Below are 72,089 nucleotides of genomic sequence, written 5' to 3'. Positions count from 1 at the left end.
ATCACAAGAGTATTACCTCATAAGTTCTAACTCAAATCAAGCATGTTTTTCTTGACTGTAAGAGCAATCACAAATTATGAAATCAAGTACAATATGATGTCATGTATCATAAACAACTTTGCATCCCATCACTCATACATGATGCCATAGCATGAGTCAACTTTGCATGATTACATTCAACGTAGACTGTAACGGACAAAAGCTTATGAGCCAATTACTATAAGAAGTTTGGAATAGTTAGAATGATAATAATATGCCATGTCACACAGACATTGGTATATAAGGAGAGAAGTTGTAATTTTTCACATCTTTTTGACAAATCAATACATTTATAATCTTTCTCTCCCTTCTTGCTCACAGCTCCTATGGCTTCCTTACCTTTCATGTCTTTCTCTCTCCAAATCTAGTCTTTCTCTCTCCTCATCACTCTTATTCTCTCTCTTCTTGCAGTCTTTCTCTCTCCTCTGCAGTCTTTCTCTCTCTTCTTTCTCTCTCCCTAGTTCACTCTCTGACAAGTGGTATCAGAGCTTTAGTCTTTGATCCATTATTTTCTCCCAATTTCAGTCTCATTTTCCTATTTCAAAACCAATTTCAGACAAAAATGGTATAAGACAGTGACTAGTGGAGTGCTGCAGGACAACTACAGTTAGCAAGTGACTACATCTGGAGATATCCAAGGTCAGATATGGCAAGTAAATGCTTAAATGGTTGGACATCACCAAATTTTATGCAAAATTGAAGGTAACTAGGGTAAAGGATGGTTAACCAGGCTTAGTTTGAGAACAAGCTGTGGTTACTTTGAAAAGAGGGGTTTCTCTTTCCCCTTTCTTGGAAATTCCTACAGGTTCCATGGAAGTTCAGCTCCAAGATCTGTTCATATCTCTCTCATCTCTGATCTTCTTGACCAAAAACCACTTGGAATAGATCCTACTCAGCAGGAGCTTCAAGTTGAGCACCAGATTGCTCAAGATTGAGCAAGCATTCAGGCCAGGAGCAGCCCCAAAAATTGCGGTGTAATTTTCGGGTTGATTCTAGCCCTGCCCTGCTTCAGCTTGCTTCCTCTCAGCCTTGGCACTCTTCTTAATCCATTCCAGGCATAAATCTTCAACCATATTGAGATTCTCAGCCACATTTAAAGATTCCTCAGCTCCTCTTGAACCCTAGGTGAATAGTCCATGGGCAGCCATGAAAGCTTTAGCCCAAGCTTTCAATTCTGGACAATTTCTTGAAGATTCTTCATCCTTTTGGCCCGTGGAATCATTTCAGCAAGGATTCTTCAACAAATTGCAAGGATTAAGCACGGGATGGCTAAAGATTGAGGATCAAGAGCTTTTATGGAGCAAAAATTTGGGGGAAACGGGTTTAATGCTTCAATTTCAAGCATTTGAAGCTTCAAGATTGGTCTCAACCATCAGATAAGCAAGCCTTATGGATTATTTTGCTAGCATTGGACAACCGGGAGCCCTAACAAGCATTTGGCAAGTCATTTTCAGCCATGTCAAGGTATTTCTCTTTAATTTTTAATCTCTCTCATTAATCCAATTGCTGAGCTTAAGCCATTTGACTGAGAGATTAAAGAATTGAACATTTTCATCAAATTCTCAGTCAACCTTTGCTTGAATTCATCTATTCATGAATGCAATGCTTGCCTAATGCATATTAGCTTCAATCAATGAATTAAAGGCCTCAATCTGAGATTTCAGTATAACACTTGAATCTTATTGACTGAATACATTGATTGGTGCCTTTGTTTACTCTAATCCAATTGATTGGTTGATTCTCTTTTGCCTAAATTGGAAAATTGTAAAAGGGTAAGTACTAGCAATCAGTGAGTCACTGAATTGCATAGGTAAAACCCTTCTCCCATCTCAAGTTTTCTTATCTCAATCAATTGCATCTCATGAAAGGCTGAATGGATATTTTTGAATTGCATATCATGCTGATTGCTTAGCACACTAGCCTCTGCCATGTTGATATTCCCACCGAGGAAAAAGGTGGATGCCGGGGGAGATAGTGGGACAAAAGAGAGGTGACTCTCCCTCACTATCGAAGATGCCGAAGGGGTGCAACCAACCGACCCGGGGGGGACTTTGCCCACCTCCCGGTGATTCGGAGCCCGTGTAGGGAGCCTGTCATGCCGTTTTATCCCTCACACAGGTACAGTGAGTGGAGGATTGAAGATTGAAGACTTTCCAATGACTCAAGTACCTACTGGACTAAAACAGGGTAAAATAGGGAAATTACAGGTCACCCACAGGGTATTTACAGGTGGATACAGGTACACCCTTCATTGTTGAAGCACAGGTGCAGGCACTACAGGGTACCCATAGGTCCTATATATCCCTTTGCAAGGTTTACTAGCCATTTGAGGTTACTCACTTGCATTACAGGGTCAAAACAGGGCACTTACAGGTCTAAACATGGTGCAGGACTGGACAGTTCAGACTCTGAAATTCAGTTACAGAATTTTCTGTCCTAAACCTTTTATAGCGTGCTATAGCTCATCTCGAAGAGGGCATTGTTAGCTTCGATTCGCACAAAAAATTTCTGCAATCAGAGTTTTCTAGCCAAAGTTATAGCCGTTTTACTGATAGGGGGTACTGCAGGACTGCACTAGTATGGCAGGACATAAAGGCAAAAATAAGGTCCAGGAGGATTATGCACAGCAAATCAGGGATTCCATGATGGAAAGTACACTTCAAGAGAACCTTGAAGAGCTTCAACAACAAGGAGAAATTAGTATACTCAATGATACCTTGTGTGCCCATGAACTAAGGCATAGAGAGCAACATGAGGCCATGTTGTCAAGAATGGATCAGATGGTTCAATCTACTGATCAGACCAAGGCTCTTATTGAAAAGTTAGTAATATCCAATGACCAACTCTTGGCACAGATCTCTAAACTCATACAATTGCAAGTGGCATCAAAAGAAGTTAATGAGAAGGCTTGTTCAAACAGTGACCCTTCAGTCCCACTTGAGCCATCCAACCAAAATGGTCATGGAGATGGGATCATTGGAAGAAGAGGCATTCCAAATAGTTAGTATGAAGTAGGAGAAGCTTCACAAAGGCATGATGACTATTTAGGCAGTTTGAATGGAGCCAATACTCAAGCTTTTGGACTGCATACTCAGAATTCTAGGGATGCCTTACAAACATGAAGATTACATGGTAATTCTCAGCCACCTATTGGAAGATTTCAGTCTCAATTTGGGGGTTCTGTATTTAGAAATCCTGATCAGCCAGTTTTGGGACAACAACCATTTCATGATAGAAAATTCAAGGACAAAATTATTTTATCCAAATTCAATGGCCAGTCATCTTCACCATCAGAATTAGAGGAATGGACCTCTAAGATGGAGTCCTATTTTGACATATTTCCTAAAACTGATGATATGAAGATACACTTTGCCTCCTTGCACTTAGAAGGATTTGCCCACACTTAGTGGAGGTATATCAAGAAAGAGAATGTACTTATTGAGAATTGGGAAGCTTTCAAGGCACTTATGGCTGAAGTCTTTATTTCGCCTCTTGAAAAAGAGAAGTTAGAATGAAGATGGTATGGTTTGGAACAAAGGGGCCTAAGTGTAAGAGAATATACAAACCAATTCCTCAACTTGACCATGTATGTGGAAAACATCAGTGATGAGGCCAAGTTACACAAGTTTATGTATGGTTTAGAACCATCCTTGTCAGCAGCTGATGTTATGGCACAGAATCCTACTTCACTTTTCAAGGCTATTGAGCTTGCAGAGTGCTATGGAAGAAAGTATAGGAAAGAGTCTTTATTTCAGCCAAGTTATGGACAACGAAGGACTGTTTTAAAGCAAGGGCAAGTTGGTAACATTTATGGCAGAAATCATATGCCTAGTGGGAGCTTACGAGTACCAACTTATCCTCCATTTAATGCTTCTAGGCTTCAAAGTAATTTCAGGACAATAAACAGTCCAAAGGTTGAATTTAAGCAGGGTGACAATAAGCCTAAGTCCACTTCAGCCAATACAAATTCCAAAAATATTCCCATGGATCTTTACAAGGAAAGAAAGGACAAAGGCTTATGCTTCAAGTGTGGAGAAAAGTATACTCCTAACCATGCTTCAAAGTGTGTATATAAAAATGCCAAGCCAAAGTTTCAGAGTATGCTAGTTCTTGAGGACTTTGAAAATGACATAAATGAAGCTAATGCAGTGACAGACAATGTTGAAAATGAAGATTTTGAGGATGATGGTGGACAGGAGTACTTTTATGATCCATCTGACTCTTTTCCTTTTGATCCAGGCGGAGATGTTCCATTTGATCCTTGTGGATTTTGTAATGAGTTGCCTGCTGCCACTAATTGTTCTATCTCTATGGATGCTTGGACGGGATCTAAGAGCCTTAATACACTTCGTATGAAGGGAAGCATATGTGGAAAGCCAGTGTTCATCTTGACAGATAGTGGCAGTTCTCACAGTTTTGTCAATAAATCCATTATGTACAAGTTGAATTGTGTTCCCACCGACTTACAGCAGCCCATTAGAGTACAAATGGCTAATGGTGAAGAGGAAATCAGCACACAGATTTGCCCACAGGTTTCTTTACAGATGGCTGAAAATTTTGAAGTCAAAGTAAACCTGATCACTTTGGAAATGGCGCCCATAGATATTGTACTTGGTTGTGATTGGTTGATGACTTTAGGCAGGATTACTATGGATTTCTCATAGTTATATATGGAGTTTTTCTCCAATGGACAGCTCATCCATTTACAAGGAATCCCTAGTAGATCTGATTTTCAGCTTATCACCATTCAACAACTCAAGAAAGAGTACAAGAAGCACTCACAGATATTTGTATTGCATTTGAACAAAGAAACACAGGATCAACCCAATAATTTAGCAAACCATCCAGCCTTGACAGTTCTTCTTGAAGAGTATAAAGACTTATTTGAAGTACCTACTTCATTGCCTCCTAAGAGAGCGGTGGATCACCCCATTGATTTGGAACCCAACTCAAAGACAATCAATAAGCCACCTTACAGACTATCAAAATGTGAACGAGAGGAAGTAGCCAAGCAAATCAAAGAGCTTCTTGAAATGGGATTCATTAAACCAAGTTCTTCACCTTATGCATCCCCAGTCCTGTTAGTCAAAAAGAAAGATGGATCTTTCAGAATGTGCATTGACTACAGGGATCTCAATAAGATAATAGTGAAGAACAGGTATCCTATACCCAGAATTGATGATTTGCTTGATGAGCTTAAGGGGGCTCAATTCTTCACGAAGATTGATTTGAGATTAGGGTATCATCAGATTCGCATGAGAGAGGGTGATGAAGTCAAGACTGCTTTTAGGACTGATCGTGGACTCTACCATTTCTTGGTGATGCCATTCGGCCTTACAAATGCTCCAGCTACCTTTAAAAGCCTAATGAATAAGATTCTGCAACCTTTCCTCTTTCAGTTTGTCCTGGTGTTCTTTGACGACATTTTGATCTATAGCAAGACTTTACAGGATCATTTGTCACATATGAGGAAGGTTTTTGATGTGTTGAGACATCATAGGATTTTTGCTAAGGAGAAGAAATGTTCTTTCATGCAGATTGAAGTGGAATACTTGGGACATATAGTTAGTGAAAAAGGAATACAGGCTGATCCTAAGAAGGTGCAATGCATAAGAGATTGGCCAATGCCTACTACTACTACCTCTCTTAGAGGATTTCTTGGTCTATCCTCATTCTATCGCCGATTTATAAAGCATTATGCGGCAATTGCAGCTCCTTTGACTGACAGGTTGAAGAAAGAGGCTTTCTTTTGGGATGTTCTTGCAAATAGCAGCTTCAACCAGCTAAAGGAATTACTTACTTCTGCTCCTATCCTTGTATGCCCAGATTTCTCCAAAGAGTTCACTATACAGTGTGATGCTAGTGGCCATGGCATTGGGGCTGTTTTGCTTCAGGAGCATGGAGTAATTGCATTTAAAAGCCATAAGCTTATAGATAAGGAGATGGCCATGAATGTTTATGACCAGGAAATGTTGGCTATTCTGCATGCAATCAAGAAATGGAGCCATTACTTATATTGCAGTCGATTTAGAGTACATAGTGATCATCGGGTACTCAAGTATTTCCTTACTCAGTCAAATCTCACTCCAAAGCAACGACAATGGGTAGCAACATTACAAAATTATGACTTTGACATCACTCATACAAGGGGCAAAGATAACATAGTGGCTGATTCTCTTTCTCGTATGTGGGCCTACAAAGTGTCAACCATGGCAGAACTACATAGTGATTGGATTGAAGAGCTACAAGAGGCATATCTTTTAAATGAGGAATTTAACCAAATCTTTCAGAAATTACAGCAAGGTCTTATGGAAGAAAACTCGCATTACCAGCTTAAAAATGGTCTTATTTGGTGGAAGGGCAAGATTGTTATTCCTTCTACTTCTTCTTTCAAGCGGAAAATTATGGAGGAGTTACATTCTTCGCCTTTAGCTGGACATCTGGGAGTTTTCAAGACTTATGACTGGATCAGCAAGAGCTTTTATTGGAAAGGACTGTGGAAAGATGTCAAGGACTTCGTTATGAAGTGTATGCCTTGTCAGCAAAATAAGGATAGCACCCATAAGCCAGGAGGTTTGTTGCAGCCCCATTGCCTATTCCTACAGGTAAATGGACTCATATTACTATGGACTTTATCACTGGCTTACCTACTACCAAGAAGGGATGGAATAGTATTTATGGGGTGGTTGACAGACTCACCAGAGCAGCTCATTTTATCCCAACAAAAATTCAGTTTACTGCTTCTCAAGTGGCCAACCAGTTTATGGAGCATATTTTCAGATTACATGGATTACCACAGGTGATTCTCCATGATAGGGACTCAAAGTTTATGAGTAACTTTTGGCAAGTGGTATTTACATCTATGGGTACTAAGTTGGCTCCATCTACGGCTTATCATCCCCAAACTGATGGACAGACAGAGAGAGTTAAGAAATGGTTGGAGACTTATATTCGCCATTTTTGCTATGATGTCCAAAACTCATGGGATTCTTGGTTACACCTGGCTGAGTTTGCTTATAACAATTCCACTCATATGAGCATAGGAGTTTCACCCTTTGAGGCTTTGTATGGTTACAAGGTGCCCTTACCCACTGTCATTTTTAATGAAAAGATCAACCCTCATGGGAAGGAAGAGTTGAAAAGAATGCAGACCCTTTTTCAGCAATGCAAGGTGAACCTAAGGAAGGCTCAAGATCAAATGAAGATGTATGCTGATGAGAAGAGGAGGCCTTTAGAGTTTCAAGAACAAGAGCTGGTTTTGTTGAAGGTGCCCAAATCCAAGTACTCTACATTGAAAGATGGATCCAGTAATAAGCTTGCCCACAGATTTTATGGCCCTTACAGGATCCTTAAGCGGATTGGAGATTTGGCATACAAACTAGAGCTTCCCTCTTCTACAAAGATTCATAACATCTTCCATGTTAGTGAGCTCAAGCCCTATTATGGTGATCCAGTGGATATAGTTGATGAGCTGCCACCTATTGATGAAGATAGTCTTGTTCAGTACATCCCAGAGGCTGTTATAGGTCAGCGTGAAAAAAAGCTTCGATCACGTTCTATTGTGGAATATTTGATTAAATGGAGAGGTTTACCCTCTGAAGAGGCTTCTTGGAGACCTGATTCAATATTGGATGAGTATCCATACTTGAGGGATACATTGGTGGCTGAAGCCTATTGCTTATGGAGCTAGTATTGATGCAGACTGGTTCAGGACAGCACACTATTTTAGAACAGTTTTTATCGTACCTCATTTTTAGAATTAAGATATCTACATGAGCTTAAAGTACTCTTCAAGAGCTTCGTTTTGATATGTGGTACATCTTATTTGGACACTTCTATCAAAAGTTATGGCAAATTTGGTCCAGCAGGGACTGTTTATTCAGCAAGCTATCTACTTTCTTCTAGAATTATTTGTTGAAGATTCTATGGCTCCATTTGCTTCTCAAGTTCTTCAAGTCATGTATATAGTTGGGTCCTCTTTTCATTCCTCAAATTCAGCCCTTGTAATGATAATTCTTCATTCATTTCCCATTTGTAAAGCTGTAAAACAGAGTAGTACTCTGTTCTATCCATCTCTTCTTTAGCTCTTTCTAGGTTTGTTTTTGGGGACAAAAACTTTTGGGAAGGGATGGATTGTAAGAAGTCGGGAATAGTTAGAATGATAATAATATGCCATGTCACACAGACATTGGTATATAAGGAGAGAAGTTGTAATTTTTCACATCTTTTTGACAAATCAATACATTTACAATCTTTCTCTCCCTTCTTGCTCACAGCTCCTATGGCTTCCTCACCTTTCCTGTCTTTCTCTCTCCAAATCTAGTCTTTCTCTCTCCTCGTCACTCTTATTCTCTCTCTTCTTGTAGTCTTTCTCTCTCCTCTTTCTCTCTCCCTAGTTCACTCTCTGACAATTACAAGGCTTGTAGGGCAAAGAGACTTGCATCAAGAGAGCTTCAAATAGAGATCCTGATAGGGACAAGTCACCACAGCCAAGAAATATAGAGAAAAAGCTCCTCTTAATTCAACTCAAAGCATCTAAGAATGGTCTACAAACATTTCCCTGCCATAGGGGCACATAATACTTGCATATTTCGACAAGATATCTTCTGTAGAGCAAGAAATGAATTAAAAAACACTATTGTAGCTAATTCTCTGAATATGGCTGAAGATATCAACCCCAAATTGGCCCAAAAAGCTTCCAGAATTTGCCTCTGATGATAGCATAAACTTTCCCTAACACGGAGTGCATAGATCAACCAAATACAAGTGTCTATCATACCATATGAAGCAATAGAGAAGAAAAAGGACTTGCTATCCACAAAATCATTGTGTGGGCTACCTATTTCAGCCCATATACATTGCATCTACCTTCCAAGAAGACACTTTGATGAAGTACAAAAGTAGCCCCTATATTCTAGAACATGTAACAAGCAATAAATAGCTTGCAATAAGCATGTAGAAGTAGGAGAGACGAAGGAAATCTTGTTGCCCTTGTTAGCCATGTTATTGGCTACATATTTTAGCCCCAAGCATGTCATAGTGCAATCAAGATGCTCTCTTGATACCCTTTCCACAATGATTATGAATGTCAACTTGCACCAAGTAAATCAATGTCAAGTAAGACCAATGAATGATCATGAATCTTCAAGAAGAGAAAGATAACTGCTAGTGCCCACAATTCTTTGTTTGGGCTACCTATTTCAGCCCACTTTCTTCACATAAGCAAGTCAAGAAGGCTTCTTGAAACACCTCTCTTCAAGCTTCTATAATGGTAGCTTGTTGTAAGATTCCAAAAGCAAAAATGAGCCCCTTAATGAGACAAGATGAACTTCAACCCTTTAGATTACAAGTTTGGATAGCCAATAGCAGTCCTCATTCAACTCTTGAAGGACTCAAGAGAGTAAATTTGATGCCTCTCTTGACATGGGAGTTCAGATTCAGCATATAGAAGAATTCAGAGGTCAAGAATAAACCTTCTTCAAAGAAATCCAATGAGTATGGAGTGCTACCCTTAAATACACAGTTTAGCCCTATTTTACAAAACCAAGAGTGTCCTTCCATTTTTGTCAATGCATGGAAAGAGTAGGACTTACCTATCAAGTGAAGTCTTCTAAAATTACTTGTGGTTGCATGGCTTGAGCTTTCCCCTTTGTGTGGTGTCTTGGACAACTCAATCGCTCCTCCATCCATGGTACCCTGTTCAGCCCGAAAAATGCAGCAAAAAAAAACGGGTTGTTCATGTTGCCCTCTTGTCTCTCACTTGACTAGTTCATAGGTATCATAAGTCACACAAGTGATAATGCAAGACATATACAATGTCCTAAGACATAGTCAACTTCATGAACTTTGGCGGTTCTTCTCTATAATGAACTTGTGAGTCATGTTTTTGATGTAACTACATCAATGACACAAATAGTAAAGCTCACAACCAAGCCATATAATTGTCCAAAATCACTTATATCATGACATATGTAGCATGATGTATAGAAATTTATTTTTCTCTAATAGTGAATGTACTCTTAGAGAGGAAAAGTTTCAAGCTAGAAGTCCTCACATATTGCCAATTAACCAAGTTGAATGTTTCTTATAAAACAATGAATGATTTATAGAGCATACTTCATGACCTATGGAGTAGACTTAGGTAACTTAGTCTTGTTGAAGCATGAAAAACACCTTACAACTTGTCCTTACTAAGAGCTAGCAAGATCAGCATATAGACAATCAAACTATAATTTTCACATCATGAGCATAGAATCCCATGACATTCCCCCCCCCCCCCCCCTTAACCTTCACATCCTCCGACATGTGCCACTTCTTTGGATTTGCAACATTAAGAGAGATCCGCATTTGTCATGTTTTCTTCTTCACCTTCTAATCCTTCTTCTTCTTCTATGTCTTTATACTCTTGGATTATATCCAAGTCTTCTAACTCATATGTTGAACTTTCTCTTCATTTGAAGAGCTTGATTCTTTTTCTAGCTATGGGTATCTTCATGATTGTCCCATCCAATTCAGCCAATGAATATGTGGCATTGTCATAAATGATCTTTACCACATACGGGCCAAACCAACACTTTACGATCTTCCTAGAAGCACTGTATTTATTATCTAGGTTGTTGTTATAAACAAGCACCTAGTCATTTTCCTGGATAGCCCTTGGTCAGAGTCGATGTTGCCTATCAAATATTCTTTTGTTCTTTAGTCTTGTTGTTTTCAACTTCTCAATAGTAGCTGCTTGAACATCTTCAGGGCTTCTTTCTAGTTGTCATATGCACAAAGTTAGTAAATCTTCTCTATTGATGCCTTCCTCCCAAGGTAGAATACTCCATGTGAGAATAGATTCTTCAATTGGCATAATTGGCTATTGTCCATGCATAAGTTCAGCTAGCATATAGCTAGTTACAGTACTATGAGTAGTCTTGTCAACCCATAATGCAAAAGGTAGCATTTTAGGCCATTCTTTGATCTTTCCTCTACAAGAATTTGCTAGAGCTTTGAAATAAGGCCGATGTCCTCTCTCACATTTTCCATTGCCTTTAGGATTGTAGGCTGATGTCAGAGCTAACTTAATACTTGATTGAGCAAAGAAGTTGTGTGCCTCATCGGCATCAAACTCGCCTCTATCTGTAGTTACTTTGCTGACACAGCCATAACTGCAAAATACTTCTTCAAGCAAAAAGTGACAAACAACTTGAGTGGTTTTGGTTGTTAAATCTTTACCTTCCACTTGATTGGTTAGATCTTCTCTTGCAAGCACTAAATATTGCATATTCCATATCCCTATAGGCATGGCTACAAGATCAATAACCCATCTATAATATATAGACAAGGGATAAGTCGGTTGTAACCCATCTCGATGCTTAACCATAGAGTACATCTAACACACATAACAGGTTTCAACAAAATGCTCTATGTCCCAATACATGTTCTACCACCAATATTTTATTTGACTTTAATAAAGGTTCCCCATATATCTCTATGGCCAGCCCACAAGCTTTCATAAAATTTCTTCATTACCTGTTGTAGCAATCTTTTGTTACCTAAAACTCAAATAGATGCTCCTTTCTTCTTCTTTGTGTGCTTCCATAGATGGCCTTTTTAAGGGAAAAATCCATAAGCTTTCCTCTTAATATGCTTGAACTCCTCATCAGTCCAAGTCTCCTTCTTCTTCATTGTGCTCAAATAGTGGCCGATCTATCTTCTTCATAATCTTCTTCAAGGAAATGAACTAGAACTTGAGCAATGCAATGAGCATGTTGGCTTCTAGTTGACCACCCTTCTTCCGTAGACAAATCTTTGATCTTTGTTGCTCTTTGCTAAATTATAGCAATATCTTTTCCTGTTCTTTTTGTACTTAAATATGTACCATTAAAAAGATTGGCTATACTTGCTATTTTCAGCTTTGGTTCTGTATATGTAGCAATTAAAAATGTATTTTCAGCAGCCATGGAATGAAATTCAACAAGTATAGATTTTTCAATTTCATCTTCTTCCATCAGCTCCTCTTCATTGTCATATCTTGTACGTGACAACATGTCAGCAAAATTGGATTCTCTTTTCTTGCAATATGCTTTAATTCGGAGCTGAGAGACTTAATATATGCAATCCATCTTAGCATAGCAATGTCGGGTATAGAGCAATTGGCAATCATGCCCAAGACTGGAAGACAATCAGTTTCTACCACTACAGAAGCACCTATAAAGTATTCATGATAACACTTTAATGATGTTACAACTCCCCACAATTCCCTTTTTACTTGTGCATACCTTCTTTGATGTTCATTGAGAACCTTTGCTCAAAAATGAATTGCATACCTATTATCTTCAAGATCTTCTTGGCCAACAGCCCATCCTATCCCAATGGCACTTGTATCCACAGTAAGAATGATGGGTTGTCCATTTGAATAGTCAGCCCTTTTTAGGTTGGGGGCTGAAATTAACAACTTCTTTAATTTGTGTATAGTGAGAGTATGCTCTTTACCCCAAAAAAAAATTTGGTTTTTCCTTAATAATTGATCAAGATTTTTGGCTACATGAGCAAAATGTGGTATCCATATGAGGTAGAATACACATGCACTAAGAAACCTCCTCACCTCTGAGATATTTGTGCATTTGTCTTGCATTCTACTGATGGCATCTATCTTGATTGGTGTAGGTTTACATCCGTAGGGGGCCACACAAATGCTCAACCACTAGAACTTCTTCAACTCCAAAAATCGACTTAGCTCCAAAAAGGGTAAGATGAACCTCCTCTAGCCTTGTCAAAGTCCTATCACAATCATGAATATGGTTAACTACAAATGTCCTGCAGCCATGTTCGTCAAGCTCCTCATTCCTCTCGTAGACTTCACATTCCTTGATAGGTACATCATCAAGGAAAGGAAGAGTAAGCTGTGGAATAAAGTCCCTTAAGACTTTGTGCATGGCATTCATCATATGGGCCACGGAATTTGTTGCACCTTGCGGTAGAGCACACATGCAGACTAATCCAAGAGGTGTCTTCATTGTGGTAATGTCTTGGCTCTCTAATGAAAGCTAAAATTGATCATATCATGTATATAGGTCACCCATGGAATAAATTTCTCTCCTTGCAAAAGCTTCAGCAAACTCATCAACAATTGGACCCGAACCAACATTTTGGATTGTGACATGATTAATAGACTGTAGATCTTGAATAAATTGTAAAGATCCATTTTTCTTGGGCATGGTAAACCATCGATTTGAGTAAGGTGCTGAAGAAGGTTCTAAAATCTTCATTCTGATCTTTTCATTCAGAAGTTTCAATAATCTGGGCAAATGCGCCCTTGGAATAGGAATAGGCTTGAGTTTCCAAGGCATGTATGGAACTGTTAAAATGATCATATGAGCCACAATATTTGGATCCACACAACCTATTTCACTTGGCTGAAATGCAAAAGCTTTGCCATGTTTCATTAGCATTTGCATAAAAGAGTGTTTTTCAACTGATAAAAGAAAAGAATTGTCATCTATTTTGAGCTCTTTTATACTTTCCAATGTAAACTTGTGACCAACGTTGGTAGGGTCACAAAGACTTGGCTGATTTGCAGCCCTATCAGTCAGCCATTCACATTTAAGAGACAGTGGGATAGCCACAAGCTTGACTTTCTTATCCACCGTCTTGTATTTTGTCTCCACTTGTGCTTCAGCCTTGTTGAGAAAACCAATATCTTCATGTTCAATAAATTCTTAGATTGCTTGATCAAAATCCAATGTACAAACCTCTATGGACATATTTTTAGCCTAATTTTCTGCATGAGCAGCTCCATACATTTCAGCCTATGTGTCAGTAGTAATCAGTCCAAAAAAATGCCTAAAATATCTTCATTTTCAGCCATCATATCATAAGTTTTCAGCTTCCTTTTTACATGACATAAATATTTTCTTTCAGTTTTAGTCATGGCTAGAAGAGACTTATAACATCCCATACTATTGGCTATACATACATATAGATTTGCTAAAGACACAACTTTTGTAGCATGAGGAGGCATAATCTTTTTACATGAAGCACTTCCATGGCCTCCTTTTAGAGCGGTGCTATCCAAAAACCCTTGAATTCTCGGGCATTAGGAGGCACAGGATAATCTCACAATCGATCTCTATTTTGATTATGATTAACACACACAGTAAGAAATTGGGCAGCTCGTTCATTATCCTTGCTTCGAATTCTAGCATAAGAAGAACCATCCTCAAGAGCTTTTGTTTCCAAGCAGGCTTCAGAAATGTAGGGTTGCCCAAGAATGATAAGGTAACTACAAGGGTCTTGAAAAAAGAAATAAAATTTGTCTTTTATGTCTCCAATAGTTACTTCCACATTAGGACATGCACGATATAACTCTCCAGAAGAATTGTTTGCAGCTCTCATTCGCCAACCTAGATCAACATCTATGGGCCATTCCTCGCTTTCATAGAGACTCCTGGCCCCATGACGTTTATCTTAGAACCATGGTCTAAGAGTGCAATACATGGTGTTTCTTTTTCTCCAATTTTGATGACTATCTCTATTGTTGCTCTTGCCCAATGCGTACGGGAGTAGTGACTGCTTTGAATGAATCAAGCCTCTTCCTCATCATGAATGTGTTGTAGACGACCCTTTTTTTTAGAGGCAGGCTACCCAACTCGTTTGGACCAGCCAACCATTACATTTTCAGCCTTTACTTCTTCATTTTTTGCATCCATGCTTTCTTTATCTTCAGCATCAATTGCTGCAATTAATTCTTTAACTGCTTTAAGCTGAATTCCTTGTGCATTCAGCTTCTCTTCAACTTGTACAAATACTCGGAGAGCTTGCAAAAAAGCATGCACTATTTCTTCAGCATCATCGCCAACATATTTTCTTTTTCTTTTGATTACATTAATAATTACATCATGAAATTCACATTTGGAAATTCCAAGAATTTCACCTAAGGTAAACTCAATTTTACTTCCTAGAATTCGTTCTTCTAGGACTTGTTTGAGATTGGTTACAATTTCTATGCCAGACTACAATTTGTAGCCTGGCTACTTGCCTTTCTTCTTCCCTTCAGCCTTCTTAGTTTGTGGGGCATCTTCCATCTCTTGATCTGGGGTTGTATTTTCAGCAGGCTTTGGTTGTTTAGACGTTCTTCTAGTTACTCATTTTGGAGGACATGAAGGGGAAGGGCCATGTTCATCTTCACTTCTTCTCTTTTCCTCAATCAAGACTTCTTTATGATTGACTTCAACCAAATATGCAAAAGCTGAAAAGAAATCTACCGATTCTTTCTAACCAGTTATTCTTCAAATTAGTCAAATCATCTTTGGCTGCTTTACTGCGTTCCATTTGATCCAATGCCTACATCCATATTTTAGATTTCACATCAGCTTTACATGCTTTCAAATTAGATTTAGTTGGCTCAATTTGCAACCCATAGGTAGCTGCATCGATTGCTACATAGGCATTCTTTACATCTAAATCTTCTAATCTTTTCTTCATTCCACGATTGCCAAAATTTGTCTCCAGTGGAAGACCAGTTTGAGCTGCATGAATTTTTCCATTTTTCCAAAAGATTTTGTGCTTTGGCCTCACAAAAGGTAGTACATTCCCTCTTGTTATGTTGTTGGCTCTCACACTACATACAATGCCTCTTATAGCCTTCTCTCATGGGTCTTTGAGATAATGATCGTCCTCACTCTTCAACTTTGGCATCTAGCTTCTCTACTTTGGAACTAATTTGTGTAAGATTCAAATGAAGATCTCGCATGCTTTTAATGAGTTCATCCAAGACATCATTTTTAGAATAAACAGAAGAAGAAAGAGTTGGTTGATTTAAAGTGATAAGGGTTTTTGGAGGTGGAACGGACTTCATCAATGGAGTTGTTGAAGTAGAAGTAGAGGCCAATCATAGTAGCATCCGCTCTCTTCGAGCAATCATGTTAACTGCTTTAGTAACATCTGTCCGTACAATTTTGACTCATGTTTCAAAGGTAGCATCCTCTAGACGATTAGCAAGCTTCTCTTGTAGGATGGAATATGTAGCCTTAAGGAATAATTCAATCTTCTGACCTTCCATAATTTGTTCGCCTTCAACATCAAGTTATCCAAATTTACTTTCAAACTCATGATATAGAGCTGTTGCAGCTAAACCTCTATTGGGTTTCTCAACCCAATCAGTAAAAATTTTCTTTGTCATAAGGCCACAGTCTTCTAAGAAAAATTCTTCGCGTAGGGTTTTTTGGAATGTAGCCCAATCCGCGTCTTGCTGAAAAAGACCATGGATTCTTTATTGAAGACCTTGCTTGGCTAGTCTAGCAAAATAGTGACTCCATGCATATTGCAGTACACCAAATAAGAGCATTTTCCCAACATACAAGCGAATGAAAACAAAGACAATTTGACCATTAAATTGTTTTAATTGTCGTCCAACTTCTTCTAGGGCCTTAATAGCTGTAGAATCAATCTTCTCTTCATCTTGCTTTTGTTGTTCTTGTTGTAACATTTGGATTTATTATTGTTGAGCCTGCTGCAAAGAATCCCCCATCTTGGACTTTTCTTACACCAACCTTCACATCGGGTTCACCAATGTCGTAGCGTGTAGGATTGAAGGTCACCTCAGGGGTTCAGCAAACTGGACAAGATAGATGGAGACGTATCTTCAAGAGATAAGTAGATTACATTGAATGTTTTAAGGTTCAAGAGGTACTTCACGATCAATCATAGGGGTTTGAGAGAGAAGAATATGAGATAAGAGAAGGTTGAAGGTTTCAAGCCAAGTCCTTGAATATCTTAATAGAGCTTCCAAGAGTATTACCTCATAAGTTCTAACTCAAATCAAGCTTGTTTTCCTTGACTGTAAGAGCAATCACAAATTATGAAATCAAGTACAATATGCTGTCATGTATCATAAACAACTCTACATCCCATCACTCATACATGATGCCATAACATGAATCAATTTTGCATGATTACATTCAATTTAGACTGTAAGGGACAAAAGTTTATGAGTCAATTACAAGGCTTGTAAGGCAAAGAGACTTGCATCAAGAAAGCTTCAAATAGAGATCCTGATAGGGATAAGTCACCACATCCAAGAAATAAAGAGAAAAAGCTCCTCTTAATTCAACTCAAAGCATCTAAGAATGGTCTCCAAACATTGCCCTACCATAGGGGCACATAATACTTGCATATTTCAACAAGATATTTTCTGTAGAGCAAGAAATGAATTAAAAGAACACTATTGTAGCTAATTCTTTGAATATGACTGAATATATTAGCCCCAAACCAACCCAAAAAGATTTTGGAATTTACCTCTGATGATAGCATAAACTTTCCCTAACACGAAGTGCATAGATCAACCAAATACAAGTGTGTATCATACCATATGAAGTAATAAAGAAGAAAAAGGACCTACTATCCACAAAATCACTATGTGGGCTGCCTATCTCAGCCCATATACATGCCATATACCTTCCAAGAAGACACTTTGATGAAGTACAAAAGTAGCCCCTATATTCTAGAACATGTAACAAGCAATAGATAGCTTGCAATAAGCATGTAGACATAGGAGAGAAGAAAGAAATCTTGTTGCCCTTGTTAGCCATGTTATTGGCTACCTATTTCAGCCTCAAGCATGTACATAATGAAATGAATATTCTCTCTTAATACCCCTTCCACAATGCTTATGCAATGTCAACTTGCACCAAACAAATCAATGTCAAGTAAGACCAATGAATGATCATGAATCTTCAACAAGAGAAAGATAAGTGTTGTTGTCCACAATTCTTTGTTTGGGCTACCTTTTTCAACCCACTTTCTTCACACAATCAAGTCAAGAAGGCTTCTTGACACACCTCTCTTCAAGCTTCTACAATGGTAGCTTGTTGTAAGCTTCTAAGAGCAAGAATGAGCCCCTTGATGAGACAAGATGAACTTCAGCCCTTCAAATTATAGGTTTGGATAGCTGATAGTAGTCCTGATTCAACTCTTGAAGGACTCAAGAGAGTAAATTTGATGCCTCTCTTGACGTAGAACATCAGACTTAGCATATAGAAGAATTCACATGTTAAGAATAAACCTTCTTCAAGAATCATCAGAGAGCTCCAATGAGTATGGGTTGCTGTCCTGAAATACATAGTTTAGCTCTGTTTTACACAACCAAGAGTGGTCTTCCATTTTTGTTAATGCATGAAAAGAGTAGCACTTACATGTCAAGTGGAGTCTTTTGCAATTACTCGTGGTTGCATGGCTTGAGCTTTTCCCTTTGTGTGGTGGCTTAAACACCTCAATCACCCCTCCATCCATGGTGCCCTATTTAGCCCGAAACATGTGGTGGAAAAAATGAGTTGTTCATGCTATCCTCTTGTCTATCGCTTAACTAGTTCATAGGTATCATAAGTCACACAAGTGATAATGAAAAACATATACAATGTCCTAAGACACAGTTAACTTCATGAACTTTGGTGGTTATTCTCTATAATGAACTTGTGAGTCATGTTTTTAAAGTAACTACATCACTAACTCATGTGGTCAAGTTCACAACCAAGCCGTATAATTGTCCAAAATCACTTATATCATGACATATGTAGCATGGCTTACATAACTTTATTTTTCTCAAATAATGAATGTACTCTTAGAGAGGAAAGGATTCAAGCTATAAGTCATGACATATTGCCAATTAACCAAGTTGAATGTTTCTTCTAAAGCAATGAATGATTTATAGAGCATAATTCATGACCTATGGAGTAGGCTTAGGTGAATTAGTATTGTTGAAGCATGAAAAACAACTTATAACTTGTCCTTACCAAGAGCTAGCAAGATCATCACGTAGACAATCAAATTGTAATTTTCACATCATGAGCCTAGAATCCCATGACAACACATATCCAAAATAAGCCTCAAATTTCTAGGTCCTTCCTTGAAGATTGATTGATGTCCTCAATATACTTCCATGCAAGTGTCTTTACAAGAAATCTCTACTCATCATCAGATGATCAATGAAAGGAATGCTTCCATACTAAGCTTTGTAATGGATTTGCACTTGAACATATGTTGCATGTGAGAAATGATAGGTGAATGCCACAAAACCTTATAAGGCATGCTACAATTTTTACATCTGCTCTATATCTTACCTATCAACAAGTAATACACTTTTGAATATCTTGGTATGACATATGAAAGGGAATACAATCGTTGATGCATAGGTGGATGAAAGTCTAGTCTAAGTCTCAAGGATATTTGATATAGCACCTTCCTTAATCTCTTGAGGTTGGCTTTCTTTTTTGTGTTAGTAATGTCTTTGAGGGAATCTTACAAATGAGATCATTCATGAGGATCCAACATTTGATTAAGAAGACTTCACAAATGATCCGAATTTCCCATTTCCATTTGATTACATTAATCAAAAGAATTTCTTGAGTAAGGTATTTAAACTTGAACTACTCCATCCATAGAGTGTTTATAGGTTTAAAAACTTGAGAAAAGCATGTAAAATTGAGTATGTGCATCATTTAAATAATGGATTTTGCACTTACTAAAAACATAATCATGCTCCTTAGAATCATCTCTCTCATTTCACTTATAGGAAAAGAAGTTGAGAATCTTATCATCTAGTACATTCACCTCTACAATCTCCTTAGGCAATGGTGGAGGCTCATTATCTTTAAATTGATCCACCTTTGTAGATTGGGAAGCCTCCATCTCATCTTGTTAGTGCTTAGCATCTTTAAATGTCGTAGGTGATAGCATGTGTGCATATAGTGTAACATCCTACAATGAACGAATTCATTTTCAATATTTTTTTAAAAATGTGTGATGAATTATTCTCCTTTATGGCATTTGTACACAGTTTTGATTTTTGGGATCCCATTCTTCATAGAGGGTGATATGATTCACTATGATTCTATCCATTGAATGCATGCAGCCACATATTCAAGAATTTGGAAATTTTCATAAAGAAATTTCTAATATGATTAATATTTGGACATATGGTCAAATCTTATCCCTTTGAAAGTGAAATTTTTCCTAGATATTATATAAGTGATCCCCCTAAGTCACTACAAGATATAGGCCTTATACCAACATTAAAAGCGACAAAAATATAAATAAAGAAATTTGCCCCTGTCATCACAAAAAGCATCGTTATTGGCGATGTCATAGAACAATTGGTATTAGCGTCGTTATCAGCATCGCTATTTGTGTCGCTATTTATGACACTGATATCGACGCAAATAACGAATCTGATAACGATGCTTTGCAACGCTAATAGCAACGCGTGTAGGTAAATTTGCGATGCTAATAATGATGGTAATAGGAAAAAAAATTTGTGGCAGGGCAGCAACACTATGTGCTTTATTTGGGCCATACAAAATAGTTTTTGCATTGTGTACAATGCTCGTGTAAATAAAGACAAAGTGTACTTAAATCATAACACTGATACATGAAATAAATACATGATCGCATAATGAAAGCGACTAGTATAATCATGGCAAGATATCACTACTACATATAAAATGTCTACATAGATCAGGTGACCAAAAAAGAAGGGTGTGTGAGCTCCAGGGATCCAAGGGCAAGCTATACATCCTCGCCATTCGAAAGCTCATCCCGCTGCAAAGGAGCATCAAACGGACTCTACAAAAAAAAAAAAAAAAAAAACTACACATCAGTCCACCATACAATAATGCATTCTAATTAAACATGGTAACTATAGACAAGAAATATGAGTGACTTATAGGGCCGCCGCGTCTATACAATTGGTTGATCAATACAGTGAGACCGTGCCTCTCTACAGATCGAGTCTCAAGGCCGGTCAGATTGCAATTTGTAATGGAGTGCTGTAAAGAAAACAAAATACTAACTATTAGAAACATGATTGTCAGTACAAAGGATATTGCAAAAAAATAAGCAAGCAAAACAAAAGAAAAACTTACAAAGTCCTCCTGATGTGTCCTATGGCCGCCACTCCCAAGATGATGGACCACTTCGGCCTCTAGTTGTGCCCTCACCGCCTCATGCTACTGACTCCAACGTCTTGGAGAATCTATAGCCTCCTCTCCCAGTCGTCCGCATCTAGCCACTCAAGCTTTGCAACCCCACTCTTGAGTGCCGTGCATGCATGCGATCGTCTGTGTAACATATATGCACGCATGCACTCCATCATCTAGCCCGTAGAAAATCTATCTACTATGGCTGGAACTGGAAACTCCTTATGCAAGGATGCTACTATGTAGTCCTTGCTCCCCTCCAATATGTTTTTCCAATGTTCTAAGACGTTATGTCGAAAAACTTGTTGGCACATTTCTCTCATGCGAGTCATCACCCTCCTCTCCTCATCATTCATGATGATGGCTCCTAACCTATCATCGACAAGATAGGCATATGCCATTGGGGTATGCCTGAGATGGGTTCTCTCCCACCTGTGACCATGCTCTTGGGTATATCCAAGAGACCCCTATACATCTGGTATACCGACTGGGGTAGTATCTATTGGTGTAGCATCCATAGGGGTGCCACCTGCAGACGGTTGAGCAAAAGTCAGAGTAACTGAAGTAGACGTCCCCACAAGTGTGACAAATCCTGGAGGTGATGCAACTCCATCAGAACGACGAGACGGAGACACCACGTCCATGCCTCCATAGCAACCACCTGAGCCACGCTCTCTTTGAAACCGCCACGAGAGGGAGGAGTAGTAACTGTATCCCGAGCTGACCGCAGGCTCACTACCTTCGTATTACTACAACATCCCCCTGAGCTTGAAGCACTCCCTCCCTCTGGCCCAAGTCTGGAGCCTCAACCTCGTCTGGTCGAAGCTAAAGCATCTAATCACGCCGAAGTAGATCTAATAGAGCGGCCTGACAATGTCTAAGACAGCTCCTGGTCTACCATGTCTCTGAATCTCGCCATCTGATCTGAAGACATGCACGTGAAAGTATCCTGCAATTCCTCATCGCTCATCCCTTGACTCATCCTGATGATCTAAGTATCCATAAAGGTCACCTGCACAGACAAAAAAAGATGTTAGCATAATCAATTTAAATCATACAAAGCACACTAATATAAATCTTTAAAAAATGATCTCACTTAAAATGCATATCTTATGTACCCTTATAAGGGATTAGTCAACGCATTGAGTAAGTGGATGCTCCAAGTATAAAGCATTGTCCCATGTCAATCTCTTGACACAACTCGGCATAAACTGGAAGGTCGATAAACATGTCACCGCAAAAGGATGAGTCCACCTCGTTCTCAGAACTCTTGTATTTCCATCATTGTTACCCGATGATGGCTTCTCTACATACTCCAAGCTTTGGGTGGCCTCCACCCCTTGCAATATCCACCTTTCTATTTACATATTGTCCTCATCTATGCTTAGAAAATCGCTTTGATCATATACTCTCACACTTCAAGGAGCTAAAGGTATAACATACCACCATTGAGGTTATCGGGGGTTTGGATAGAAGATTACATGTTCACAAACACATACAATAGATATTAAATTATTGTGACATGTACCATGTCGTAATACAATTAACAAACAAATGAGTTCATGTATATGTTCACAATGGACTGGCAACACAAAGGTGTCACACAAATCCGTCCTTTTTTTTTTGAATCTATTTCGAGAAATCCAGATGGACCTTGTCGAACTGTTGCTCCAGCTCCTTCAAGTACCACTTTGAACCACTGCACATCGAATAATATCATGGAGAAGCTATGGTAATCCACTATAACAATACTTTGCAAGTTTCCAAAATACTCCATCTCATCTATAACTATGTTTGGATTCGTTGCTCATCGTCAGCTCTCTTGCTGGAACCTTGCCATGATACCACAATCTGTTGTGGAGCGCATTTTGTCAATACGCTCCACGTGAAAATGCCGTCCGCGTGACCAGCTGTACTATATATTTTTTATTGTACATTAAAAAACTCAAATTAGTTGTCACGTATAAAATATAGATATGACAAATCCTAAACACGTCATCACCTTTGGACTACATCCCCTCGAGAATTCCCACTCCTCGATTGAGATCTCCGCCCCTTCACGAGACGTTGCGATCAAAGCTCCATGTAGCCATCAAGTTGACATGAACCGCCGCATCTCCTCCATGCCCTCGGGATATTGAATCGGTCGATGGCATGTATTATGTCAAAATTTAGATCATGCTTTCTCTCGATCTTTCCTAGCTTGCTGGTACCTGGCGAGCTATGTCTCTATAGAGGCATGGTACAACATACAAAAGCGATTAACTTTCTCCTCCATTGCAGCATCCATTCTTTTTTCTACCCCATTTCCAACCACATCTTTGGTCAGTCTATCATTGTCCTTCAGCGACCATAGTATATTGTTGTCTGGATCCATCATTGGTAGCCATTATAAAATATGCACTAGCGCCTGAGACACCAACCAACCTTCAGCCATGCTACCTTCTGGACGAGCTCATTGTCGCATAAAGCCGTTCAGGGTTTTCATGAAGCGCTCCAAGAATAACATCCATCGCGTATGGACCGGTCCAGCAATCTCCACTTCATCTACAAGATGCACAAGAATGTGGATTTGTATCATGAGTATGCTGGTAGGGAGGTATTTCTCAAAGAGACAGACCTTCTCCACTACTCCCCGCCTTGCGGATTCAATAGAGGACGTCTTAATCTCCTTCTGTGATATCCATTGCACTAAAGTCGACAACCTGTAAATGGCCCCGCGTATTTCCAGAGTAAGGCATCCTGTGATCGCTATCGGTATTACAAACTACCACAAATGAGAAAGCATTATGAACAATGACTACACTCCAAATAGCAAAATGTGCACGCCAATTACAATCCATTCGTAGTACAAACATGATATATCTTATGCCAATAATGGGATTTTAGCCCTAATAATTAGTCATCTTTAGAAAACGTATCATACCCGCAGGAGTGCGGATAGACTTGACTATTTTCTTCATAATGCGCTCTTCTTTAGTGGACAAAATCCAAGGATGCGAGGTAGTTGCACACGATCATCAGCACTCGAGTGAAGTCAAAGTGTCTCCATCTTGCCTACCTCCTTCAAATCCATTCGTGCCCCTATAATGTCTCTCTTTCCTGTGATGTGGTCCCATAGCAAGCTGCCCACGTTCTTGAAAATATGCATGGGATCCAACAAGTGGTTAATCTGTAAGTGGGTCCAATATGGCAACTCCTAGAAAACAGAGAACCGTCGCATTCAGTTTGGATATGACTCTGCATGGACCGTCGACCATCACGCTTGCTCATATCTTGCACGGTGATCTCCTCCTCCCACAAAATCTTAAGCTCATCGACTAATGGAAGAAGATATATGTCCATATTTTTTACTTTGTAGCAGTAGGGGATGAGTAAGCTAAGGATGAGATGTCGTTTCTTCATAGAAAGCCATAAAGGGATATTGTAGTTGACAATGACTATAGGCCACACACTGTAAGAAGTTGAGCGCAGAATGAATGGGTTCATGCCATCCATTGCAAGACCGAGCGGAAGATTCCTTGGCTCTCGGGCAAAGTCTGGGAAGGTAGATTTAATGTGGCTCCGTGTGCGTGAATCCGCTGATATTCATTGAACTCCATCTGTGGACCTATTCTGCACATGCCATGTTGTCAAGCTCGCCATGCCAGACGTACAAAACATGTGGTTTATGCTGCGGGGGATAAGAGGAAAGTATCTAAGAACTTTTTGAGGGATGGTTTACCCTTGCAAGTCCTACCGATACCTATGAGTACCACACTTTGAACATGTCTCCATAGTCTGGTATTCTCCTCGAAACAATATGCAATCGTTGATACATGTATGGATGCTATTGTAGTCCATGCCAAGCTTTCGTAAAACATGTCGTGCATCATCACGAGACTCAGGCATGGTATTTGCAGGTGGTACTATATGATATTTTAGTAACCTGAAAAAAATCATAAAACACCTTGAAAAAACACAAATGTTTTTAATGATAGTGCCGAAAATAAATCAACTAAGCGTATGTACAAGGTACCTGAACAACTCGGTCACACTCGCATCGCTCCACCCATATTTTGCTTACACACTTAGGAGTGCAGGCAGTGTCTTCATGCAAGATACTCGGCACCCATCATATAATGGTATGGATGCTTCCTCTCTAAGCAGATCAGAAGTCTCGACATCCATGGGAATGAATGCATCGATCATTGTCTCCATCTCAGGATCCAAGATTGTAGGTAAGTCTGGAAGGATGCCTATCTCCTCTGGTATTGACGGTATAGATTGGGTAGTACCTTTCAAGTGGTGGATTGGCTCAGGCACTCCATCCATCGCATGCCCATGAACTCTTCTAATTGGCTGCAAAGGGTGCACTCCTCCTTGGGATGAGACGTCACCTCCCTGGATAGAAAATTTGCCAACCACACCCAATCTTTTTGTATATGGTATTCAATTAGCTTGCGAGTAGAATGCATGATTGATATTAACTTTTATTACCGTTTGCTGAAAATTCAAGATCGCGTGATCAATGATCTTAGATTGAAACTCGCCAAAGCATCGTACGTGCTCTATAGACAATCAACATTTTCATCTAATTTCCAACTTGCATTGAGAGCAAGGATATGGGACACGCTGATTAAGATACGCCTCGTGATCTTGAACATCAAGATCTTTATCATTTTTCATTTTGTCTACGTTACGACAAACAATTTGTTTTTGTTATCATTCTTTTTTTCTTTCTTAAATTGTTTGAGAATGGATTTCTTCTCTTGTAACTCAGCAAAAATTAACGTATGTAAAGTCTCCACCCATCCACCCACAAATTAATATATATATATGTTAGAGTGTTTTCCGTCTCGTGGTATTGCACTGGACCTCGCCACCACTCTCTCTTTGTTTTTTATCAGTTCATTATCTCCTATCCTTCCACCTCTCTCTCTCTCTTTTTCTTTCTTTATTATGCTGCATGTTTATTACCTCTCTCTCGTTCCTTCTTCTTTTTTCTCTTCCTCCCCCTCTCTCATTTTCTTTAACAAAACATATCTCTCTCTCTACAACAACAACAACTACTACTAGAGGGATATATATATATATATATATATATATATATATATATATATATATATATATATATATAGAGAGAGAGAGAGAGAGAGAGAGAGAGAGAAATGAAGAGAAAGAAATTGAGAAAGAGAGAGAATGTGTGTGGGGGGAGGAATAAAGAGTCGGGAAGAGAGAGAGAAAGAAATTGAGAAAGAGAGAAATAGCGAGAGAGAGAGAGAGAGAGAGAGAGAGGAGGGAGGGAGAGAGAGGAGGAGAGAGAAAGAGAGAGGGAGAGAGAGAGAGGAGAGAGAGAGAAAGAATTTGAGAAAGAGAGAAATAGAGAGAGGGGGAGGGAGGGAGAGAGAAAGAGAGAGAGGAGGAGAGAGAGAGAGAGAGAGAGAGAGAGTTTTGTGTTGATGACCTACCATATTGAAGATCTAAATGGGAAATTTTTATACAATGGGTGGGTAATCAAAGAGTTTTCTTGCCATCTCTTATTGTGGATCTATCTACTTTATGACAGTGGAGGATGCATGTGCACATAATTTCATGATTGTATGCTTTTTCTTTAGATTCATGTTTAGTCCATATAATATTGGTGGATTTTCTCCCCTATGTTGATGCCCAAAATGAGGATGTACTTTGACTTTACTATTCTAACACACTATGATGAGACACTATACTACATAGGCTAAATGTTTACTATGATATATGAGTTGATTTGATACCTTGTGTGTGACCACCGGTTAGCATCAAGCTAACTCCTACTAGGTATGCCAAGTATTAATCATGTGTATGTGCAACTTAGGCAGTGGCATGTTCATATATGGTGATGCCAAAGGGTGCATGTGGGTGTTTGTGTCTTTTGGCAATTTCTAGGAAGGGATTTTGGACTCATTGAAAGGACAAAAAGGGTCATTGGGTTTTTCAAAAAAAGAAAGCAAGGTGGTCTGTGGTTGTGGTCATTTGGGAGAAATTCGAGAAGAGTATTGGATCAAATTTATAAGAAGTTAAGAATTAAAAAAGTTATACCACACTAAATAAACATTGAGAATAGATAATGAACGGGCTTAAAGATGCTTGCTTTTTGGTTGATAGAATTAAGATGAAGTTGGAGATATTTGCTAATAATGGTAAGATGGATGAGAAAACACTTAAGATATGGGATGTAATTTGAGAACTGATCATGCATCATGTTTTGCAATTTAAAATTATTATCCTTTTGCCAAACTCCTAAACTCTCTTAATTTAGTTAAGACTTCCCAAAGTACAAAGATTCTATAATATAGGCTCCAAAGGGTAATAATCAATTATAGCCCCTATGTATAACAATATAGTATATCAAAGTGTTGAAGTAGCTCAAGTAGATATTAAGGAGTGTTGTCCTTGGAAGGTGGTTGTCTACGAACATTCAACAACACAAATATCACTCAACCTTAAGCGTCTACACTTAAAACAACATAATTTATACAATAGTTCATCTTTCACAAGTGCCACAACCTAAGCAACCAAAGAGATCTCTACTTGATCATTGTCTTGTTTATATCCAACTTGAAGCTTCTTATACTTGTTGGCTATCTCACCTTTTTGATTCACTAACTACTAACCCATAATTGTCTCGTATACTTGTTCAATTGCATCGCTACACACAACTCACCCATAGGGGTGTAGGTCCAATCATCATATGGATTTCCATCTAGTTGTCTACTACTAGCATGGCTTTGTCATGCTCAACCTCCCCATATATGGTCCATGTCCTTCATAAGCCAACAACAATATTTTGAATCAATCATCAAGCTATTTTCTATAGCTACAAATAACAACATCATGCTTAGTCTCCATGTACATTGTCCACATCATTGTTTAATAGGCCATGTAGGTAGCCATGCTATCCATACCCAACACCACACATTTATTAAACTAATCTCAACTCTATTTGTATGGGCTACTACTAATGTTCATGATTGTAGGCTTGTTTAACATACAACATATCAATTAGTGAGGCCCTCAAGCTTCATGACAATGCCTACACATGCTCCAATTAAAGATGTCCAACCATGATGGCTTTACGTTGTGAGAACTCATAAACTTGTGATGTTTCAGTCAAGAACGTATGTCCATTATTAACTAGCCCCGGTACCCACCACATACACAGACATAAACACATATGCAGAGATAGACATAAAAAGATTTTAGCCAACTTGTCAATGATCAAGTAACCAAGACTTAAACCTAGGCATTTCTTTCTATGCTTCAAACACCTAGACATACACATCCATGGAATGAGGAAAGATGGTGCTATCAAACTTGCACCATAAAAGTATTTCACATATAAAACATTCATCCACATGGGGTTCATCTACTCTCCCATTATTGACAACACCACATTGAACCTCAAAAAGTGAGTTAATGTCCATCGAGCAACACCTTACAACCACCACAACTATGAGACAACTATTCAAGGTGTATGGAGAGTTGTATCTAAGGACCCAACGTGTGTGAGTGCCACAAAGCTTCAAGAGTCACGACAAAGTATAAGCATGCAACATCGCTTAGCAACCAAAATGGGCATAAGAGCAGATGCACACAAGCTCACATCCCTAAATTTAGTCCTATTGATTTGAATGCTTTAGGACCCAATCACACCTAAAGGGGAGCGCCCCCCCCCCCCCCCCCCCACTAGCCTCAAGTGGGACACACAAATGAGATGAGGGTGAGGAGGGTTTATTTAAACCCCAACTTTCCCCATTGGCACCAATAAAAAACCAAGTTTTAGCTATGTGGTAGTGGGGGGTTTGCCCTATCAAATGATTCTTGTTGGTCAATGAATGCACCTTTAGCATGCACATGTCCACCCAATCATAGGATGTGGTCTACTAGCAACTTGCATTAGAGTGTGGCCCACTCAATTTATACATTTTGTTATGCATTAGAGTGTGGCCCACTCAATTTATACATTTTGTTAGGCCTGTGAGCCCTAATGCAATGGGGCCCTTAGATTCTAGAATGGCTAAGCAATATGCAATTCTAGGAAAGAACAATACATAAGGTGTGGTGTCGAAAGCAAGAGTCGTGTATCGGGTGGTGATCAGCATTGACCAAAATGGGCCGGGAGGGTGAAGACTCAAGAGATTGGGATGGTTAGGGTGTCGAGGTGGTAGATCTAAACGCGGAAGCAACAGAACCTTAAAAGAAAGGGAGGCCCAAAAACGGGATTGAGAGTGTCCAAAAGGAGTGGGAAAGAGCCATGCTTTTTATCAAAATGCGTGCCCTAATAATGGGAGAACTGACAAGACCAAGGACGAGGCTAACAAGGACGCCTCACATGGACTCATCTCTCTCTCTCTCTCTCTCTCTCTCTCTCTCTCTCTCAGAGTCTTACTTTTATTATTGAATGAAGCTGTATAACGTACTTGTCTGTGATGAAGGAGGAAACCCTTATGTAAGCTGACACGTTGCATATTAAGACCTTTTGGGACCATGGTACGTCATTCATTCCTCCCTTCCACCACCACCCCATCAACCAATGGCTAGTACTCTCTCTCTCTCTCTCTCTCTCTCTCTCTCTCCCCCTCTCTCTCCCTTTCTGTCTGTCTCTGTCTCTGTCTGTGTGTATGTGGGGCTGTGACGCTGCGTGCAAGGCGCCAAGAGGAAGCAAGCAAGGGAGGAAGAAATCTACCAGGTAGGAAGATCTACTAGGTTTAAGATCTCCCACTTCGGAAAAATCTCGTAAGATGTCACATTTTGGAATGCAGTTGAGACTCGAGAGATGTTTGAACATCGAGAGAGAGAGAGAGAGGACCATGTGTTGCGAGCATAGATTGCCCTCCACATTGCATCACACCACGTGACACGCACCATATTGCCTTGCCTAATAGCATCCCTTGTTGTCCAAAAAAACATTCTTCATTCCACGTATTAAAGCCTCCATCTCACAAAATTTTGGAGGTCCTTTAAAAATTATGTTGCGTGTGTATGTTATTCTCATAACTAAAATTTTTGTAAAGTTCAAGGTTTTAGACCATCACCTTTGCCAATGGGGCAAAGATGATGGGGTCATAGCCCTGCTCGAGCAAGTGTGGGTTGAGGGTTTTAGGTGCATGAATTCCACCACTGGGATGCATTGCCCTAATAGCACCAATCTCTTTGTGCTTGAACCTTTGTCGATGAACTTTGGAATTATAGGACCTTAGTTTTTCATAACACTCACATTGATGTCCATCTTAAAAGGCCTCTATTGCCTCATGTGCTCTAAAAAGACACCATTAATGACCCTTCCCAACTTGCTTCACACATTAATACTTGATTATCAAATGAGTGTCCATTTGTATTCGATACCACTCCTTTTAAAGTCTTTGGTTACTTTTCTCTCTTCTTATACATTGTAGATTCGAAAAAAAAAAAGTTACTCATTATTGATAGTTGAATATTGTTATAAATAGCCTTATCATTGGATTACATACATTGGGGGTGAATAACTTTATTATTGGATGACATCAATGCACCCAATGTGCTATTCTTACATAGTCAAGAATGTCTAGCTTCCAATTCTCTACTTCATCCGACCACTGTCTTATAATTGTACTCATGTTAACAATTATTTGTGGATCTCATTACAAATTATTTGTGCATAATAGCTTTAAGGGTTGAAGTGGTCTTACTTTTGAGGCCACATGCAAAGGTAAGCATTTGTATGGACATGGAATCTTTCATCTTTCTTGATTGAAGGATTGACTAAGAGAGTTTATTTGGTCCCCATGTTTGTCTCCTTAATGAAAAGGAAACATTAGGACTAGGGATATGAAAAAGATGTTTCTCCCTTGAACTATTTTTAAAGGAATCACATAAGAAGTAATCCTCCCATGTGAACCACATAAGAAGCAATCCTCCAATACAAAGCTTACATTAGGTCAAAGCTTCAATTGTAGATTCCATTACAAAAATGCATCACATGAAAATCTCGATGGTTTGATTTTGCCAAAAAAGGTTGATAAGAGGCCTTTAAACCAAAGGTTCCTTATGCTTGGCATCTAGAATATGCTATGCTTGAGTTTGGGGTCCTCAATTATTTTTGTGATGCAACACTAACATGCATGCACATACACATGCACACACATGCACACATGGTCTTCAAGGAATGATTTATTTCCTCTCAGTGTTCTTGACAAACTTTTTACATATGAACACATATAACCACAACTAGAGGATACTGCCTTTGCTCTAAGCCTCTTGAGCCTTTATGAAGTTTGAGAAAAATATACGTAATTGATGCCTATCTACACCTTGATAAACACAAGGACACACATGTGTATGTATACATTGGTCTATGTAATTATCTAGTCATTTTCACATTTTTTAGTACATTGTTGGTGAATAACTATGATTTTATATAAGTTTTTGTGTAGCATTGGGCTTCATTGATCCTCTAATAGTTAGTTGTACAATGAAGATCCCATGAAGAGGAGTAAAGCCCAAAATTTACATCCATACCGATTCAAAGATTAAATCAATATGTCGCTAATATTGCATTCATTATATAAATCTTATGGAGGATGATATCTTGCATGCGAACCTTGCAATTCCCAATATTTGTAACATAATTTAGGGAGCTAAGATTGAAGCTTCTCTATGTAACCATTGAACATATTCTTCCTTATATGACTTGCGAAATGAGATGGTAGAGGGGTGGATGTGTCTTTATAAGTAGGGTGTCAAGCCTTGCAGCTAGACCAATGCCTTATTTTTGTAGAGCTCCACAAATTAGTGAATGTATGTCTACATACATGCACATGAACACCCACACATGCGCATATATGCACATAAAACAATAGTCAAATATTATTTTTGGAGACTCAAAACACATCGCTTCAACACTTCAACGTGTTTTATTAAGCAACAAATCCTAGAGTTCATATTCTAGAACATTGGTGTAAGAGAAGAGTCATGATGTTCCATGATTTCAGCTTCACAATTCGTTGATACCTCCTTGGTTGTTGTTGTAGAGTGGAAAGTCATGATAGATTTCCATAGGATAGTTAAGCCTAATGACAACTTAAGAGTTTTAGGACATTATATAACTTCAAGGTCTATGTTCAGCAAGGGACACCTTTGAGCAATGGTTTTTGCTCATTATTTCCTTTTAATACCTTCTTATTGAGTGATCAGTCTTCCAAGTTGAGGTTTTGCCACTAGGATAACATGGTAGTTAGCATGACAATGATGACCCCTTCAAAATCATTTGTGAAGCCTATTAGTAGGGATGGTCTTGCAATGGAGAGACATAACAAAAAAACATTTGAGCATAGTAGGAAGGTTGTGATTATTACAGTAAAGATTCTAATGTTTGAGTAATTATCACTATGAATTTTCTAGATGACCACATAGCAAAAATGACATATATGGGGACTTCTAAGAGGCAAGTTTTAAACCCTATCAAGCAATGAATGGACTTAGCTCAGATGCCAACCCAATGTGATCTATTTTTAGCCCTCCTATACAACATTAAAATGCCACATTCATCATGGATTGGATTCTTATCAACCCCCTTGCTTGCATGCCCTTATGTATTTTACATCATTGTTACCAGCTAATGTTCATGAAGATCATTTTTGCATATAGATATCAAAACCTTGATATTATGTGTTGGAGTGTCTTCTTTTCAAATGAATAGGCAAATCTATTCAAGGGGTAAATATTTACGTCATCTTAAAAGGATGCCATCAGCTTTCTTGACAAGATGCCCCTCAAGCTTACAGGACTTAAGCAGCTTAAGGCAAAACAAGACCAAGACCGAGCAATTGACTTCAAGCTTACTTCCTCAAAAAAGCCAAAGGGATTCTTTTCACGAACAAGAATCTATTTTTTGCAAAACGAAATAATAACCAATGTCCCTAAGCATAGGCCATATCTTGTTAGACTTCTCATTCAAATAACAATGATAACCTATAAGTGGTTTTTCTAACATACATTATGATATAATCCAGTATTTAGCCAATTCCTTAATCTTTCCCAAAATGATCTCATCTCTAAGTATCCTTGCACAAGGTGAAAGATTGGTTTACTACGACATATGAGGCATTATCTATGTGTATGCTAACAAAATTACTGTTGGAGTGAAATGCATGTATTTATCGAATCATTAAAAAAGGTGTTGAAATTGTGCTAAAATTAAAAATTTTGATTGTAAAGAATGCCATGACTTTTTATGTGGTGTGATTTACTAACACCAAAAACTCTAATGATAGGCATGGACCATTGAAAATTCTAGCACATTGACAATTTTATAATAATAAAATTGCTAATGGTTTTTTGGAGTTTAAAAACAATAAAATTATGATATGTTCATTCGAATAGTGAGCAACATCCTAAAGTCACCAATAATGTACATAGACATCATTCTCACTGACATGAACATTACATACATTCTTGAAAGAGCCTCACGCAACCCTTTTTTTGTGCAATGCAAGTATTGTATTATGCCACAAATAAAACATCAAATATTTGCATCAATAGGCGTCAATCCTTGGCATCTTAGCATTTGGCTAAGAGCCTCAAGCAACCCTCATGTACTCATGAGTGTAGGAGGGATAGTAAAGTCCACATGTATTTATCCAATATCACAATTGCTTTAGCATTGCCTTTTCACTTCCATAATCTTCTATCTTTGTTTATCATATTCATTGCACCATTTTTGGATCTATCCTGTTCAAGAGACAAAAATGTCATTTTCATAGCAAAATGGCTCTCTTATTGTCAAAATGTTGGTTTCTTAAATACTACAGGTGAGGTTTTAGAAAGGAAACACCAACATTCTTTAAATATCATTGATATACTAATGTTACTATGTGCGTAACATGCTATTGTGATTCCTTGATAATTCTACGCAAGGGGCTTTGGCTCTACAAGTTGTTTTGGAAAAAACTCAATATTTGGGCCTAGGGCCTCACTGCATCTTTTGATGCTAAATCTACTTTTTATCAATATCTTACATGCATTACAAAAAAAGGGGCATTGAGTTTACACCTACTAGCCTTTTACTAACTAATACTTTGTAGGTGATTGACTGGCATGTGAACCAAGATAAAAGGTGAATGCATGAGAGAAGCAAGAAAAATATAATGCTTCTAGAAGTGAGTAATTTTTGGACCTATTTTCTGTAAAATATTACACGGTGCAGCGAATAGAATCTAAGAAAGAGATATAGAGTACACAACAGATAAGAGGAGAATCAGTAAATTCATTAACTTCAAACAAACTGATACAAAGATGGCTCTGTCCACCTGTGCGCTTCCACTGTGTGAAGCTTAGATGGCGATCTAGACAGAAGATAGGTGAAGAGCTTAAGGCTAGCTGGAACAACAACTTTGACTGGGTGAAAGATGAGTGAGAGATGGCTGTGAAGGGGTTTAGCTTTTATAGCCCGCGAAGGTCGTTAGGTCGGCCTGCCGACCGACCTACCATATGAGCCTCCACTAGTCGGCCAGGGAATATTCCAGGGAGTATTTCCTTTACCATCGGGCCGGGGGCGTTGCCCCTGGACCCTCACCAGGGGGGCTGCTGGCCCCCCTAGGACCCCCCAGCTAGGGGCGGAAGCGGCCCCTGGACCCCACAATAGGGGGCCCTTTTAACTCCCTTACACCGCAACTCGATGCAACGCGCCTTGAGTTGCTACTAGCTTAACCACTCCATCTAACCCAAAGATTAGCCCCATAACAGTCACCTTTTTGCCATCCGGTCACATAGACCTCATCTGATATACAAGTCAGGACTCAACCAATGTCGGGGCTCACATTTGGCTTCTCCTCATAATGGGGGCCTTACAACTTTGAGCACCATGGATCATTGGTAGCACCTAATGAGGGTGGGGCATTGATCATATCTAACATTTTCTATTAGGGTTAGTTAAGTCCCTCTTTGTAAGGTCACGACTCCCACTCATCATTGGAGGGACTTTTGAATACAAATAGGCTTGTTTGCTATTTTCATACTTGATATTTTTGTAAGATTTAATGTTTTCTTCATGATTCAAATGCCATTTTACATTAACCCTACAAATTATCTTTCACTGCACCGCACCCCCCCACCCCGAAAACTCCTAGGAAGCCCTTTTCATTGTTTACTTGACAAGTTGGCAGATTGTAGCCCAAAGGCCTAAAAGGCCAAGTTGACCTTTGTAAGTAAACCTCACCCTTAGGTGATAAACCCCCCCTCCCCACAGTGACCCAATTACGGGTTGAATTCACAATCTCATGCAACACGTACAATACCCTTGGGCCCTATCAGAACTAGGCTACTGCTCCAAGGGCAACACTCTAATTGACCTAGTATTACCACTAATGTTTGGTTTTGGGTCTCACATTTTTTATCATTGCGTGATGGTCAAGTCATCCAGCGTTTTTATAACATAGAAAGTGCAGCAAGGTGTAATAAAAACATGTATTTGGAGGCAAAGGCGGGGAACCCAAGCTTGTAAGTTGTAGGTGATGCATATGTATACATAGGTATGCATGTATATTATTATATATTATATGTATATATAGTGCACGAGATGGGCATAAAAGGGGGAAATGAAGGACATGAAGAAGGGAAAGGAAGGACATCGCCTGTAAATCACATCAATCGCCCAGCAAAAGCGGAAAAAGTTTTCTTCCAATTACGAGGGTCCTCTCTCTTTTGAGAACCCCCCTCCAAACAGCAAGCTGCAGCGAGCTTGTTTTGGAAAATGGAATCATGGAAAAACGCAGAGAGACAGCGAGAGAGAGAGAGAGAGAGAGAGAGAGAGAGAGAGAGAGAGAGGTCCTAGCTTTCTCTCGTCTGTGGGTGGAGGGGGGCAACCGGGGCAGGTGGCAGGTGCGCGTTCTATGACGTTGTGGGGGCACTGATTCTGAAAAGAGCGAGGGGGAGAAATGGCAATACTGAGAGAGACGCGAGAGAGACGAACGGCAAAAGAGAGACAGAGAAAGAGACCGAGAGAGAGACTAGAGAGAGAGAGAGAGAGAGAGAGGGAGGAAGAGCAGCAGCAGCGGCCCAATCGTTTTCCACTCACAGAGGATGATATAGACGACATTCCTCAATGCTCTCTGTAATTTCTCTCTCGCAAGTTGACAGCTCACACACACAGTCTCTCTCTCTCTCTCTCTCTCTCTCTCTCTCTCTCTCTCCACCATTATCAACTCAACTTTATCTTTACCAACTAATCTCGTCCCCCCTCTCCCCCTCTCTCTCCATTGCGTTCCTTTACCAACTAACATCGACCGTCTTCTCTCTCACGGATCTCTGTGCACAAGAGAAATCTTTAAATCATGGAACTGCCTTCTTCGTCTCTCCTCTTATAACTCCCTCGCAGCAGCACCAGCTAGTATCACTTGCGCCGAGAGAGAGAGAGAGAGAGAGAGAGAGAGATAGCGTGCTATGGCGGCCATGAAACAAGCTGACTCCACCTCTCGCGCGCACGATGATCGTAATCATCGCCATTATCATCGCACTTCAACCGCCGACGACAGCAACAACAACATGAACGTCGACATGAGCGGCGTGCAGGGCCAGGGCCGGGGCCATTCACACAACAGCAGCAGCAGCAGCGGCAGCCTCGTGACCGGCAATAACAGCCATCACAACGGCAGCAGCAGCAACAACAGCACCGGGCACCCCAGCCCGGCATTTCTGGCCGGCCAGCAGCAGCAGCAATACCCGCCCGGCCTCCTGCAGCAGCCGCCGTCGGCAGGCCACGTCCTGGCGGCTGCCGCTAGCGCCTGCTGCCGTGGCAGCATCCCCATTCGCCGCATCGAGAACCCCACCAGCCGCCAAGTCACCTTCTCCAAGCGCCGCAACGGCCTCCTCAAGAAAGCCTACGAGCTCTCCGTCCTTTGCGACGCGCAGGTGGCGGTCATCATCTTCTCCTCCACCGGCAAGGTCTCCGAATATGCCAGCTCCAACTCCAAGTAAACTCCCAACCCACCCTAGTATTCTCTTCAATTCTTAATCTCACACCCTCTACCACTCACGGATACAAACCATAAACCCAATTTGCCCCACCCACTAAGGGAAGGAGCTTCATGTCTATCCTAAGTCATGGCTAAGGGCTTACGCCTTCTTATGAGAGGGTGCTTCTTGATATCTATCCAGATTCATGCTCAAATGACATGCCATTTGATCACACATCTCACAATCATACTTAATTGCTTCTAATGTACCCATATAGCTCAAATTCTATGGCCGAATGCTTGCCATCAATCATAAACCTCCAATTCTATGACATGTTTTCACACCATTGAAAAGGTTTTTGTAAAGTAATACATGTGTTTATGTCACCATGTGTGCCAACAGCAAAAAGCATACTAAAAACCCTTCCACCTCACCCATGCTAGCATCAGGGTTTGTAGGGGTGGCAAACATATCTACTTCTGTTTAAGTTCCTACGTTCCAACAAAGTTGACCCTCATTCTACTCTTAATCATCCCCTCCACTTCACCCATATCAGCACCCAAACTTGTGAGGGTTGCCAAGATGCTCGTGACTTCTTTCCTTTCCTCTATTTCAATAGACTTGACCCTCTTTATATTCTTAATCAACCCCTTTGTAGAGTTCACCCTCTTAACACTCTTGATCAACCTGTCCTTCACCCATATCAGTACTAGGGGTTACAGGGGTTATGCCCTAACCATATTCATCTCCTTTACACTTTTACCACCTTCAGCAGCACTAGGGCTCACAATTTTTGTGACATGTTTACTCTTCTATGTTGAGACAGAGTTGATACTCTTTACAATGTGAATGATGGTAGTTTGTGAGAAGTAATATTTGCATCCTTAAATTCAACATTTTTTGTTAGTTAGGGCTAAAGTGATCGCATTGAAAATATGGCATGTCATATGGTTATTTAGGAAAAAGAGAGAGCTTAACACTCCATCATATTGAGCAACTTGTTATTGGCACTACAGCCTCACCTAAATTGTTAATTGATTAGTCCATTTAGCTTTTATATCAGCATGGAATGGTTGGGGTTGTTAATATTTTATTGTCCATCAATGTGAGAAATTAATATTGGTGCTAACCCACTTCCTAGTCCTTACATTTTTTTGCAGTGATGCCATACTTTGTCCATGAGTATTGCTCAACTTATGGGAGTTATATAAATAATAATAGTAGCTATTCATAGTTAATTGGTATGTGACCTCATGTAAACTCCCTCCTAAACCTAATGATTCTCTTTTCCCCTTTAGTCATATTCTCAATCTCAAAGAGAACAATATAGTTTGTCATCGGCTCTAACTATGACATTTGACCAAGTAATCAAGTTTTTTCATCAGCTCATTACAGAATTACATGCCAAGTCTTTATTCACATGTCATGACATCAATATGCTAAGTTGAGTATGGTATATCTTCAATACATCTTCCTAAGTGCATATGGTTATTGTTGTCAACCTAGTCTTCTTCCATGTCATAGAGTATGGTTTCCACCTTATAATTTAGTTCTCAAAGGACACATCACATTCTTACTTGTGCAATGTCTCAATTACAAAATATTTTTAGTAAAAGGTCTATGTATCTATCATATAGATGATCTTTTGAGAAATAATTAAGAGCAATTATACATGTCCCTTATATTGCTCTATTTTGATTGGTAGTAGATGTTATTATACTTCAATTCTAGTTTTTGATGATTTGATTGTTGTATGTTGGGTGTTTTTATACCTCCTCTAGCATGTCGAGTATTTTGGAGCGATATCAAGAGTGCACAAATGGAGTTCCACCCAATAGGTTTCTACTAGAAGATAGAGAGGTATGGAGAAACTATCTCACATAACTTGAGTTTCACATGTTGATAGACATTTGATAGATATTATGATTATGGTGATAAAACTTGGATATGTTTTCCTTTATTTCCATAGTTAGTAAGGATTATAATCAGTAGACTATAATATGTTTCAAAGGTAGAGCTAGAGTTGGCTAGCTTTTTACACACATGATATTTGTATCCATGGGACCTAATATTTGAGATAAGTTTCCTAAAGTATGTGGTTGAAAAACATTTGTGCAATATAACAAAATACATGTGCCACTAAGAGGTAAATCATGATCAATGACCAATTGCCAACATAGATATGCATGAGAGGCGATTGTGGTTTGAGTTGGATATGTAATATTGGACAATGACTATGCCTCTTGTATGTTCTACCTATACATGCTCTTAACTATCTCTTAGAGGTACTTATTTTGAAAGAGATAATCATTTGGAATTTATTATAGGTAGTACAATGCAACACATACAATCAATCATCATAGTTGCCTTCTTTGTAGTAGATTAAGTTATTGGGCAATCATATGGGAAAAGATTGCAAGAAGAAACCTTGTAGTCTTACCTTGTGGTCAAGACAAAGTAAATAGATGGGTAGAAGACAATCGTAACTATAGTTGAAGAGGACAGGAATATTTACTATACATGCTACAAGAAACAAGTCCATATTGTTCCACAAAGCACAATAGGATCATAGTTGACAAAAAATAATATGAGTCTAACGTATAAGATCCACCACATAAGTATACTACTTTGGGATACTTGGATACTATGTTGTTTTGAGAAGGTACATAGCTTTTGCAATGATTGCAAGTGAAGAACAAGTTTGCACAAAGAGAGCATAAAATCTCAATTGATGTGTGATATCATACCAAGGTATAAGAATATCAAAACATTACATAAGAACAATATTGTTTTGTTAGTTGATAGGCCAAGTAGTTTAAAATGTAAGAGAATGTGTTGTTTTGAGTAGTTAGTATAAGGGGATCTCCAATCCTTTAATGAGTTTAGTGAATCTCATCGCTCATTCACATTAATGTACTTATAATCACTATACCTTCACACTCTTTCTATTTTCTTTATATTCATAGACTTCTTGATTGCTTGCTCATGTTTTCTACTTTTATGTATTGATGTTTTGTCACTGTAATACTCTAAGAAACACACTTTCTTGACAAGGATGAGGTATCTCACTTTTGTGATGGAATGATATAAACTTGATTTCAAATTTGGGGTTAACACCCTTTTCTTAGGCTATGAGTGAAAATTTTCATGTTCAAAAATATAAAATTTATGAAAGTGTTTATCTAAGCTAAATATCTAGATTTTTTAAAATCATAATTTTATTTTTATTAATAACATTTATCATGGTTTACTTGCTTTTTCTTTGCTGTTATTGCTTTGCTATTTGAGTCTAATTTATTGTTATAATAAGTTTAATATCTATGGTTAATCCTTTTCATTTTGTTTTTAGTTTTGCTCTACTATTTCTTTTCCTTATATTTTACCTTCTCCGTGTGCGTGCGTGTGTGTGTGTGTGTGTGTGTGTGTGTGTGTGTGTGTGTGTGTGTGTGTGTGTGTGTGTGTGTGTGCATGCACGCTTTGTTGACAAGGACTAAGTAACTACTCCTATAAGGTTGTTTGAAGGATATAGACTTCGTAACATACTTGTCTTACAACACTAGAATGATTTGAATGGTAATCACAATTCATAGTAAAGAGAAGGCATTCCACAAACAAGGAACAATTACAAGATTCTAACTTCATGGGATTTTGACATTGTTCTTTCAATATATTATCACCATCTTTTTTTCTTTGATATTTTCATTATCATTTGTTGGTTTTGTTGTCTTCTTCATTAGTTTCTTTCTTATCACATCTTTTTCCCTTATCTCTATCATCCTCCTTTCCTTTCCTTTCTCTCCTCCTCCTCCTCCTCCTATTAGATAGTAAATTAGGGTATGAATATTTTGTTATATATAATAAGAGAGATCCATAAGGACAAACATTAGGAAATATCATAAGAGCCCTAAAAGGAATAGGATTAGATCATTATTGAGACACAGGACAAATATGTTTCCAAAAAAAAAACTTTGGGGTAATCCATAAGATTCTTTAAGGGAAAAAAAGAAATTCTACCTTTATTTTTGGTTAAAATTACTTCTAAAACGGAAAATAGGTGTGAAACCTTAGTTTGGATAAGCCCTATTGAGCTATTAGACTCTACTGGTATTTATAAGCATTTCCTAGCTCAACCAAGTAATGAGTGTATGATAAGGAAAGTGATAAAAGTGATTAGAGTAAGTAATATAATGAATAACCTAAATCCAAAGTTCAAAAGGTTAAAGAATAGCTAGTAATGACCCCAAAAATCATAATCGATTGCAAGGGTGTTTGAGAAATCATACTTTAGACCACTATAGAGATAGACCTATCTTCATATCAATTTAGGAAGACCATTAGATTGGGAATCTCAAGAAGAAACTTCTCAATATCAAATACTAGGAAACTAAAGAACATGTCTTATGAATTGTTTTATCTAGATTATGGATCCTTGAGTTGAATTTCAATTTCCTGTGAGTCATAAAACCTTGGATTTAGAGTAATGGATGTTAATAACTTGTCACTATTTAGTGAATAGATAGCTACTCGGTGTCATCATCATGCAAAATAAAACTTTGAATTCAAATTTTGAAAATCTATTCTTGTTGCTTCAATGACTACATAAGATCATGATTAATAGTTATTATTGCTTACAAAGCGATGTTTCCCTAGATTTGGAAAATGTATTATTTGTTGCAATTACAAGAGTAACGTTTGCACCATTAACCATACATTCTAGCCAAGCAGTCAAAGAAAATCTATAGGTATTGTTGGATCTCCTCCCCAAGATCCCTTGCTATGCCATTGGAGTAGGAACAGTAAGATCAAAATTTCTTAGGACATTGGTCAATGGTTGACATAGTATTTGGGGCCACATGAAAGCAATAATCCTACTATTGAAATTGGCAATCAATAGTTCTTTCATGATAATCTCTAATGGTGGCCTTACAGTGAAGGTGGGAAAACTCATGAGCCAATGTTTTGAGTATTGAAAGACCTAATGGTGGATATGAACATGATCCTATTGTAGGGCCAAATAATGTGATCAAGGGTTATCTACTTCACGTGCATAGTATCAGAGAAGAGCTTGATAAAAATATAACACTTTCAAAGGATTTTCTAAATTGTGCTTGTGTCATGTGACTAAGAAACACATGAAGGAACCTTGTGTGAAAGAATTGTCAAGAAAGACATCTTCTAACATGTCAAGCAATATGATAGGATCTTAACCTTGGAAACTAAAAGATGCATTGTGTGACTTGGGTAGAAAGTGGATGAGTGAATGCTTGACAATTATACCCTATGGATGGGTGGACCTAATCAATTGAGTACGCTTTTAAAGTTTCAATGAAATTAATTAATAGGCTATCCCCTCGTTGACTTGTTTTAAGGGAATGGTATAGTAGAGAACTAGTCACATTGGCCATGGAAGTAGTTGCCACTCTCTATATGAAACCAAGTGTGCATTGATCCTCATGTGCAAATGCCTTCCAGCCCAAATGGGACAATGTTGCTCAAACTAGATAGCATGTGTTGATTTAAAACTTGGTCTAATCTTGAAGAAAGATTAGATCATCACTACATCTATTATGAGGTAGCTCCAAATTTGAGGATCATATCACTTAACTATAGACTGAACTCCCCTTTGACCTATAGTGAGGATTGGTTTTTAGGGATGGTTTAATGACAAATATTACCCCATACTTGGTCCAAGGATAACATCCAATTCTTTTCCTCTCGAATAGGATACAACTAGAATCATAGTCCGCTAAAATAGGATTGATTCGAGTCTCAAAGAGTTTACTATATATAAATTCTCTATATTGCATGTGTTTAAGGCCTATTTAAAAATACCCTTATCTGTGAATTTTCTCAAAATTAAACACACACCTTTTCTATTAAATCTGGTAAATGACTCCGTATATGGAACCGTTATGTATGTAAAAAATGTATTTTAAAAATCTCTTCTATTGAATCCATGTGATATGCTCACATATTTATGAGTGACTCCCTCGAATTTCTAGTTCTAAGTTCTTACTTTACTCTATTTTATTCTTAATTATGAAGAAGCTACCCGATTGATCAAATCCACCCATATGCTAGATACATTCATTGGGCCGCCATCCACTTGCTTGACACCCCATTGACCCATCATCATTTAATTATGCAAATATTATGACACTCTAGTCAACAAACTTGTTTCTTTATTTCTTCCCTAGCAAAGTTCATTTAAAGAGTCCCTCAAGTAAACACGTTGATAGTACACAAATACATTTTCTTTATAACTTTAAGAAAAATCAATATATAAATTGGATCTATCATGTTCACAACCTTTACCAATAACCTAGGATTCAAACTTCTAGTCCAACTAGTTGGGCATGCCTAAAGGAGCATATACCTCATCCTAGGCGATCAAAAAGGAATTGAGCTAGTCAATTGCCCCTTAGATCCAACAATTGACCCTCTAACTTTTGAAAGGTGGATCACACCCTAGGGGGATTCCATATCATATAGCTCATGCTTTTAATAGTAGATGATTCATTCCTATCAATGCCACTCTAAACTAGCATATGACCCATGCTAGGCAATCAAAAAGGCATTAAGCTAGTTGATTGCCTCTCAAATCCAACAATTGACCCTGTCACTTTTCAAAGGTGGATCACACATTAGGGGGCTCCCATATCATCTAGCTCATGATTTTAATAGTAGTGACTTATTCCTAATTATGGCTGGTACATAGTTCACAATGTGATTCAGCCAATTGATAATTATGGATCATCATTATTCTCTAGTGGCATGAAGGATGCCTAAAGTTGACCTTAACAATTACTAATATCACTCCCTAGCTATGCAAGCATATGAAGAGCAAGTGTGGCTAGAGAAGATCTCAATATAAGTTCAAACATTCCTTAACATACTATTAATATCCCACAAGTACGTATTTTTGTTCATTTGAATGGAAGCATTCTTTTTCAATTGTTTGCCATCTAAAGAAAGCATTTTTTAGTACAATGATTGAAAGCTTTTCTTCAAAAATGATCCCACAATTAAATGCATGTTTTTCTAGTCGTCATCGTGAATATAAGATATGCTTGCCAATTTGTTCACATCACTATTTGTCATGATGGGGATCTCATTGTTGGTCATTAGGTTGTCCACTTTAAGTTGCTATTGGATGCATTTCCATTGGCTATACTTTCATTGGGTCCAACCCTTGCATTAATGTTATATTGTCAATGAAAAGGCATAATATTTGGCTTGCAATTGAGGTTGTATCCTTTCCTTCACCTTAACGATGTTGAAGACAAGTTGGAATAGAGAAACTAACCCTTTGAGGTCAAATTATTGAACTATAAAAGAGAGATTTGATGGTAGAGATGGAAAATATGAAGATGGTGGTTTTAATATGTTGGGATGCCAAAAGAGAGGCATTAAATTGAAGAGATGGGGGCTTAAATATTATGAGGGTTAAATTGATGGTACAAGGGAAAAACAAGATTGAGAGTATGGCAAAGAGGGAATGGTGGGTGGAAATCAAGGATACGAGTGGAGTAGCCAAGAGGAGGGGGTCCAAAGTGAAAATCAAGGATAGGAGTGGAGTAGGGAAGAGGAGGGGCTCAAAGTGGATTTGAGGTGTACCCATCTTTGGTTAACTCTACTCTCCCGCATGTTCTCTCTCTCTCTCTCTCTCTCTCTCTTACTTATGTAGAATATGGGGGCTCCCTAGATATAGATATCCACGATTGGCATTGACTCCTATAAAATGGTTACCAAAGAGTGGAAACACACATTTTTGGTATGTAGAGGTGTTGTCATGGTTTAGGACACATGCATTATAGATGGATGCTGCCTCCCATTAGTCCACTCTAGTTTAGATTGCCCATGCTTAGATTGCATGCACTGAGAAAAAAATCAAGTTATTAGGGTAGATATTGTAAAAAAATTATATAGATCGTACATCAATGCATCCCTTTAAGTCTGTTGGTACAAAGATGGCACATTATTAGTATCATTTCCTACATGTGTTAGGAAAAGGGATTTATTTTTAGGCTAGTGTTTATGCCCACCTCTCTTATGGGATAAGTATTATTATTAGATAAACATAGATATCATCACATGAGCTCGGGATTGAGACAACGATGTACACACATTTGAGGATGCATGCCTTTTTGGGTTATGCCAGTAGAAGATTGAGTTTGAGGGGCATTTTATTTGTATATGTACTTTATATTATGAGATTAGAGTGAGATTTCATGGCCTTTTTTAGGAGGGATTTGGGCCTCTCTACAAGGTGGAGTACAAGGACTAGATATGCCTAGGACTATTCTTATTGGAGATCGGGGCATATAGAGAGAATCTTCTAAGGAGCAAGACCAGAATAAAGATAGGATCAACAAGCTAGTGGATTCTTTCATAGTTTTTAGTACTTATTCTAGAGCTAGATCAATAAATGCCATTATTACAATTGCTACAATTATCCTAATGCCACCACGCCATTCTCAGAAGTGTCACAATAGACTAGGCAACCACACTTTGTAGCGCAAGGCACCGACCACCATGCCATTCAGAGGGGTTACAACAAACTAGGTAGCCACACTTCATAGCACATGGCACCCACCATGCCATTCAGAGGAGTCACAACACACTAGGTAGCAACACTTTGTAGCGCATGACACCCACCACCTTATTGCCATACTTAACATCCTCACATTTGGCTAAATCGAGACATCACTTATGATATAGGACCAAGTGGTAGGAATGTAAAGAATAAATATTCGGTAACCTTGTTTAAGAAATGGGTTCCTTGGTTGCTAACAATCTTGATAGAGCACCAAAAGCTTGGGATGACGTGATTCTAGAAGAACTTTGTCCTGGTTTTGTCTAGTAGCTCTAGCTTCTGCCCACTTTGTCATATAGTTTGTTTTCACAATAACTTAGAGTGCTTGAGAATATTAGACAACAAGGCCAATGGGTCCCATAAGGTGTGTTTTCCACTTCTTGAAGGGTTAGTTGACAATCAAAGAAGTACCTCCCATTGGTAGAATTGATGTCTTGGACAACCCATGATAGTTATTCTTATCTCAAGGAGGGTAAATTGTTTTTAGAGTCATAGGATCCTAAAGGTTAGTTGAAAGATCATCGAGAGATACTTTTCTACATGATGCTAGTGTCAAGAAAAGGTTATGCAACCATAGAGACATCAAGGTTTTCAGGAAGGAACATAGAGTGTGTATTGCAAACATTGAGACGGCAAGAGAAACTCAAATGAAAAAGATGGTGAATGAATGAAATAATGAAGTGAATATGATACAAGGTTGCCATAGCATGAAGGATACCCTGTAGTAGGATGACTATCAAAGAAGCCTTTAAATTTGCAAATGTAGGGATGGCGAGGTGTCATTGAGAGAATAGGGAGATTGCCGTCAAAGAGGAGCCTTTGAATCTGCAATGCAAGGATGATGATTGGTGATGTTTGGAGCAGGAAGACTGCCATTGAAGGGTAGGAGCCTTTGAGTTTACAGACACGGGCTTGAAGACTAATGTTAGCCATTGGGGAGTGACATTGGAGATGAAGGAAGAGCTAGAAATTGAAAATGCAAATGTAGTAGCCTCTCTGATCTTAATGCTTGGTGGAGGAGAAAGTTGCCAAAAAAATGAAGAAGATCCAAGATATAGCAAATGAAAATGGGTGGATGTTGAGAAACCCTTCACCCGCACTTTGCGTTTTTGCATTTTTGCATTTTTGTGTTTAGGGTTTGTGTTTAGGGTTTGCAGCCCCAAAAAGGGGCGCCATCCTAGACTGACAGTGCCTATTTGTAGGCCACTCTCTCATTCATTCCTTACGATTGATTCATTCAGTCCGTCACCTCTTCTCTCTAGCCTCTCAACTACCCTCACACCCCTTCAGGAGGACATTGCGGTTTGTGGTTCATGCCTGTCTTCATCATCTTCCTTGTGCTACGGCACCCTTGTTCCCTTGTATCACATTCACTCCATGATTCGGAACTTCATCATTCCATTCATCAGAGTTTCTTCTCTCTTCTCTTCTCTTCTCCATGTTTGCCGAGTTCACTTCGTGTTTCTCCCCGCCAACCCTACTGTCTCACTGGTACGTCATCTTTTGACATGGTATTAGAGCTGGATCTGCTCAAACAATGGCAAAGATCTTCCACTCCGATGAAGGGAAAGACTGGTGGCGGGTTCGGCTTCCACTTCTCTTTTTCTTCCGCTCCATCAAAATCTCGTTTTTGCAAATTTTAGGTGTTTCAGCTTGTTGCCCACACCCTGTTCGCGGAGGACATCTCAACCGAAGTTATCTATTGCTATCTCCATCAGTTGGCGCCTAATTTCTAGCCCTCTTCATGCAGTTTGGAGCTGATTCCAGCCAGGTGACTACTGTTCCTATATAGACCTGCTGCCATATAGCCTGCCACATCATCATAGTCCTGTTGCCTACGTTTTTAGTCTTTCTCTCTCCTACAAGTTGTCCTACCTACGTTTTTAGTCTTTCTCTCTCGTGCTTCCCGTGTTTTTAGTCTCTCTTTCTTGCAAGTTGTCATGCCTGTGTTTTTAGTCTTTCTATCTTGCAGACTGTCCTGCCTACGTTTTTAGTCTTTCTCTCACCTATTGCTTGCGTTTTTAGTTTTCCTCTCTTATCACTTGCGTTTTTCTACTGATTGCAATCTCTTACTACTGGTCGAATCCTCCTCCCATAGGCAACTCACATTCGGCCCTTCCATTGCTCTCCCACTCCTTGAGGCGAACATTATAGTTTGTGCTTCACACTGCCCTCACACCCCTTGAGGCGAACATTGCAATTCGTGGCTCATGGTAGCTGACCTCTTCCTTCTTCAGCAAGGCACATTGGTATCCATGGCTTCTTTACCAACAGATGACTAGACTATTGGGTGCTAATATGGCATCATCGGACATACCACCGATGCTTGCCCACTTCGATCTTTGCTCCCCACTCCTCGGAGTATATGCATCTTTCACTAGGCACTCCTTGTGCCACCTCTCCTACTGATTGCAATCTCTTACTACTGGTCGCATCCTCCTCCCACAGGCAACTCACATCTGGCCCTTCCATTGCTCTCCCACTCCTTGAGGCAGACATTGCAGTTTGTGCTTCACAGTGCCCTCACACCCCTTGAGGCGAACATTGCAATTCGTGGCTCATGGTAGTTGACCTCTTCCTTCTTCAACAAGGCACATTGGTATCCATGGCTTCTTTACCAACAGATGACTATTGTTGCATCATCGGACACACCACCGATGCTTGCCGACTTCGATCTTTGCTCCCCACTCCCTGGAGTATATGCGTCTTCCACTAGGCACTCCTTGTGCCACCTCTCCTTTCTGGGCCACAAAGATTGTTATGCATCGGCTATTAGAGTACTATGCTCTAGGAAATAAGATGCATCTGATGCGCACTAAGTCCTTTCAAGCACATGGAGGATCGATTGACGCTACGACCTCCTAGAGATCATCGCAATGCCAATGGCGGTCTTCTCCCACTTATTTTCAGGTACAGTGGCTTCCATGACCTATGGCTCTACAGTTCGCTCCATTGAGAGACAATGATTATTTGATACTGTCTCCTCGTCGGTTTGCTCCCTCCAGAGCTAGTGGCGACTCGACTCCTTCCTCTTATTCAGCTACCCAGTCTGCTCCATTGAGAGATAGCAAGGGTTGCCCACGTCTTGCTCATTCTAAGCCCCACCCTTTCCCACCCTCGGCTACTCAAGTTCAAGAGGCTACCTTTGGGAGCTCTTCGGCACCTCAGATACCTTCTTTAGCATGACCGGCGGCACTTCCTTTGTCATTCAACATTTTGGAGTTGTCATCCATGAGTTTTTGCATTCTCTATCTACTTTAGAGGGGGATTCTGAGGGAGATGTTATTTCTTTACTCTCAGATGGGGCATCTACTTCTTCTTCGACTTCAGTGGGAGCCCCTTCACCTCCCACCTCAAAGGGGGAACCTACTCCACATGAAGTTCTTCACCCATCCTCTACTTTCTTGGAGTGGCTGTCTTTAACCAGTCATCTCTTCCACAGATATCCATGATCTAGAGGATCTACATAGATCGAGGCCCTTGGATCTTCAATACGACTTGGTGACTAATCCTTCGTGTATCCCTCTAGCATGGAGTTAGGTAGCTAGTGGCTTCTCTCTTGAGGTTGAGTTTTGAGTTCTACAACTTATCTTGTCTCCTGATTATCTTCAAAGGTCTCCTTTTAGGTGTTATTCTCAGATTATAGGGTGGATCTTCTTCATCCCTCGGTCAGCATGGAGCCACCTCTCGAGATCAAGTACAAGCATATCCTTATGGTTCTCGGCACCACACAAAGTCCGACATTCCTCCTATGCATTGCATGTTTTCACCATCTTTATACTAGGGTGCTTGGGCAAGTGAACAATTTCCCCACAAGGGACACTGTCCAAGTGGCACCTACTACATGAGCATTCTTCAGCATATAGCATTGCATCTCCACCTCACTCTTCTCTTGTTCCCCTTTTTGGGCCTAAGAGGGGGTGTTGAGAAACCCTTCACCCTTCACCCACAGTTTGCGTTTTTGCGTTTTTGTGTTTTGCGTTTAGGGTTTGCAGCCCCAAAAAGGGGTGCCATCCAGATTGACAGTGCTTATTTATAGGCCATTCTCTCATTCATTCCTTACGGCCGATTCATTCTGTCTGTCACCTCTTCTCTCCAGTCTCTCTAGTACCCTCACACCCCTTCAAGAGGACATTGCGATTCGTGGTTCGTGGCTGTTTTCATCATCTCCCTTGTGCCACGGCACCCTTGTTCCCTTGTATCACATTCACTCCATGATTAGGAACTTCATCATTCCATTCATCAAAGTTTCTTCTCTCTTCTCCATGTTTGTAGAGTTCACTCCGTGTTTCTCCCCGCCAACCCTACTGTCTCGCTGGTATGTCGTCTTTTGACAATGGATCCTCTTGATTGCCAAATGCAGGGTGGTTCAATGGTTGGTAATCTATTGCCAAGTGATGGAGGAGTTGACCAAACAACCAAATGCAAACTAATTAAACTGCTAGAGGAGAATTGATGTCCATTGTGTAGGAAGGTCACCAAGTGAGGAGCATGGCAAAATATGACAAACATAAGGAGTGCTACCCTCAAGATGTTGTCACCATGATGAAGGGATGGTCCTTAGCTAGAGATGGAGTCTTTGCCCCGTCGTAAACACAGACCTCGGGAGGAAGGTGACTGCCATGTGATGTGTAGAGATGAAGATGATGGAAGGAGAGGGTAGAAAGAGATGAAGAGATGAAGATCTTGTGAACAAAATAAGTGGTGAGTGAAGAATGAATGGGAGGTGCTGAATATATAGGTACGAAGAATCTTGAGTTTCACTTGCTAAGTCTCTCAAACAACGCTCTAACACTCTTAGAAGACCCTACAAAGCCTTTTTGGGGCTTGAAATTGAAACCAAAAATGGTATTGAAGAAGAGAAATTGCACGGAATGATGTGGTTTCTTATCATTTAGCATATGCCTACAATAGTCATAGTTAGCCAGTTTCATTTTCATAGGCCTTTTCTAGTCAAGACAACATGGTTAGATGTACACATTTCTTTCTCTCATCGGCCATTTTGGCCTTTTGTAGACGTAAATGCATCTTTCTTTTTTTCTTTGTCTCTCTTTTAATCTCACACAATCCACACACATGCACACATTTTGTTCACATATATATATATATATATATATATATATATATTACATAGGAGGGAGAAGGTGTAGACTGACTTTCCTTCTTCTTGTCTCTTGTTTATCTTCACTAGAAATCCAACTTTTCTTTAATCCATTGACCTCATTATCTTGTTCTCATCCTTGTTATCCCCTCATTATCAACACTTCGACCACCATTATCAATGGTTGGCAACCTAAAGTAGAAATTTTATTTAAGTCATATTAACTTGGCAATTTTAAAATGGGATAAGGAGGGGCATTCATTTGTGGGGAGAAAAGATTAAGTTGTTACATTATATGCCATCTACTTTAGAGAAATCCAATAAGAATAGGGCAATCATGTGTGGGGAGAGAAGATGAAAATGGTACATTATATACTCTCCCTTCAGAGAAATGTTGATTTTTGCATCTCGACAAGGATTGGAGATATGCTTTTAGTGGAGTAATATCATTGATCTAAATATCATCCTCTTTGGTGATCATACCATCGCACCCAATATTTGGTGATATACTTTGATTATGAAGCTCTATGGATTTAGAATCTTAATTCAACTGAGCTTTAGCTAAAGAAGTCCTTGCTTGGTTAGTGCAACTTCTTCATCATAAGGCATATTATAGAGTGAGGTCTATAGAGCTTCAACAGGCTTATGTGGAATACATCATGAGCTTTTAGATACAATGGGAACTCTAGAATTTCCTATAGTAAGTATTAGTTCTAAGCCTTTAGTAGGTAGGCTTGAGATGCCATGGTTTGCCATAATGGAAGCAAGCTGGTTAATCTCTTGTAGTGCTAAAATAAGTGCAAGGGATAGGGTAAATTTTGCTCTTCTCATGAAATAATCTTGATATTTGTCAATAAATTCCACCCAAGAAACTATCTCGATCTAAACCTAAATCTTAAGCTTTGATATCGGATGTGAGGGACTTGATTCGTAGAACAATAAAGACCTCTTGATCATCCCACTAGACCTATTAGGGATCCCAATCGATGCCCATCTGGACTCTTTCTAAAGTGAGGATTTTTGTCTAATGGAAGGTCTAGCTCTATATTGTAGGGGAGGCATGGCTTTGTTTTTTTGGGTGAGTTCATGTTTATACCCTTTGGGCCACTTAGCATGTTTTCTTAGTGAAAATATATCACACTTGGTTAACCCATGGATGGTGTTAGCTTTTCTCCATGTCAAGTAATGTAATTATGAGTTTTAAGTTTCCACCTTATTCATGCATTTGGATTCTAAGTATAGTGAAGCACTTAAAAGGGTTTCTTGAAATTCTTAAGAAATAGGGCTTTAATTCAATTGTGAGAAAATTATCCAATTAATCATACTTAGTCACCCATAAGGTAGGGCAATCAAAGCCTCCATCAAATCACTTTCTATTCCACTCACCCATCATGTTATTTATTTAATTACTACCACACTTCAATCAATATACACATTCCATCATTTTTCTCACACATGTTCTTTTGAATAGTCCCTTAAGGAAAGAAACAATGCATAAATAGCCTTTTATTTATAATGTCAATTGAATCTACCAAGATCAAACCATGGAGATAAATCTACCAACAACCTATTGTTTAGCCTTCTTATTTCATGGATTGAATATGCCATAAGATGAACCACACATCTCATCCTAAGTAGCTCCAAGGCATTTGGTTGATTTATCGTCCTTCCAATCACAACACTTGACCCTTCCATTTTTTCACTAGGTAGCTTATCTCTTATCCTTGCCACCCAACTAGTAACTCAGTTCACCCAATGGTTTGACCATGGTCTTAAGGGGTTTGATCGTGACAATATAAGCATATGATGTGGATTCAATATAGTCAAATTTCAAAAAATATTTTTCAAACAAGTTTTAGACACATAAAGGTATCATTTAATAGGCTTATTCATAATTTCAATAGAAAAGGACCACGTTTGATTTAGTAAAGAATCACATATAAGGGGTTTTTTAATTAGGTATTGAACATATGTGGTGATATAGGCTACAAATAGTAAACCCTCGAGACTAAGCACTACAAGGATTAGGCCAACAAATGATCACATGGATGTATTTCTTGAACTTAGAAAACTTATGGGTGTGCCTATAGTGGAGCTTGACCTTGCATCAATAGACTTGCATATAACTTTGTATGTAAATTGGGAAAGATAAGTGCATATTTTAATGGACTTTTAAACATGCAACATTTGCCATTTTCATGGTAACTTGAATGCTATTGTACATGTACCCTATCACCAATTTTCACCTACCTTTTCGTGCGATTATAACCATACTTTGTATAGTTTAAAAAAACCAAGGAGTTGCTTGTTGTAGAGCTATAGATGGAGCCACAGTTTTGCAATCAACAGCTCCTTTTTTTTGCAAGGGGGAAGGAGGAGGCTTTCTTGCATTCTCTGGGCAATATTCTCACAAATTGAACCTACATATTATAAAAGACTACAAAATGTTCAAAAAAGAATTGATAAACTGTGGTTATATTACTAGAAATGTACTAAAATATTTTGAAAATTCATGATCATGTGACTTGTATTACATAGTTTGAGCCAACAAAATGTTTAGAGAAGGAATGATCAAGTGTGGCTTGTGTTACTAAAAATATATTAAAAGTATAACAAATATATTTACATAATTTTGAAGCCACCTATTGTGACTTGTAGTACCTAACATGCTAAATACTATACAATATACATCTCTCATATGTCCTTTGAAGTGCAATCATCATCATCTATCTCTTCATTATCCTCTATATCCTCATACAAGTGACTGTTGCCCTCCATATCACCCCTCACTTTGCTCTCTCATCTTCGATTGCTTCATTGCATTGCTGCCCCTATAGATACATGAAAAATAAAAACTTAGAGTAGTAAGAACTTTCAATGCCTTTGAAAAAAGAAACGACTTAACAAATTCGTCTCATTATGATTTTACACCATTGATACTTTCTGATGATCCCCTCCTCATACAAGTGCATCCATATAACAAACTTGTTACCATAATGCTTATAAGCAATCTCGTCACTAATGGGCATTTGGTCCACAATTCTTATTGCAAAATAGAAACACAAGTACTATATACGATCAATCAAAAATTTAAGCACATAAAAATTTAAGAGTAAATTTAGATACTTATTACAAAATCAGCCTCCCATGTATTGATGGCTCCAAACTCGAAATAAGGCAATCCAAATCACTCCATTGGGATTCATTGCTGCAGCTGCCTCTCTTGTGGGTGGTTGAAGACCCCAAACTGCACCCTACTTTGAGCTTTTGAATCATGTGTAATAACTGACATTGGCCTAGGATCCAAGCCATGCTTTGACCTCATCTTATTATCTACTACTCTTGATTTAACTATGGATCTCTTGCAATTCTTTTTTGGATCCATTCCATACCAATGATCCATGAATCTCAAATGTGGGGTATTAGGAAAATTCTCATGCACTATAACAATGCATTGCCTAGAATGCACCTCGGTGTTAGTCTTTGAAGAATTTAAAGCAATCTCTATAGCCTCTCTACACTACACCATGCATTACTTGACCCACTTCAAGAGGCAAAGACCCTCATGATCTCTTTATCCTCATGATTATGGAGGAGGACCCCACTTATAGAATTAATTTAGTAATATACACATGGTTTTCCATCTTCATGGAATCATGCCATTATATTGGCTATGAGAAGGGGCTCTGATCACCACCTAAACAACACATTCCCTACCTCGACCTCTTTCTTTATGATTGCACCCATTGGTACTATGACTACTCCCTTGGGATAGCCCTACAATAGATACTTGAACCCATTGCAAATATTACTACTCTCTTAGGATACCCCCATGCTCCACCCATGATGGAGCAGTTGCACCTTAAATAGGCAATGCTAGTACTATTGGCCCCTTTAGTATTGAAGTAGATGGGGACTATGTAGCTATCTATGAATCAAGTAGGCCGAGGGGTTGTCATGTACTCACTATACTCACTTGGGTAGGGGTGCCCAAAATAGGTCTCTACCTCTATCTATGAATCAAGTAGGCCGAGGGGTTGTCATGTACTCACTATGCTCACTTGGGTAGGGGTGCCCAAAATAGGTCTCTACCTCCACCATGAATCTATCTCCTTCATCATCCTTAAGGGTGGGATCTTGAGTTGATGACCCCCACCATATCGATATTTCTATTGAGATGAATAGATACATCTATAAAAAAACAATACAATAGGATTAGTGTCACGACATCACATATTGGTATGCATGGGCTTATGTATATGCATTCACATACACATAGGCATACATATATTGCATAGGTATATGTATACGCATATACTTATACATATGCATAGGTCACCCACATATATATGCATAGGTATATGCGTAGCTTGTAGTGTTCATGTGTACATGTGTATACGTATGCATAGCCTATGTGCACACATATATGTATATGCATATGCATAGGCTGCACACGTATATATGCATAGGTTAGGCATGCATATAATCTATGCACACATAGGCTATGCGTAAGCATACACATAGTCTATACATAGGCATATGTATAGGCTACACACATGCACACACATACATATTGGCTAAATGCCAACTTACACATAGGTTATGTATGCATATATGTATAGGCATATAAATCCTATGTGATAAGGCTCAAGCTTTTAGGAACTTTAAACAATGGCTACTAGTTTTTGAAATGAAATAGAAAAAATATAAAGAAATTTAGAATAGATAGTGGTGCAGGTGAATTCAACTCAAATGAGTTTGAGGACTTTTGTAGGAGAAAAGGAATGAAGCATCAACTAATCATGTCTCACACACCTTAGTAGAGTGGGATTATTGAACATCAAAATAAAAACACCAAGTGCATGCTTAAGTGCAAGGGATTATTTGACTAGTTTAGGGTTAAGATAATTAAACATTGAATAGTTTACAATTTCATTAGAGCTACAATCTAGATTATGGGTTAGATAGAGCATTAGATAGTTGAGGTATGCTTCAATGAGTTGCCAAGTCTTTTAGCTATTAAAAATCTCTATTTTGGATCTTAAAAAACATTCCTAGAATATTCTTCAATTATGGACTTTTGAATATTTTTAGAGAGGATATTCTAGAACATTCTTAGAAGGAGCATTGTAAAACATTTGTAATTGGGATATTCTAGAATGTAATAATCCTCAATCTCCTTGGTTAAAGTTGTCCCTTGACTTAGGTTATCAAGTGTCTCCTCTCCCTTCTCTATCACGTCACTTGCTCCAAAATTGGTTTCTTCAAGTTGGGTTGCAATCTAGAGATGCGAGGGCTCATCCTTTTCCCATTTCCATTCATATTTGTGCTTCATCTTATGCCTAGATTTCTTAGGATTTCTTCTAGCCTTTGCTTTGCTCCAATGCCTTACATCCTATCTTTTAGTTAGTGGTAGATCTCTCCTTGGTTGTAGTCTTCTTTGGGTTAGTAATTGATAGGCTAGTCTTGTGGGTTGAATGCTTCTCCTTCAGAATAGTAGTCATTAGAGTATTCTTTGAAGTAGAGCTACTCTCCTTGATGGTGGCGATTGATGGGATAGAATTTAGGATTGTAGCCTCCTTCTTTATGGTAGTGGTCAATGGAATAGAGTTCTTTTGGGTATTCTTGGAGCAAGTATTGAACTTCTTGATAGGTGTCTTTTGGGTAGTAGGTTGTTGCTAGATGTTGGCTCTCTTCTTCTTCTTTTGTTCGCATCTAGTTATCTTGAAAGGTCACTTTCTTCTTTGTTTTATATTTTTCAACTTTTCTTTGTTGCTTTCTCTTATTTGCTTATCTCTATTTCTTTCTTCAACTCTTGGACTTTGTCTGCTTTGATTTGCTTTAGGTACGGTTGGCCCGCTCTTGTCCTTCAAATCTAAAGTAATTTTCTAGTCCCAATCGTGGGTGATGTCTCCTTGTAGCTTAGCTTCTAAGTATCAAGATTACTACATTTGCCAAAGTTTGGTTCTCTCATAGCATGATCACTTAGTAGTTGATCACCTTCAAGGTTGCTTCTAGCTTTTCAATATTTATCTTCAAATATTTTAGTAGCTTTATTCCTTTCTAGATCTTCTTCATTTCTTTGAGGGTCTTTTTTGCTCGATGGATGTATTTGAGCATCAACTCCTTTATGTATGTGCCTTCAAGCCAATGACAAAGCTTATGTTCCTCTTCAAATGAGGTACCTTTCCATACTTGGAGGTCTTTCTAATTGATTCTCATCTCAATTGGTGCAACTATGCTTATCCCTATCAAGCTTTGATTCATGCATACCTTGGTTGGCACATCAAGGTTGGCTTCACATCGTGTTAAGATATCCTTTGCAACCATGATCTTGCTCTCATATCAAGATAACTCTGCAAATGAGAGTTATATTGATACCAAGTTTATGCTCCCAAATGAAAAATTTCATGCCAAGTCATGAACCTTCATGAGACTTGAGTGAAAATCTAGAAGATGGCACAAATTACACACATCGGAAAGGGATACAAAATCTATCAATTAGGAATTATTCATAAAGGAAGGTGCAACACATAGAGCATGCGTCAAGACTATACTATTGTGATGTCACACATGTGAGGGCTCACGATGGAGTAATAGATCACTTGTAAGACGTCTCGATTGAGCACACCCCTACTTCCATAAATGCATTTGGGTACAACACCAAAGAATGTCTACAAAGCCCCAAAAGGAGAGAGTGGAGTACTTTCGATCACACACTATGTGTGTGCCTATGTGTGTGCACATGCGTGTATACACACAAGCACATGGAAGTGTGGTTGAGAATAAGATTAAGAAAAAGAGTTTGATGCATTGCTTGCTTGGACTTGAGTGGTATGAACTTTGAAGCTACCAGATAACCATGGGATTCTCAAGTGGTATGAACTTTGAAGCTAAGATAACCATAAGGAGGGGCTAACTGCAATAATGGTTCACGTAAGCCGGTTTAGGCCATGGTGTGCCTTGGAGTTTTCAAGCAGTTGGGTCAGCGTATGTTGCACACTTTACCTTTTGTTAAAAACATTTTACTCTATGTACATGAAATGAATAGTTGCCGCCTCCCCCCTCTCTCTACGGTGTGGTGTGTATGTACGTAGGTACTGCAGGAGGATGAGGGGGCACTTACCCTTTTATGCTGCAGTGATGAAAATGAACTAAAATACAAAAAATTCACTCGATTCGAGAACTTTTGAACTCTGGTCAGCTGTTGGGTGCAGGAAAATATTTCCGCAAACCCTGCAAATTCACTCGATTCGAGAACTTTTGTACTCTGATTAGCTATTGGGCGCAGGAAAAGATTTCTGCGAGCCCTGCAGACAACGTACTGTGTATAAATTCGTACATGAAACGGATTTTTTGGACTGAAAGCTATGCGCCAGCTGAGATAATGTCATCGATCGTACCGTACTTATAAGGGAATCAAAGCTTAGTTAGTGCATTTTGGTCATGTCAATTTATCATGTGGGTTGCAGACTCTAGTGCTGGTAGTTATGGAAAATGTAAATAACACAGGGGCCCTGTAACTTTAATGGGCGGAAGCTGCAGCTCCTGCTTTACAATCTGGGAGCACCTCCCGTGCAAGAAAATTCAAGAAGCTGTGTATCCTGATATATAGTGGGACTCCTATCATCCGTTATAGGATGATATACTGGGACTGCTATTGTCCTGATATATGCTCGGATTCCCATTATCCATTATGTCATGCATGATGAATCATGATATCAGAATGCATCGATGATGCCCCGGAATTAGTTCAACGCCTGCAGCAGCTGTCATGCTGTCCTTCAGTCATCCTTTCTCCTGTCCTGATGGGCCGTAATATGGGCTATGATTGTGATTTGTGTCACTATTTTGAAAATGCGCAGAGTTCCTTCTTGGGGGCTCATCATGACTTGCAAATGGGCCGTAATATGGGCTTTTATGATCGTATCATTATTTTGTAAATACTCAGAGTTCCCTCTTGTGGGCTCATCATGACTTGCAAATTTCGCAATTAGCATAGTTATTGCAGTTTTAATTTTTTTTAAAAAAAATTGAGTATTCCTGGGGAGACGCATTGGGCTTTTTAATAAAATCGTGATTTTGCAATTCTTTGCAGAGTTCTCTCTCTTGGGCTTATCATGATTTGCTGCGATTATAATGACACAGTTCTTGTAATTTCTTGTTTCTGATATTTTATTTTTCCCCCCTAAAACTTCAGTACTGGAGACGAGAGGCATTTTCGTTAGGGCAGCATATCAACTACCTGAAAGATTTCCAGAGGTAAGCCAACTCTTTTCGAATATTCAGCTTCATTTTAGGGTCTCATTCGCATTATTCCAATGACTCGTCCAGTTTTCCTGGTTCTTTCTCTCATTCGTGTGTCCCATGAGCAGCCACATGATGGGCGAAAATCTGTCAATGTTGTCTCTGAATGAAATTCAAAGTGTGGAAGCGAGACTGGAGACAGCACTCTATAGGACACGGGCACGAAAGGTCGGTGCTTAATTCTGTGCATCATATTCTGTCAGAGAGATCCCTCCGCTGAATTGGAACAGTTACATAATCAAATGATTTGATGTGTGCATATGCAATGAAAGTCTATCACATAGTATGAATTACGTTATGCTTTTCAAGTAGATTCTGATCGCAATAAGGATTGTATTCTTAAAGCAGCGAAACAACTGGTTCCGAAGATCACCTTTTCTGATGTAATATTGCAGATGGAACTGTTGCAGGTTCAAGCTCACAAGACTTCACAAAAGGTGCACCCTTTATCCAGCTCCTTTTGATTGCTCGGTGTTTCTTCCACAATCGTGTTAGCACTTTAGCATTTCTGTATACTGCCTATATAAGCAGAGTAGCCATGGTTCATTTGCCTACACATCAGGGCTTTGATGCATGAGAACAATGCTGAACAATGTGCTACTCCAAGTAGCGGTAAGGAAAAAAACAAACAGCACTTCAATAAAACCTATTTTCTATAAAGAGGTGCAACCACAGAGGAATTCTTTCAACCTAACACCTGAAATCATGAACAGTGGCAGATCTTGATTGGGATCTAATCAATGTTGGCCATCCAAATTTATAGATACTAATCACTGCCAGGTCTCATACATCAGGATCATGAATTCTAGCTGACATGGAAGTATCTTGGTGCATTAACTGATATCTCCACTCAAGTTGAGAGTTTTGGGGATTCGCTGAGTCAATTTTGGCTGCAGGACTGCACTACGTGAAAGAGAGCACTGTGTAATTGATGAAATAACAACAGATAGTATAGAGTCTACACATTCTCAGCTACTCAAAAGCTTCTCCTCGTGACTTTATGGTCGTCCACTAATGGGGCATTAACCAAAACCTTTAATATTTCCCACTTTAAATGTCTTTTATGGTGGTTTGGTGCATGATATATCTCATCGAGTGTCTCAGGAAATTTTGAAGAACAGAGTTTACATTTTGAGAAATAATTAATCTGAGTGTTTATTGAGAGGCTTGTAGGAAATTTCAAAATTTACATAATTTATGGGTATCTATCTCAAATATTCAGCTGTTAACTTCTGCACATTAAGTTGATCCGTAATCCCTACAATGTAATGATTAATGCAGTAAGGAACTGTCTTGATCAGGTCTTAGTCTGATTGAGATCTCTGCTTGGCGAGCCCTAGAGATCTACCAGCACAACAGTATTAATGATTTAGCTTGATGCACAATGATAACCATAAACAGTGGTGGTAGTTTTTAATCCTCTCTCTATGCAGGAAGCCATTCTCCGGGAAGAGAATAATATCCTCAGACGCAAGGTAAATAAAGTTCACTCTGTCGTCTTGTCACTATTTGGTTAACCACTGTTTCAAAACTTTCTTTGATCGGAGATTCTTGTTCTCTAGTTCAAGTGATTTTCAAATTGTATTGCTCAAGAGAATACTCAGAGAAATTTCTGTGACCTTGCATAGATCTGTGTGATTGTTGACCCGGGAAATAGTAGTAAGTAGCCTCTTTGGAGAAGGATGGCCAATGATGGAGGTCTATAGCCGGATGGTGAATAGTCACTTTGGGAAGTTCTGTAATCTATAATGCTATTTTATATAAATGCACCACTACTGACTTGGGTGACATCTCAAGCTAAGGAAGTTATGCAGTATGTTTGGGCTAGTGACTTGGTTGTGTATCTAAATCGCAGAGGACAATGAGAAAGTATGCTGCATTGTATATCAGATGTGCACCTGGTTTCTAAGCCTTCTAACATCCAATGATGGGCCTGATCTATTTGTGCAGCTTGCTGAAGTTACTGCAAGATTGGATGGGGCTCCCAACATGCAAGAGAGCACCCAGCAAGAAAGCCTCAGCAAGAGTTCCTCTTCAATGCAATCAATAATAAGTAGCAAAGCCCAGACAACAGTGGAGGATCAGTCTGATGTTATGCTGGACTTAATGTAATTACTAGCCTGGCTTTTTTGCTTTTATTGCTGTCTCAAGGACATGGTTACCTGAAGTTCCCTAATGTATCAACTTCTTTCTTCATGGTGGGTAGGTTGTAGCCGATGGCAGCCATGCGCAATCCATTTGGAAGGGAGCTTTACAGTCAGTGCTATCAAGCATGCAGACTTGTGAATCTCTCTCTTGAGCTGACCGGACCTTTCACCAATCTATTTGTGCTTTTGCTCTTTAACCTTCATGGTAGATGAGTAAATCGATGTATATTCTTCTATAGCACAGGCATCAACTTTGAGCACTGCAGTTTGTATAAGTCCTGTAACTGTGTAAGCAGCACAGTTTGAATGGTTAAGGTTCTTGACAGAACTAGCACGTGTTTTTTTTCTGTTAGTTCGAAAATATCAAAGGAAAAAAGAAAAAGATTCTAAGGATAATGGGTTTTTGCCAACTTTAATGAAGTCAAATTGTTCCGAGAAGGTAAGATAGCCAACTAAAAGTTGTCTACCAATGATCTGTTTTATCGTACGACACAAAGATTAGACTTCAAAATACTCAATATCCACAGTTATGTAGGTAATTCACTGGTCACTTGGATTTTTAGGCAGAATTATTCCACCCCCCTTAAACTTTGGTTTGGCCATGGTTAATTAGCACGTTTGTGATCTCTTTCTCTGCGTAAGTTCTCCTTTCTTAAGTACACTGGCTCTTGTTTAGAGACCTTTCTTTGATACAACTACATAATCTAGCACCTCTTCCAACACTTTTACTCTCTCATTTTGTCCTGACTCTTGTTTAGAGACCTTTCTTTGATACAATTATTTCACTAGAAACCACTTAAGGCAATTTATCCTTAAGTTTCTCTTTGAGATAGGTATGCAGTAAGATTTAACTATTCGTGGCACATATTATGAAGTATTAAATCAACAACACTATTTAAGCATCCTATAGTTCCTGTACCAAAGATTTTTTGATGGTTCACAAGTTTAAATCTAAGAGTCAGACTAGTTATTCTTGTTTGTGTTGTGAGTATTAAATTGTCTTGAATTGCATTGCTTTCTATTCAAATTCCAGTATATGAGAGGCACCTGAGGGGCCAATGGAGGAGGTGGTGGGTGATATTGCACTCATGGTAGCTATGGCATGCTCTTTAGTTGTAGCCATTCCTTGCTTGACTCTTATGGGACATCTCTTTGGTGCCATATTGCTTATGACCATTTGAAACATGCTCCTGTGTGTAATGCTCCAATGGTCGTAGAAGCTCTTACTATCTCCAAGTATACACATCTTGTGCTTCTAGATTGTAGGGAATATTGTAGATTTCTAATCACTCAAGAGCCTTCCTAAAACACACTTTCTATCCTATCAATAGATGCTAGAGTTGCAGATGCACGGGATGAAAAGTATAGAGATGGATTGGGTTGAATTGGGTGGGATATAGGCAGATGCAAATGGGTGTAGCTCAAGTGGTTAAGTTGAATGTGAGGTGACCAAAAGGCCTTGGGTTTAATTCGTGTAGAGTATAGGTAGAGGGAAATGGGTGTAACTCAATTGGTTAAGATGAATGCGTATTAGTGATAAGGAGGTCTTGGACACAACTCATACATTTTTCATGATTATTTAGTATAGGAGTTTTTTATTGGGTTGAATTGGATGGAGTAACACTACAAGGATATCGGGGAATAGCGACGGCTGATTGTGACGCATATCAGTGGGAAATAGTGACGGTACTTAGAGTAGAAAAAATTGATCAGAACCCGAGTGTGGCATTTTGCCACGAAGAGTGAAAGAGATTGTGTGTTTGTGAGGGAGAGGGAGAGAAAGAGAGAGGAGACCTCATCTTGTCGTCGTTGCTATCGCTCGTGAAGAAAAGAAAGTGTATGAAGGGTGAAGAGGGACTATCGTGAAGAGGAGACAAAATCCATCCCCTCAGACCTTTGCGGTAAGTACATTGCTCCATCTTAGTTTGTTCTTGTTCTTTTTTTTTTTGTTGAGAATGAGATGCATCGAGAGAGAAAGAGAGGAAATGAGAGAGGGAGAAGTAAAAAGGAAAATGAAGAAAGAACGAAAAAGAGAGGGAATAAACATGAAACATAATAAAGAAAGAGAAAGAGAGAGACAGGGGAAGAGAGAGGAGAATGAATGAGAAAACATGAGGGTGTAAAGAAACAAAGAGAGGGTTTGAGAATGATATGCATTGGAGGAGAGAAAATGAGAGAGGAAGAAGAAAGGAAAAGAAATAGAGAATGAGAGAGAGAGAGAGAGAGAGAGAGAGAGAGAGAGAGAGAGAGAATAAACATGAAAGATAACAAAGAAAGAGAGAGAGAGAGAGGAAGTAAGAGATCAAAATGAGAAAACACGAGGGGGAGAAGAGAAACAAAGAGGGTTTTTCTTGAGAATGAGATGCATCGAGGGAGAAAAATAGGAAATGAGAGGGAGAAGAAAAAAGAAAAAGGAAGAGAGAACCAGAGAGAGAATAAACATGAAAGATAACAAACAAATGGAGAGAGAGAGAGGAGAGAAAAATGAGTGAGAAAATATAAGGGGTGGAGAGAAACAAAGAGAGGGGTTATAAAGAAAGAGAGAGAGAGAAAAATAGGAAATGAGAGAGAAGAAGAAAGAAAAAGGAAAAGAGAATGAGAGAGAGCGAATAAACATGAAAGATAATAAAGAAATGGATTGAGAGAGAGAGAGAGAGAAAGAGAGGAGAATGAGAGAAAACATAACACTATAAGGATATGAGGATATAGCGACGTCGAAACCCAAGTGCGTCATTTTTTCGTGCATTCACGAAAGGGAGAGTGAGAGGTAGAGCGAGTATCTTGCTGAGAGGGAGAGGAAGAGAGACAGAAGGCTTCTCATCGCCATTGTCGTTTGTGAAGAAGAGGAGGAGGTATACGAAGGGTGAAGAGGAGTCACTGTCGCGAAGAGGAGCTGCCAAACCCTTCTTCGAGCCTTTATGATGAGTGCATTGTCCATTCTTGCTTTGCTTTTGTGTTTTCTCTCTCTTTTACTTGTTTTTGGTATAATTTGTGTATATTGAGAGGGAGGAAATGAGAGAGAAAGAGAGGGAGAGGGAGAGGGAGGGAAAGAAAATGAGAGAGGGAGAGGGAGGGAGAGAAAGAGAGGAAGAGGGAGAGGGAGAGGGAGAGGGGGAGGTAGAGAAAATGAGAGGGAGAGGGAGTTTCCTCTCTCTCTTTTACTTGTTTTTGGTATAATTTGTGTGTATTGAGAGAGGGAGAGGGAGAGGGAGGGAGAGAGAAAGAGAGGGGGAGGGAGAGAAAATGGGAGAGGGAGAGGGAGAGGGAGAGGGAGAGGGAGAGAGAGACATCAAACATAATAGGAAAATGAGAGAAAGAGAGGGAGGGAGAGGGAGGGAGAGAGAAAGAGAGGGGGAGGGAGAGAAAATGAGAGAGGGAGAGGGAGTGGGAGAGGGAGGGAGACATTAAACATAATAGGGAAATGAGATAGAGATAGGGAGAGGAAGGGAGAGGGAAACATTGAAAGAGAGAAAGAGAGAAAGAGAGGGACAGGGAGAGGGAGGGAGAGAGAGAGAGAGGGGAAGGGAGAGAAAAAGAGAAAAAATATTAAACATAATAGGGAAAGAGAGAAAGAGAGGGTGAGGGTGAGGGAGGGAGAAGAAATGAGAGAGGGAGAGAAAGATAGCAAAAGGAAATGAGAGGGAGAGGAGAGAGAAAAAATGAGAAAAGATGTTAAACATAATAGGGAAAGAGGGAGGGAGAGGGAAAGGGTGAGGAAATGAGAGAGAAAAATAAATGAGAGAGAGAGGATGAGGGGGAGAGAGAGAAAAAAATGAGAGAGAGGAAAGAAAAAAAGAGAAAAAACATTAAACATAATAGGGGAAGAGAGAAAGAGAGGGTGAGGGTGAGGGAGAGAGAAGAAATGAGAGAGGGAGAGGAAGATAGCAAAAGGAAATGAGAGAGAGAAAGAGAAAAAAAAAGAGAGTGAGAGGAGAGAGAAAAAGATAGAAAAAACATTAAACTTGATAGGGAAAGAGAGAAAGAGAGGGAGAGGGTGAGGGAGGGAGTGTATGCGAGAGAGGGAGAGAAAGAGTGAAAAGGAAATGAGAGAGGGAGAGGAGAGAAAAAAATGAGAGGGAGAGGAGAGAGAAAAAGAGAGAAAAAACCCATATACCTAATAGGGAAAGAGAGAGAGAGGGAGAGGGTGAGGGAGGGAGAGGAAATGAGAGAGGAGGAGGAGAGAAAAAAAATGAGAGGGAAAGGAGAGAGAAAAAGAGAGGTAAAACATTAAACCTAATATGGAAAGAGAGAAAGAGAGGGAGAGGGTGAGGCAGGGAGAGGGAATGAGAGAGGGAGAGGAAGAGAGAAAAGGAAATGAGAGATGGAGAGGAGAGAGAAAAAACACTAAACATAATAGGGAAATAGAGAAAGAGAGGGAGAGGGAGAGGAAATGAGAGAGGGAGAGAAAGAGAGAATATGAAATTAATTGTTGTTGTTTGTAGTAGTAGTTTTTTTTTTCTTTTCTTGTTTATTGTTGTTTAGTTTTTTTTTTTTTTTTTGTACTAGTAGTTTTTTCTTCTTTTCTTGTTTATTGTTATTGTAGTAGTAGTAGCTATTGTTGTTGTTTTTTTCTCTTCCTTTCTTGTTTATTATAGTGGTCGTAATGGTGGTAGTGGTAGTGGTGGTGGTCGTAGTCGTGGTAGTGGTTCATGGTCGTGGTCGTGGTCGTGGTTGTCGTCATCGTAGTTGTAGTCGTAGTTGTGTCATGGTCATGGTTGTGGTTGTGGTCGTGGTCGTCGTAATCGTTATCGTGGTCGTGGTCTTCATCGTAGTCGTAGCTATGATTGTTAAAGAAAATGAGAGAGGGGGAGGAACAGAAAAAAGAAGAAGGAACGAGAGAGAGGTAATAAACATAGAGCTTAATAAAGAAAGAGAAAGAGAGAGAGAGATGGAAGGAGAGAAGATAATAAATGGATAAAAAACAAAGAGAGAGTGGTGGCAAGCTCCGGTGCAACGTCACGAGACGCAAAACACTTCGACATATATATGTTAATCTGTGGGTGGGTGGGTGGAGACTTTACATACGTTAATTTTTGCTGAGTTACAAGAGAAGAAATCCCTTCTCAAACAATTTAAGAAAGAAAAAAAGAATGATAACAAAAACAAATTGTTTGTTGTAACGTAGACAAAATGGAAAACGATGAAGGTCTTGTTGTTCAAGATTGCGAGACGTATCTTAATCAGCGTGTTCCATATCGTTGCTCTCAATGTAACCTGGCAATTAGACGAAAACGTCGATTGTCTATAGACACATACGACGCTTTGACGAGTTTCAATGTGAGATCATTGATCATGAGATCTTGGATTTTTAGCAAACTGTAAGAAAAGTTAATATCAATCATGTATTGTACTCGCAAGCTAATTGAATACCATATACAAGAAGATTGGGTGTGGTTGGCAAATTTTCTATCTAGGGAGGTGACGTCTTGTCCCAAGGAGGAGTACACCCTTTGTGGCCAATTAGAAGAGTTCGTGGCACTACAACTGAAACGAGGCATAGATGCGCATGTTAGACGCGCAAAGTCGGAAGCGTCTATCATTGTGTGTAAAAGTGTATGTAAATAGAAGCGAATTTTGCGTCTATATATCCGCGAAAATAGACGCCAATATAGACGCGCCAGCAGACACGCAATTATTTAACCACATAAAATTAGAATTAATATAATTTAAAAAAATCAAAGTTAATAGTTATTTAACCATCTGAAATTGATTCTTGAGCATGCATTGTACACATAGAATTAAGAATACACATTGAATCATTGAATTAAAAAAATAGATTTAATAATTAGTTTTTCATTGCTCTCTAATGAATGGTAGTTTCTCTAGTTGACAAGCTTGATATAAGTTATTAGCGGCAAGCGACAGAAACCTTACAATTAGTAGCAAGCATTGCAATATGTATCTCATAATTTCTCTACTTGAAGATGATAAAAAATACTTCATTTTTATTATGGAAAATTCAATTTAGCTTTAAACTTGACTATTGATTCTTGAGTATGCACGTGTGCGCATGATAAAAACCATAGAATTAAGAATACACATTGAATCATTAAGCAAATTAAGTATGTTACAGTGAATGATCCATGTTATCTTCAATGAGATCAACCCTTGCTAAACTATCTACTCCTAGGTCTATGTTACCAAGAGGTAACGAAACAAATAAGTCTATTCCACTATCAGATGTGTTGCTATATTGCTCAATAACTGCATCAATATCATGGACAATCACATTATTGTCTTCTTCTGTGTTTCCTTGAACATCGTCGCGAGGTTCATCTTGTACTATATCACGCATATATTTCATTATGGTGTCATCATGCACATCATCATTAATTGTTGGATTGTCATCTGCTATCTCCATGTCGGTAATATTACCATATATTGGTTTTGAACGATTAGATATAGGGATGACATACCACCATCGGTTATTGTTTACCATTGGATGATACACAACTTGTATTTGAAAAACAAAAGCAAGAAACTTAAATACTTATTATATTGTGTATATGTATCACATGCATACATATTAAAAGATTAGCCTTTGCATATATACCTGCTCGCATTGTTGAGGTAGTACTAATGTGTCATTCTTGTTTTGGTGAAATTTTGTAGAGTCAATGATTACAAAACCACTTGGATGGCATCTGATTGTGCAATGCTCACCATTTGTTACCACTTCTTTAAACCACTTCACATCAGTACATATATAAAGAATCGTCTGAAGTCAAGCTTCAGAATATCTTGGATCAAGTCACAATAACTTTCCATGGTACCATTGGCATCCTCGAAGTGAGCAAGGACACCACAATCTTGGGTATTTCTCTTTTCATCTATACGTTGAGTTCGAAGATGTTTACCCTCACACCAAAGTGCATTGAATAATGTGCACTAGTAGTAAAATATAAAAGATCAAACATGCCAATTATTTATATAAAATAAAACTTATAGAAACAAATTAATTGATAGTGTGTCTCACCTTTGATAAGCAACCTCGTGCGTATTCCCACTCTTCTTGAGATATATTAATTTTCTCCTCTTTTTCTATTTTCTTCATTTCCTCATGTAGCCAATCTATATCAATATGACGTGGGAGCACATTTAGATGATTTGAAAATGAGACATTACGTCCATATCTAGTGCGAAATTCTTGTCTTTCACTTTTTCTTCTTGCCCTTGCTTCATTATATAGTGTTATCCATTTACTCATTACATCACTATTGAGCACACAAAAACTATTTAACTTACGAAGTTCTTCTTTTGTTAGTACTTTACTTATTCCTTTTCCTTGAGGTACTATAGAGGTTATCCTCAAGTCTTCATCATCTTTCCATAGTCGTGGTTGAGAGGGATCCACTTCAGCAAGATATTCAGAGATATAAACAAAGGATGATTGCACTAACCAACCCTCAGTCATGCTTCCCTCAGGCCGTGCTTTTTGCCTCACAAAATCTTTCAAGGTTTTCATGAAGCGCTCAAGAAAAAACATGCACCTTACATGAACTGCCCCACAAAGTGTGATCTCATCAATCAAATGTACGAGTAAATGTAATTGAGTAGTCAAAATGGATCGGGAAAAAATTTCCTCCACCAAACAAACCACCTTAGCATATAATACTCGAGTATCTTGTAATGTGTTTTGATCAATTTCATTCGAGCTCACGTATCTGTCAGGATGTATTTGAGAATTGTTTATTTTTGTGTAGAAATTCAAAGATATATAATGAAAAAATACAATGTATACACACCTCACAAGCTCTCCCATCTTGTAAATGATATCACGTACATCTTTGGATACACAATGGGATATGCTAGTAAGAAGTACGAACTGAATGTAAACAATATTCATAGATCAAATGATTAGTTGAGGAAAAAGTCATCATACCCCAAAGTTTGCACATAGTTACTCCACTAATTACTATATTCATGGTTAGAGATACCCTTACTTGAATCATTTTGTGCCAATTGTGGGACTTCAAACCAGATAGTTGCTCCACACCTCTTTTCTTTTTCTTTATGAAGGCTCCCTTGAGACATCTCATACATCCTGTGGGTGTTCGAAATCTATATATTTATTCCTTCACTATTTTTTCCTCGTTCTTTGACAACATCCAAGGTGCATGGGGTAGCTCAATCTTTCCTCTGGGTCCAATGCGTGGCCATGCTCATCTCATGCGACCAATGTTATGTAAATCCTCCCTTACATTAACTGAATCACGAGCCCCTATCAAGTGATCCCATAATGTAGATACACCATTTTTAAATATATGCATGGGGTTCAACAGGTGATTGATCTTGAGTTCAGTCCAGTACGGAAGACGAAAAAATATAGAGAACCTAACAATATATTATGTAAACAATTCATCATGCTAAATACTTTAAAGTCAATCGAGAGAAATGCACTTCTTACTGACTCATGTCGAGTGGAGAGTGGCTATTGGCATTAATCCATCTCTCCTTCCAATCTCGAATGGTTAGAGATTGTGGAGTCATTCCATTAGTAGGGAGAACATATTTGGAATGGTCAATAGAAAGAAATCGATGATGATTGTCATAGATAACCTTTTTTAAACGTGTCGGCCTAGAGGAAACTAGAGAGGGACCACAAATAGGACATGCATGATATCCTGATGTGGTTAAACCTGAAAAATAAGTGAATTAATAAAATGCAATTGATTCAAGTCTTGAATTTCAAATATAGAGTTATATACATGTACTTGAACACTCTCCGTATCCTGGAAAGTCATGCATGGTCCACAACAACATGGCCTTCAATGTGAAATCTCTAGATGATGCAGATGCACTTGTATCTTGCATCTCAATACCTTTCCATAACATTTCTAACTCTTCAATCAAAGGCTCTAAGTAAATGTCCATGTTTTTTACCTTGTGCTTTTCAGGAATTAGAAGGGACAACATTACATGTCCCTTTTTAATTGCCATGGATGGAGGAATATTATAGTTCACCATTACCACTGGCCATACACTGTATGATGTGCTTTTGATGCCAAATGGATTGATTCCATCCATACCTAAACTAAATCTCAAATTTCTTGGCTCTTCTTTGAAAACGGGCCACAAATTATCTATATGTTGCCATGCCGGTGTGTCTATAGGGATCCTCCATTTTCCATCACTTGAACGATGACTAGCATGCCATGACATGAGCTTTCCAATAGACTTACACTTGAACAAAAATCGAAAAATGTCGCAAAACCTTACGAGGCACATCCATTGACTTCATCTCCACTTCGTATCTTGATTCGCCACAAACAGGACACTCTCGTGCGAACTCATGAATCCCACGAAATAAGACACAATCATTGACACATGCATGGATCTTGACATAATCGAGGCCTCCCAAAGATGTCAAGTAATATCTTGCTTGCTCTCTCTTAGTTGGCAATTTGTTTCCTTTTGGAAGCATTTGTGATAATAACCTACATATATTTTTAAAAGTGAGTTAAAAAACCACCAACATATATTTATGTCTGATTTCAAAATAGAACAATTAATATTATGATTCATAAGCCAAACTGAATTGATACCTACTTCAATAATGCATCCAGACTGACATTACTCCATCCATAAATTGTTTGCAAGTTAAGTATCTCGATGGACGGAGTACGTACAACCTTCATACAATGGAGTAGATGATGCTACATATAGTGGATCATCTAGCTTTGTAGAGTGACCTTCTTCCTGAACTGGTTGCGAAAATAGATGGTGTACCATGTTGTCCAAAATCTCATCCTCTACGACTTGATGGGGCATTTCATGAGGGCTACTATCATGGTTGTGAGTCTCTACTCTTCTTGAAGACTCGTCCTCCTTGCGTCGACATTTTGCAGCCTCTCGACGCCCGGGAGGGAGCATCTGAGGATGTGGCTCTGCATCCTTCTCAACCACAAAAGGGAGTTTCATGTACGTTGATATATAATTCCCGTAACATAGACTAGCAATCTTAGTGGTAAAAAAAAACAATGAATACCGGTGATTTTTCTCGGTCCCATTCTCCATACAAGCTGAGATGTGACATTGCAATTCGACGTGCTCGAAAAATACACCCTCGACAACGATCACACATGCATTTAATTTTTTGTCGTAGCCATGCATCTCGATTATGAAGACGCAATGTTTCATCTTGACTTGAGAATGTGCTCATTGACTCATCAGCATGCACCGCACTAGGTGATGACGATGACATGATTAAACCTAATTCATGACAACATAAAAATATTTGTCATTCATATGTTTACAAAAAAAACTTAAAGCTAACGTATTAATTATTCTAAGATCTTAATTTTAAATAGACAAAAATCATCATAAATATATTAAAACTTATAATAAGAATTCACTATCAAAACTTATCTTAAAAATAATAAATTATGATAAAGCCTAAATGCACGTCTATATCCGCGTTTCCGTACGCGTCTATATTAGCGTCTATTTGTGCGTCTATGTTCGCATCTATACTCGCGTCTATATGAACAATAGACGCGCATATACACACAAAAATAGATGCCCACGTCAAAATTCAAACCATACTTAAATCATTTCTTTTCAAACTGCACCTTTCCTTTCCTGTGTTTTTTGCGGTTCCGAAGCTTGAGTTTAGCCGACATGCAGTCTCTTCATGCCTCATCTCCTCATGACTCACCTCTTCTTTCATTTCAAACACACAAGAAGGGAAAAAGAAAAGCCAAGGAGAGGAAGAAAGAGAGAACAAGAGAGAGGAGAACAAGAAGAAGCAACAAAAGCAAGCAAGCAAGCATCAAGGGAGGGTAACTTATCAAGGAGAGGAAGAAGGAGAAGGAAGAAGCGCCACCAGCCACCACACCAAACACCCAAGGTGACTCTCTCTCTCTCTCTCTCTCTCTCTCTCTCTCTCATTGTTTCTCTCTTTCTCTCTCTGCTTTGTCTGTGTAGTAGGATTTCTAATTCCATCATATATTGCATTTTGTAAATCATCAATGGCGGGTCAGACTAAAATCAGC

At 38.9% G+C, this 72,089-nt stretch overlaps 1 protein-coding gene across 2 annotated transcripts; it reads left to right on the top strand.

The window, feature by feature from the left end:
• The first annotated feature begins 35,928 nt into the window (after positions 1-35,928).
• LOC148009204 (agamous-like MADS-box protein AGL11) lies at positions 35,929-61,491 on the top strand. 2 transcript variants are annotated; one of them, XM_087673701.1, is made up of 8 exons: positions 35,969-36,961; positions 38,726-38,804; positions 58,842-58,903; positions 59,017-59,116; positions 59,344-59,385; positions 60,382-60,423; positions 60,899-61,056; positions 61,155-61,491. In XM_087673701.1, the coding sequence occupies exons 1-8, from the start codon at positions 36,432-36,434 to the stop codon at positions 61,159-61,161; spliced, it is 1,020 nt and encodes a 339-aa protein (XP_087529827.1). In that variant the 5' UTR covers positions 35,969-36,431; the 3' UTR covers positions 61,162-61,491. The 2 variants fall into 2 exon arrangements, with proteins under 2 accessions (XP_087529828.1, XP_087529827.1); XM_087673702.1 differs by lacking the exon at positions 60,382-60,423 and having other exon boundaries at positions 35,929-36,961.
• The last annotated feature ends 10,598 nt before the right edge of the window (positions 61,492-72,089 follow it).

The sequence above is a fragment of the Lygodium microphyllum genome, unplaced genomic scaffold, assembly GCF_053477565.2.
Source record: "Lygodium microphyllum isolate KBCC unplaced genomic scaffold, Lygodium_microphyllum_v1.1.10 scaffold_33, whole genome shotgun sequence".
Taxonomy (NCBI): domain Eukaryota; kingdom Viridiplantae; phylum Streptophyta; class Polypodiopsida; order Schizaeales; family Lygodiaceae; genus Lygodium; species Lygodium microphyllum.
Note: the sequence above shows the minus strand (reverse complement) of the source record. Positions and strands in the feature narration are given on the sequence as shown.

Excerpts from the sequence above, each read along its gene's own strand:
- LOC148009204 (XM_087673701.1), top strand. The coding sequence starts at position 36,432 with ATGGCGGCCATGAAACAAGCTGACTCCACCTCTCGCGCGCACGATGAT. Across the intron at positions 59,117-59,343 it reads ATAGGACACGGGCACGAAAG|ATGGAACTGTTGCAGGTTCA; the intron begins GTCGGTGCTTAA and ends GTAATATTGCAG. Across the intron at positions 59,386-60,381 it reads CTCACAAGACTTCACAAAAG|GAAGCCATTCTCCGGGAAGA; the intron begins GTGCACCCTTTA and ends CTCTCTATGCAG.